The 72,089-nt window shown below is 42.2% G+C and overlaps 1 non-coding gene across 1 annotated transcript; it reads right to left on the bottom strand.

Moving 5' to 3' along the window:
• Positions 1-35,633: 35,633 nt before the first annotated feature.
• Positions 35,634-35,738, bottom strand: LOC131508199 (U6 spliceosomal RNA). Its single transcript, XR_009259908.1, has one exon. It is a non-coding gene; the product is annotated as a U6 spliceosomal RNA (small nuclear RNA).
• Between the last annotated feature and the right edge of the window lie 36,351 nt (positions 35,739-72,089).

Genomic DNA, 72,089 nt, shown 5'->3' with positions numbered 1-72,089 from the left:
CAATAGAAAATGAAGATACTACCCTCAGCACCATGATAACAACCAGTTTAGAACTGGCTATTTTTCCTTATTTAGCCTAACCACCTCCACTCTTCCTTTCCTGTCAGCCATGACACCTCTGCCCAGGGAGCTGGGGCATTGAAAAGAATTTTCCACTGTGCAATTGTCATCTGAGAAGGAACCTGTAGACACATGTTTACAAGTCTTCAACTCAAGGTCTAGGGCATGTTGGGATATGGTCCTTGAGTGCTCACCAGTGGGACCGGGGCCCTTCATGTGTATCCCTTGAACTCAGCCTCTGGCTGCTCACCAGGGAAGGTGTGAAGCAGCAGCCCACGCCAGAGTTATTCCAGTAGTCCTCTGGGCTGGGGGCACCGCCCCCCACCGCAGGCCATCTGTCTGCATTCTGTTGTGCGGGAGCCACTCGAAGGGGATCTGGTCTCTCCTTTCTGTCAGCTCAAGGGAGAGCCAAATGCGGTTCTGTCAGCAAGTGGGAGATCAAAGAACTACCACTCCCATCCCCAGCCCAGCCACTTCAGACGAGAGAGGCCACATTGAGGACCTCTCTCCCTCTGTGCGAGTTCTGCTGAGCATCTCCTCCCGTACACCCTGATACCATGGCCTCTCAGAATGTTCGAGTTTGGGTTCGTTAAAAAACGAACATATCAAAACGTGTTTTTAAAAATTGAAGCGTATGGGGCGCCTGGGTGGCGCAGTCGGTTAAGCGTCCGACTTCAGCCAGGTCACGATCTCGCGGTCCGTGAGTTCGAGCCCCGCGTCAGGCTCTGGGCTGATGGCTTGGAGCCTGGAGCCTGTTTCCGATTCTGTGTCTCCCTCTCTCTCTCTGCCCCTCCCCCGTTCATGCTCTGTCTCTCTCTGTCCCAAAAATAAATAAAAAACGTTGAAAAAAAAAATTTAAAAATTGAAGCGTATTTTACACTTTCACGTTTCCTATATTAACACTTTCAACCCTTGAGGAAACAATGCCATGTAATGATGTTATTCACAAGATACTCAGGATTTATAAAAACACTGATTCGTAGTGTAATGGAGTCACCGTAAACTGCGAATGGAGCATTTGTTAAACTTAATAATGAACATCTTCTTTGAATCCTGCTCATTCTTCTTCATGACCCTACAAATTCTATGGTTTGGATATAAGTGAAGAGCGTGTCTATGAAGCCTGTGGTGGATGGAAGGTCTCAGTGGAGTAGACCACCTGCCCCACACCTATTCCATGTCTGCCCTGCCCTCTGAGTGTCCTCACTGCTTGAAACGGCATTAAACATTCCTGTGTCCATTGGAAACGACGGCAAGTAATTTAGCAATTTTGTGATGAGATATCAGAGGCTGAGAAGCACACCTTTCCCAGGAAAAAGGGGATCTAGGCCTGAGATCGATACACGATGTGCATGTAGGCAGACTCCAAACATACATTCTTTCCGGCTCGTTGTTCATTTCAGGAAGCAGTTTGTACTCGGAACCTAGGATTTAAAAAACATTACCCTCGGGGGGCGCCTGGGTGGCTCAGTTGGTTAAGCTTCCGACTTCGGCTCAGGTCACGATCTCGCGGTCCGTGAGTTCGAGCCCCGCGTCGGGCTCTGGGCTGATGGCCCAGAACCTGGAGCCTGCTTCGGGTTCTGTGTCTCCCTCTCTCTCTGCCCCTCCCCCGTTCATGCTCTGTCTCTCTCAGTCTCAAAAATAAATAAACGTTTAAAAAAAAAACAAAAAAACCCCCATTACCCTCGGGCAGAATTTATAAAGTTTTTCAGGGTAGTTTTAGTTCCTGCAGAGAAGCTAATTGCACCAGAGAGGAAGGCAGCTTATCATATCTCTTTGCGTTTCGTTGTTAGGAAAATCTACTCTTAGGGGAGTGGATGGCATCTCTTGGCTCTAACGACCCGAGGGAGGCCAAGGATCCATAACAGAACTGAGGCCTGCTTTTCAGGCCACCACACATGTATACAGAAGTCATCAGTGCTTTCCTAGATTGACTAACATGAAAGTTCATATAGCCTTAGGGTAGCTGGGGGCTTAGTCGGTTAAGTGTCCAACTCTTGATCTCAGCTCAGGTCTTGATCTCAGAGTCATGAGTACAAGCCCCACGTTGGGCTCTGGGCTAGATGTGAAGCCTACTTAGAAAAAAAAAGTCGGAAGTCTCTCCCCTGCCACCCTCCAGTTGCCTATTACTGAATATTTTTATTAACCTGGGCAAACGGGTAATACTAGCAGAAAATGATCTATCTCAGCATTGGCCACACTCTCTGGTCTGAAATGTCTATGATTTTCTTTTCCAATTGCATAAATTATAGGAAACCACTTTTATATTGCAGAGTCCCGAAGTCATCTGTGACTGCCAGGTCATAAAGTGCAAAGAAGAGATACATAAGCAGGAGCACTTTAGAATCAGGGGAGCTTTAAAAACTACTGATTCCGAAACTCCACCTCCGGAGATTTTTACATAATTCATCGAGGAGCTAGCCTGGGCACCAGAACTTATAAAAGGTCTATAAATGGTTCTAATGCTAAGTCAAGATGGAGAACTATTGATTTAAGTAAAATCAATGCTGATTTAGCCCATCGTTTTGCCTTGTTGCCCTATTGACAAAATGGAACAAGTAAAATGATTGCGTTGGGGTTTTGAATAGACATGGTCTACAGGTGATATTGTCGATTTGTTTATTAGAGTGGGTTTATACAAATTCAAAGCGAGGTAGAACTATTGGTTTGAAATAGTACCGTTTCAACCATGTTCTTTCGTGTTCTATCCTTCAGTCAGCCTGTCTGCTTCAAACTTACTAAAATGGGAAGAGTTTCACTGTAGGCTAATGAAGCTTCTGGACTGTGAGGTCTGGCTGTGCAGCACAAATTCAATAATAATCCTAACACGACCACTGGCTGACTCCAGCCCACTGTGAAGAGTGTGAAGTCAATTCCTTGGAGGGCTTCCAGAGAATATTTTTGGCACCATTCCCGGATCATCAACAGGGTTCTGTCCTTGACATCTGGAACACCCATCTGAGATGCAAGCAAATAGTTTTGAAATGAAGTTAGGTCTCTTGACCAATTAAAGATGTGTGTTTGACACAAACCCTGTGCGATTCATTAGCTATGCCACTCGTTTCCAGCAGGTATGAATTCCTAGGGATTCTGGGTCCCTGGTTGTTGGGTGATCTGCCTGGGAGCTGGAAGGTAATGTGGTATGAGTTCCAGCTGGGGATGGTTTAGTTAGAATAAGGGTGTGGGTGACCAACCACCTGCAAGTAATTACTAGTTGTGCTTCAGATAAAATAGGACCCCGGCCTGGTAGTCTACCCTTTGTTCCTACCATGAATGTGGCACGTTGCTCCATTTTTAGCACTCTACTCGAGGGCTATAGTACTCCAGAGTTTCACCTGTAGCTGAGGGGCTTCTAGACATTGCGAATGCATGTTTCTGTGCTTTCCACTAGAACAAGTTTTCTCACGTCGACGCCGTTGCTATTTGGTCTGGATAATTCTTTACTCTGAGGGGTTGTCCTGTGTATTGTTACAATATTTAGCAACACCCTGGCCTCTACCCACCAGAGGCCAGGATCATTCCTCTGGTTGTGACAACCAAGGAGATCTCCAGATCTCTTGTTAAGTGTCCCCTGGTGGGGGTGGGAGTGGGAGGTGGCTGGGGATTGGGGAACAAAATTGCCTGGTAAAGAACCAGTAACTGTTCCCCAGATTTCATAATATAAGAAAATGTTTTCTATACAAACGCTGAATGATGATTATAAGCTACTTCCTAAGTGCCATTCAGTACAAATAAACCTTCCTTCTCTTTGTCATACACAACAGCTTTAATATTTTTTTTTAGTCATCTTTGTATGTTCTTCAGTGCTTAATACAATGCTTTATTCACACAGTAAGTCCTCGGTCATATTCATTGAATGACTCAAAAGTCTTCTCCCACTTCTGTCCATGTGGTCTGGATGAGGCTTCTGGGAATTTAAAATGTGACCTGGCCCAAGCCAATCAGATCGTCCTATTTCTCTAGTCATAATAGTAAGTTCCAGGTACACACACAGAACTGAAGCCAGTTTTATCAGAGAGAATCACAGGACTCATCGGAAATGTTGGGACACATACACTCAGCTCAGATTTTTTTTTTCCTGCTGGGTTTGAAGCTGTTAAAGTGTAATGCTCCTGAAATTCTGGCAGCCATCTTAATATTAAAAAATAGTAAGAGAGAGCCTGTGTTAGAATCACTCAAGAGAAATGGAGCAGAGCAGAGAGATGAAAAGAAGGGGCTCTCATGTGTGACTCTAGATCCAAAGTCGTTTCTAGTCACATCCACATCCACGTGACTCGTCAGTTGTTTGAGCCAATATGTGCCCACTGGTTTACTTATTTCCATTTTTATGATGTTTTGCTTAGGCAAATTTGAGTTGGGATTTCTATCTTTTGAGATCAGAAGAGCCCTCATTTAGACACTGCAGTACAAAAGAGCTGGCCATTTTGTGTGTGTCGGTGACCTGATAAGACACAGTGAAAGTGGTAATTTAGGACGGCGTATTCCTGGCATCGAAGGGACCTTAGAAGTGATGGTCTGGCCATCACCCGATGCAGAGTTACCTCTCCTAGGTCTGCGCATTTCTCTGAAAGTCTGCTCTGGCTGTTAAAGAACTCCTACTACAATTAAGTCAAATATGCTTCCAGGTAATTTCCATCCTAGAAATAAGGTCTATGACTAAATAGAACAAAAATGTTTTTCTTACCCTGAAGATAAATACCATGTTCTGTCTTTATCAGTTTTTCTCCATTTCAACCGTTCTTAAGGGCCTCCAGCTCCTTCTGAAAAGTCATGGTCCAAATCTCCGTCATTGTAAAGAGGAGAGATTTTGGAGTGAAAAAGACCTGAGGATATAACCCATGTTTATAGATTTTTAGCTGTGACTTTAGAAAAGTTATGTATGGTTCCCTACTATTTGCATTTTCATCTGTAATGTGAAGACCACATTCGCTCTCTTATAGGGTTGTAGTGAACATTCCATGGGATGATGCTTATAAAAAGTGTTTTAGCTCTTTATTCAGTACCTGACACATCGATGTGCTGTGTTCCCTAAATTGTCATTATCATTTTCATCATGCTGCTCTCCTTGGAACACAGCTTTAGGGTATTCATTGAAAATATGGTCTCCAAAATTCATCATAGTATTCCAGATGGGATCTGATCATCCTAATATTTTGACATCTCTGCTTGGTTTATTTAAGGCTTCTTCTCATTTGCTTTGGTCATCCAAATTGGCATGGATGTTCCTAACAATCATGTTGTCAGGGTCATAAAGAGTGCAAATTACATGCAGTCCTTTTTCTTGCCATATTGTGGCTAGAAATCCACATCATTGGAAATGTGATCTTTGCCCAGGGACCATCAACACAGAGCCCAGCCTCGTAACTCCTAGATGTCCCAAATCAAGGTTGCATCTCAGCGCAGGTCAGGAGTACTGTTTTCTTTTCTACAGCATAGCTTGCTGGCCTCAGGGAAGAAGATGCTGGTGTTTCCATTGGCAGGTTGTAACTATCAAAGAATGAAGCAAACCTGATTGTATGATAGGAGGACATCCAGGAAAACAAGCAAGCAAAGTCCTTGGGCCACATGGAGACTTCAAGGCTACAGTGAGCTTTTAATGTCCAACCAGTATTTGTGGTACGTGAAGAAAGTTGTTTAAAGTCTGTGCCGATTGGTTGTGCTTTGTTCTATGAGAAAAATCTATCCTGATTACTCATATATAGCACATATATCCCCTCCACAATCAACAAGAACAAAAAAATATAGTGCCTACTATCTGCTAGACACTATTATAATAGTAATGGTAGAAGAAATAAAAAGAGCTGCCATTTGCTGGATAATACAACTGTAGGTCAGTGCCATTCCCTCCATTTTACAGGTTAAGCAACAAGGCTTAGAGAACGTAAATCACTTGTCCGAGGTCATATAGCTTAAGAAGCAGAGTCAGGATTCAGATTTGGGTCATCTGAGTCCAGAGCTCTACAGTCAATCCCCACACGCTATCATCACTTTGCTATGGTAGTGATGTGACCCGACAGAGGTGGAACCTAACACTATGGTGGGTAATCATTTTGCAACATGTAAGCGTATCAAATCAACGTGTTGTGTGCCTTAAACTTACACAGTGTTGTGTGTCAGTTATATCTCAATAAAGCTGGGGGAAAAACAATGTCTGGACAGGTCATGGTCCTCAATATCAATTCCTTCCTTCTAGATTCAGCCTGAGAGTCAGCTCTCTCCCTTATGCCCTCGGCTCTGGGAATTTCTCTAAATTCTGTCTCCTAAGTCAGCCTCCCTAACTTGGCCTTGCCCATTCCCCACTGAGGGCCCTTTTTTTGGATTCCGGTCTTGCTCTCTGCCCACTTCTATTGGTTTTGTTCTTTCTATCTTCCCTGCTTTTTGTTCCTCCCCATGTAGGACAGGGATAGCAGTTCTCTGTTGTCCTGCCAGGCCTTCTTCCCTCATCTATACTGTAAGCGGTCCCAACAGACATGTAGGTGCCCTCCAAGGCCAGCCCCACGTCCTGCAACTCCAGGCAGGAAAAGCCCTCAGGCAGGGGGTAGAAAGACTTGAGGTGGGGGTGTGGTGAAGTCATCAAACACAGAATCACTGACCTCCAGAGGCTTTGAGTCATTATGCGGCATCTGACCATCAGGTTTTATTGTTTTTACATTTTGAGAAGGGGAGCCAGTAGAGAGACAGAGGGAGAGAGAGGAGTGTAAGGGTTGCAGGAAAGAAAAGAGGAGGATGAGAAGGAAGATGAGAAGGAGAACAAGAAGGATAGATAGGAAGAGAAGAATCAAGGCTGATTCAGGTGACCTCAATGGTGTGTTAAAACAATTTGGTGGTATTTGTGAATAATTAAAAATTTGTTACGGCAGGAACAAGAGAACAGGTCTGCAGGTGCTGTGTGCTTCCTCGCTGCAGAGGGAATATTGAAGTATCAGTTACCACGAGCAGGAGAAAAACAGCATGTGAAGAGAAATTCCCAGTTTGTTACAAAGCATGGGTTTTTCTAGCTCTCCAGCTTAAATTTCTCTCCAGGGGATCTCCAGTCTCCCCTCAAAATTGTAATAATAATCAAGTGCCTGGAAGATGTATTTGAATTTCCTGTCAATTAAAACATTTGTTAGTTGAGAATACTAAGAACTAAGGCTAAAGGGAGTTATATTTTCTTGCTGAGCTTTTTTGGTGGTGGTGTTAAGCCATATTCTATTCTCCTTCAACGACAGTTGACCTATTTGAGGATTCTTGAGTACTTCAATGTCCCTAGCATGGTTGAGGCAGGAGGGGGATACAGAAGGAGGAATTATGATTTATGCCTAGAGGAGCCCAGTGTCCACAAGGAAAATTGGGAAAAGCCCAGATTCCCTCCTCCTGAAACAATAGAAAAAATATAGCACCATGTAGTAGTCAGCGAGATAGTACTTACTCCTTTCATAGCTTTATTCATTTTCCCCTTATTCTTTATTCATTTCCTCAGGGAAGCCTTCTCTGACCTCTTAGGATAGGTCAAAAAACCATTTGTGTTCATAGTATCTCATCGTTTTCCTTTATAGCACTGATCATAGTTTAGAATATATTTATATATTGTATTAGAGATACAATATAATTTTATATATGTTTATGTATGTGGTTTCTGAAAAATTTATATCTCTCTGGCTCACCAGACTATAAACTCTGTAATGGCAGGATTAAGTTCTGCTCACCATTGTTACTTCCCAACATCTGACACAAATGCCAGGTACTCAGTAAATATTTTGGAGTGAAAGACGTATTAACATGTGAAGCGTTTAGAGATAGGAACGAGCCCATGTACTTGACTGTTGAGGAAGATTCTGTGAGTAAAACTGAATTTGACCAGGCTTCCTTTATGAGGAATTATAGAAGAAATTCCTTTCAAGTCTTAACACCAAGAGAGACTGGGTTTCCACTGAAAACCTGGTCTGTTTTTATGTTTATAGATTCTGCAACTCTCATAAATCAAGATACTTTTCTCTTTGCTTTGGCCATGAGGAGCCAAACTTGGATACAATTTTGTTACCTATTTCCGGCAAGAGTACATTACAGTTTAATGTACTAACCTTGCCCCTGACTTTCAATATGTCCCTACTCTGAATTTTCTCTTGCTAATTTTCTACACTTATTTGTATTTCCATATTATAAATTACACCCCTTTTAAAATGAGATTTGGTATACATTAAGGCTTGGGTAAATAATAGTTATTCATGTCCAAATTAATGTATGGAAAGCTTTATAGAGTATTGATGTTTTAAAATGGGTTTTGGCATCCTTAACTAATCTTTTGTTGAAGATTCCCTCCAGGAATTATTGAATACAGATACCTGTGATGGGGTGGACCATATGTGACTGATAGAATTAAGATTCCAGCCAAAGGCAGAACTTTGTAAAAGACTATAAACTCTCTGTCACCTTGTTCTGAATCCTGAGACATTATCTTAAGAATTATTTAAAGTTTGCAGAAATTTTGGCCAAGAGAACTTGACTCTGAGTACCTTCTGCCTCTTCATGCTTTGATCTCATGCCACCAGCTCATATGTGGCCAATGACCCTGTCATTTGTCATGTTGGATCCAACTAGATTCGCTATATTGGTATTACATCTTAGTTATAAGGAAATGAAACTGTTGCTGTGCTCCCCCAAGGGAAAACTTTAAAGGAATTAGCATCCAACTATTCTCTGTCATCTCTTTTTGGGCTCCAAATGAAAGCAATAATTTAAAAACTTGTGTTTGCCCCCAACTGAATAACCACAATCTGCTCCCACTCTATGGCTCTATAATTGAGTTAGTTTGAAGAACTACAGTAAGATGTGTTCTATATATTTTTTTGTTTTTCTATTTTACTATATTAAGCCATTCCGGATGGTGACTGAACACCATTTTTGAAGGGTTTCATTTATTTTCTTCAGTTTAATAGTTCACATTGTGAAACTTTTGGGACATGTGACAGCCTTGTCTATTTTTACCACTCCATCCAGCAATCGTTTACGGAAACCACCCCTAGTAATTCTATTTTGGTTAAATAATTAAGCAAATGTTAATGCATTCCTAAGTAAGATATAAATGGTCATTTAAGCAATTACTTTGGAAATTAATTGGGAAGGAATTATGGCAAGGATTCGCAAATTACTAAAGATCTACCATCATAGCCAGTTTGTTTGAAGAGAAATAAAATGTTGACAGTCCTTCTGAATATGAAATATACATCAGTGTTGTTACTATGGAAGAGTTACTTATAATTCACCAGATCTTTAAAGCTAAAAAATATATATATTCAAGTGTAATGGGGCCATAGTCCTAATGTACACATTGATTGGGGGACTTTGGGACATTAGGCAGGCCATCAGGGTCCTATTTGCTTGAGGACCCCTTAGCCATCCTGAGAAAATACTGACGAGGTGGCAGGGGAAATTTGGAATTAATACTTTCTAGCAAAGGAAAAAAATCATGCTCCAACCATTCAGGGAGGGTCTTGGAGGTATAGGGAACTCATGAGCACAAGAGTTACGTTAGACTCTGTCTGAGGTTGGTTCCTGGTCCATGAGGCAAAGGACTTAGTAGAGCCATAAAATAGCCTCTGGCCAAGTTCCCTAAGAACTTGTCTCAAAGTGGGAGGCTGTAATACCTGAGGTTATTAACATTTTGAGAGCCAGTTATAAATATGTCCACTGGTTTGGGCATTTGCGAACAGATCAGCTTTTTTTTTTTTTATTAAAAAAAAATTTTTTTTTTCAACGTTTTTTATTTATTTTTGGGACAGAGAGAGACAGAGCATGAACGGGGGAGGGGCAGAGAGAGAGGGAGACACAGAATCGGAAACAGACTCCAGGCTCCGAGCCATCGGCCCAGAGCCCGACGCGGGGCTCGAACTCACGGACCGCGAGATCGTGACCTGGCTGAAGTCGGACGCTTAACCGACTGCGCCACCCAGGCGCCCCCAGATCAGCCTTTACAACCAGATGGCTTACCCCCACCCCAGTGTGATTTCCTATTATTTCCCTGTTTAGATCTTCCAGATGAGCTACCTTCTTACCACTCACAGGAGGTTTCTTGCTTTATTTTGCCTACAGAATGACACAAACTCAGAAATGGGTGTAACTTGGGAGTCGGGGTTTGGGAGAAGATAGTGGTAAAGGTTGATGATGGTGATGGCCAACACTGACTAAGAGGCAGTGTTGGTTTTGCAGTGTTGGTAAGAAGTGCCTGACAGTGAGTGTACCGACCCCAGAGCCAGACTGCATGGCTTTGAGTCCTGGCTCTGACATTTACTAGCTTTATAACCCCAGACAAGTTATTTATCTCTCAGTTTCCTCATCTATAAAACTGGGGCAATAATAGCGTCTACCTCAGAGGGTTGTTCCTATTTGTAAAGCACTTGGAACAGTGCCGGGCACACAGTCAGCACTATATACTTGCACGTTAAGTTATGTGAGCAGGTTACACATGCTCTTTGGCTATGGAGAGAATTCACGAGCTGTTGGAGTATTCTACCAGCTCTACTGAAAATGACTTTAAGACAGAAGAAATAAGAAGGTATTGAACAAGTCAGCAGTGGGAATCCCTGAACGTGACATTACCAGGGTTTATATTAATTACAGTTACAGCTTCAGAAAGGGAAAGATCTGCTGGGCCTCGTGAAAAAACAATAAGCAAAACATGATGATAGATTGGTTTGGGGGATAAAGTTGGAAATAAACTATCCTAAGCTTCTAATCTTGAGGGATTAGAAAGATGACGATGCTGTTGACAACAATGGAGAAAGAGACGCCTATTTCTGCAGAAAGACAGGAAGCTTAGGTCGTGTCAATATGGAAGAAACAAATGGGCCACGGGAGTTAAGCTTACCATGGCCTGTTCATTTGACAGATGGGCTGCAGCTGAACCAATTGCGATGCTTCATTAGGATGTCTGAGGTGTCAGAGATGTCCCATGCCACGGTCTGGTGGGTTTTCCACCTATATACAAACACATCCCTATTCTTATGCTTAGGTCGGGCTCGTTATATGGGGGTCCTACTTCATCCTGGAGACAGGTCAGGTAGTCATGTGTGATTCTTGGAGAACAAGAAGATATACTATTGAGCTGACATATATATATATATATATATATATATATATATATATATATATCTCTTCAAATTTTATTTTATTTTATTTTATTTTATTTTATTTTATTTTATTTTATAAATTTTTATTATTTATTTTTGGGACAGAGAGAGACAGAGCATGAACGGGGGAGGGGCAGAGAGAGAGGGAGACACAGAACCGGAAACAGGCTCCAGGCTCCGAGCCATCAGCCCAGAGCCTGACGCGGGGCTCGAACTCACGGACCGCGAGATTGTGACCTGGCTGAAGTCGGACGCTTAACCGACTGCGCCACCCAGGCGCCCCTATATCTTCAAATTTTAAATCAATATGTGCTTCCACTAGAAAGCAGAACTTGGCTTAAAGATGTGATGGTTTCATTATTATTTGCATCCTCTTATCATGAGAGAATGATTTGGGCCGAGACTTACTTATATGGTAATTGCTGGAGATTGTTCTAAGCTCTTTATGCATGCTAACTCATGGGATCATCATCACCACCCTATGCAGAAGGGAATATTACTGTCCTCATATTAAGGAAGAGGAAATTAAGGCCCAGCGGAGACTGGTGGCCTCAGGTTAGATTCAACATAATTCTGAGATGAGGATTTGTGTGCAAGTGATTGATTAACGAAGTGCTGGTTTCCAGGGAGCTTCAGTAGGGACTAAAGAGATGGAAGGAGAAAGAGGAAGAAGCCAAACAAAGGTCCGATGGAGACAAAGTCTGGCAAAAGGGAGCATCAGCCTAATCTTGCAGGGGATCTCTGGAGTGTAAGTTATAGCTCAAAGTCACCCCAATCCAAGGCAGAAGAGCTGGACTTTCATGCTCCCATTGCCTAAAAGTCAACAGTTAAAGGCTGCCTGCCCTGGAGAGATGTACTTCTGGCCCTCTGTACCTGTCAGCAAAGTGGTTCCAGTTGGTCTAAGGTAGTCTTGTACAGAAAAGCTGCAAACACTCTCTGTTGGACACAAAAGTACAGCCAAGGTGGCAGATGGGGTGTGGGGGTAGGTTGTGTTCATGAAGAATAAGGAAGCGAGGGGGTCTGATGGAGGGTGACCCTTTTGGCCTCACCGGTGCTGTAGGGGCCTGACAATGTCTATCACATAGCTTAAAGGGATCAGCGAAGCCAACTGACTTTTTTTTGGCTGTTATTTTAATTTGCCAATTTGACTCATGCTGGGATATGTAACTAGGAGGTCTAAGGTATGCAAATCTGTGTCTGTAGACACACATACACATAAACACACACATTCATACACACTGAGAAAATGCAAAGTTGATGCAGCCCAGATGGTGTATGTTAGATATCAATAAACTGGTGACTCATGAGTTGAATGCAATCTACAGACCTTCTTGGTTTGGCCCCTGCCGAGATTTTAGGTGGACTTAACAGGCAACATCTTGGATATTGGAAGATTTCAACTAACACTCCAGATTCCTGACCTCTCCCCACATTCTTATCTTGTATAATGGACTGGAGGTGGGTTGTAGATGGTGCCTCTGGGGACAGGGTGGGTGCAAGTCCACTTCTTCGCATTTGTTACGACCCCTGGTTATCACCACAGCCATCACTACCGCTCTGTGTCATCTGTCTGGTTCCTAAGGATATTTGCATTCGCAACTCTTGTTGTAGGTAACGTCACGACCATATCAGCTTTTGTTTGTTTCTGGAGACCGACAGCTCCTGCCAGGTTTTCATAACTTCTTTCCTGTTTGTATTTCTACGTTTTTGACTATTGTATACCCTGTCAGAGGAAGTACAGCATTAGGTTAGTTCAGTCAGCGTAGGGGGCTGTGTAAGCTAGAATGACCTGAGTTGGCTCCGACGTTGTTGAAATTAAAACAGCAGTTGTCAAACCCTTCCTTTGCTTATTGTGCTAGAACTGCTATGGCCACAAAACAAATTCTAAAGATACACAAAATTGGTTTTTTGCTCGGATAAAGATGGACTAATAAATCTCTCAGAAGCTTCCAATATGTTCATTTTCTATGTCGAAGGAAACATATGACAATGAAATCCTGAGCTGTATGGGAGTTTAAGAAATTATAGTAATTTTCTGGTTGAGCAAACAATTATATTGTTTCAGGAAATAACCTGAATTAAAACCTTTCTTGCTTTTAGGACGCCAATGAAAATATATCTTAACAAAAAAACCCAAAAAAAACAAAAAAAAAAAAAAAGAAAATATATCTTAACAAAGCCTAAAACTGAATGCCTGGGAAAATCCTTAAATTCTAACTACTCCTGCATCTCATTTTAAATTTTCTAGAGTGTTCTTTGGACATTTTTTTTCTAACTAACTCAAAATAAAATAATCAGATTGCATAATGAGTTATTAAAAAACCTTTAATTTTTCGTGGAAAGTTTAATGCTGATTATAGGTCAGATGAAGAAAAAAATGTCTGCTTTCTTTGCTTGCTCTTTAAGTTAGACTTAGAGGAATTAAGGTTGCGGTTTTTAAAATATATGAAGACATAGGTAATGATTTTTTCAACAATAAAAACCCTTCTATAAAATTCATTAAACAAATCATTATTTCCCTAGGTGAATAATGAAAGTTATATTTCCCCCCAAATAATTTGACTGTTCATATAAATTCACTTTTTAGTGCATAGTTCTTATCAAATTTTATTCAAAATAAGTTGACTTCATAGAATTTTAATAAGAGACCTTAAAATTTTAAAAAGCTTTTGGAAAGACTGAGGTCAGATCAGAAATCTGAATTGGGCCTGTAGTTATCCCCAAGTAAATCATTTGGGCCCAAATGAAGGCAGATGCTGTCTCACATAAAGTTACCTTTACTCCTTAGATGGGAAGATGGCTATCTCCCTGCATCTCTTCTTGTCATTTCTCTGCTATTTATTTCTAGTCATTTGGCCACCCGGGTTTTTGTGTGTTTTTTGTTTTTGCTGTTAATGGACAAACTTAAATTTAGGTGCTTGGTATCTGCCACCGGTGTAAAATGTGGTAGGAGAGAGATAGCTCAAAACTTATATGTGGGTACACACGCGTGCGGGCGTGTGTGTGTGTGTGTGTGTGTGTGTGTGCGTGCGTGTGCGTGTGTGTGTCTTCTTTTCATTTGAAAAGGGGGAAAGGACATTTGGTACTTTCTAATTCCTCCCTAGTTTGGGACGTTTCCCTTAAGGAGTTGGATTTTTTCTAACTTGTAGTTTCAGACGCCAGGGTGGCTGGCATAAATCCAGGGAGAATATTCAACCCTAATTTTTATGGGGTTTGAGATAAAACTGTGCTTCTATTTCCCCTGCTTCTCTCAAGTGAAGAATGGCCTTCTCACCTACCTTTGCAGGACGTCTTTCAGTGTCCTCTGAAGCTGGGAAGGCAGAACTGTTGATGCAGAGAGATTTGCAGAAGGGAGAGGTCTAAGATGAAAGAAGGCTTTTGTTTTTGTCCTGGTTCTGTCCCTCAGTAGGCATGTCATGTTGGAAAAATCACTACACGTCTCTTTCTCCAAGCCTCAGTTTCCTCATCTGTGAAATGAGATTGGTAATAATTTCTCTGCTTTGCTTGCAGGCTTATAGTAGAAGGAATCAAATGAGATGTTATGTAAGAAAGGCTTTCATTGAAGGGCTTTGATTGCTATAGTTTCCCTTGACCTATTTAATACATAAATATTTTACTTGGTAGTATGTAGAACTATGGAGAATATTTCATTTCCTAGAAGATAATTATGTTTTTGTGCACTAGATGTCAGTAGAGCTCTATGGTTCAACTGGTACCACTACCTGGCCAGGAAGATCTCTTCTTGGCTTATTTTGCATTTCTTACCAAATGGCCATGAATTCAGGTATCGCGCCCCACACCCGCCTTCATGTCCATTGACTAGAATTCAGGTTTCGGCACAATTTTCTGCCTCGTTGGAGCCTCCCTCTTTTCATTTGCTGGAAGCATTCCTACAAAATCATTCTTTTTAAAAAATGTTTATTTATTTTGAGAGAGAGAGAGTGAGAGTGTGTGTGCATGCGAGTGAGCAGGGGGAGGGGCAGAGAGAGAGAGAGAGAGAGAGATAGAGAGAGAGAGAGAATCCCTAACAGGCTCCATCCACACTGACAGCAGAGCCTGATGCAGGGCTCGATCTCATGAGCCGTGAGACCGTGACCTGAGCCGAAACCAAGAGTTGGAAACTTAACCAACTGAACCACTCAGCTGCCCCCCAAATCATTCTTTCAGAAGTTTCTTTAGTAAAACATGTGAAAATGAAGAGAAAACATTATATAAACTCCCAAAATGATTTAGAATATTTATTGCACACAGACTTAGCACTTGTAAAATTAAATGTCACTTCAAAACATCCTGTTTACATTCATTTTTCTCACTATCCTATTATCATTGCCTCATTTTCATTTTTTTTTTTTTAGCTTTCCTTCTAATTGAGATATAAAGCAGCAATTGCAGAGACAAGCTCTGTGTTACCAGAAATGCTTAGTAGGCGAACCCTCTGTTTTTCCAAACTGCTGACTGTCTCTACCGAAAAGAAAAACAAATCTCTTGAAACTGTAGCTATTTTTGCTCCCTGGAAATAGCTAAAAAGCTCAAGCTAAAGCATATGGGCTTTAGAGCCCATGTCCAGTCTTTCAGGAGAGGGATGTTCCTTCCAAAAGTAAGGTCCATGTTCTCCCTGGCTTATTTGGTCACAGCAGAATTCACTAATTAATTGCTTTTTTGACTTTCAAACTGAAAAATCATTTACCAGCATAAAAATTAAGAACATGCAGGATGTTTTCATGATTTGTTTTTCCTCTAAGAACAAAGGGAACTTAAAGGATTAAATACCTGAAATTTCCCGAGAAAACTCTGCTACATTCAAACATTGGGATTTAGAACACTGAATTGTTTTGAAGTGAGACATGCATGAATACATAAAGTATTCATTTTAAAATACTTCTTAAGAATTATTGGTATCTACTCACGTAAAATAATCCAACCGTGTTGCATTCCACTCTGTACAAATGGCTGTTAGTTGGAATGAAAATTACTCAGTCATTTTTCCTGGGTGTCTATGATAAGATAGGCACTATCTCACGTGTATGTGCTATTGCTGAGCATAAATAGTGAGAAAACTTAGCCCTGGAGCTTATAATCTAGTGGAAGCTACAAATACTGACCAAATAATCACACCAACATATGGAAAACTACAAATCTGATCGCCCCCCTTCCCTGTGTCTGTTCCCATATCCCTGCTTTATTTGTTTTTAGAGTACTTACCCTGTGACATTTATATCGATTTGTTTGTTGTCTGTTTCCCATCCTAGAATGGCAGCTCTATAAAAGACACTTTGGTCTGTCCAGTGACGTATCCCAACTTGACGTGCGGTAGGTGCTCAATAAATATTTGTTGAGTGAACTTAATTAATAAAATACTATCAAGAGAAGTACTTGATGTCATGAGATTCTTTACTAGAAGAAGTCAACCACATCAGGGAGATCAAGGAAGATCCGTAACAACGATGCTTGAGTTGAGATGACAAGTAGGCATTAACCACAATGAGATACCATGTCAGAATGGCTGAAATTCACAACTCGAGACAACAGATGGTGGCGAGGATGCGGAGAAAGGAAAACACTTTTGCACTGTTGGTGGGAAGGCAAACTGGTTCGGCCACTCTGGAAAACAGTATGGAAGCTCCTCGAAAAATTAAAAATAGCACTACCCTATGACCCAGCAACTGTGCCACCAGGTATTTATCCAAAGGACACAAAAATGCTGATTGAAGGGGCACATGCACCCCACTGTTTATAGCAGCACTCTCAACAATAGCCAAATTATGAAAAGAGCCCAAATTTCCATCAACTGATGAGAGGATAAAGAAGGCGTGGTATATCCATACAACGGAATACTACTTGGTGATGAAAAAGAATGAAATCTTGCCATTTGCAACAATGTGGATGGAACTAGACTGTATTATACTAAGAGAAATAAGTCAGTCAGAGAAAGATAAATACCATATGATTTCACTCATATGTGGATTTTAAGAAACAAAACAAATGAGCAAAGTGGGGAAAAAAGAGAGAGAGGCACACCAAGAAACAGACTCTTAACTATAGAGAACAAACTGAGGGCTGCTAGAGGGGAGGTGGGTGGGAGGATGGGCTAAATGGGTGATGGGCATTAAGGAGGGCCCTTGTTGGGATGAACATTGGTTGTTATATATTTTTTTTTAATTTTTTTTTCAACGTTTTTTAATTTATTTTTGGGACAGAGAGAGACAGAGCATGAACGGGGGAGGGGCAGAGAGAGAGGGAGACGCAGAATCGGAAACAGGCTACAGGCTCCAGGCTCCGAGCCATCAGCCCAGAGCCCGACGCGGGGCTCGAACTCACGGACCGCGAGATGGTGACCTGGCTGAAGTCGGACGCTTAACCGACTGCGCCACCCAGGCGCCCCAGGTTGTTATATTTAAGAGATGAATCACTGGGTTCATACCATCCTGCATTGTAGGTTAACTAACTTGAATTTAAATAAATAAGTAAAGAAAGAAAGAAAGAAAGAAAATGAAGGCAAGTAGATTATATATTTTAATAAAAGAAAAGAAAAGTAGGCATTGTTTAGGTTGAGAAGGTATAGAAGATCATTCAAGGCAATGTGTGCAAAGGCCCTGGGGCAAGAGGGATCATGAAGAATATAAAAAACAGAAAGAAGGCTTGAAGGACAGAAGAGGAAAGACTAAGTGAATTAGGAGGGCAAGATGAAACAGGCAAGGGAGGGTGGAGTCAGGCCGTGCAGGATCTTGCACGCTGAACTATGAAGTCAAGAAGTTAACTTTATTCTAGGGGCGCCTGGGTGGCTCCGTCGGTTTAGCGTTGGACTTAGGCCCAGGACATAATCACGTGGTTTGTGAGTTTGAGCCCCACGTCAGGCTCCGTGCTGGCTGTGTGGAGCCTGCTTGGTATTCTCTCTCTCTCCTCTTTCTCTGCCCCTTTTCGGCTTGCACTGCCTCTCAGATAAATAAACTTAAAAAAAAAAAAAAAAAAAAAAAGAAGTTAACTTTATTCTAAAAATAATAACAGTGAAAAGTCATTTGGATATTTTAAGCAGGGAGGTGACTTAGATTTGAAAAGAGTACTCTGGCTTCAGTTTGGAGAATGGATTTTTGGAGGGACCAGAATGGATGCAGGAAATCTGGCTAAAAGGCGGTGGCCCAGATGAGCAATGTGGGTAGTTTGAACTTGAATGCTGGTAGTGAGGACTGAAGTACTCGCATATAGAAGTAGCTGCTTCCGTAGCAATTTAAGAGGTAAAACTAATAAGACTTGGTGAAGATTTGCATAAAAGGTGAAGAAGGAGGTAGAAAGGTCGAGCCTGAAGCTTATGGTTTGGATGATGGGATTTTAAGGCAGCTACTCTGGTCCTCACATGAGAGATAAGGAAACCAGCACAGCGAAGGTCAACTAATTGGCTCAAGGTCGCACAGATAATAAATAGTGGAGCCAAGATCTGAACCCAGGAATTCTCCTTCAGAGGTAATACTCATAATCTCTGCGCCAGACTATGTTACAGGCCCACCATGCAATTTTATAATGTTTTGCATTTTGGATTAGACTGAAATTTCTCAGTAACACTTTTATGGACTACTTAGTGGTTCGCAGATTCTGGGGAGTATTAAAAACCTATTTGGGCCGCAGGCCCAAATTCCCTTTGGCTTCTCCTCAAACCTAACTCAAACCTAACACAACCTAAGTTAGGTTCTCCTCAAACCTAACTCAAATTCCCTTTGGCTTCTCCGGGATAAAAACAGCCCCAAAGGGGCCATTCTGGCCCCTGGCTCCATTCTGGCTTGTGGAATAATGCGTGATACACTGATTGAATTTTAAATATAATGTTTTGGGACCTTTTAGTCATAGTAGAGAGATCATTTTCCTGACTCAAAACAGAGGTGTGTCCAGACATGAGGGCACAGGAAAAACATTTAGCAAAGTTCCCCATAAAAACGAAGGTGGAAGATTTGGTGGTTTATGTCACCCTGCAAAACTTTGGGGTTGGTGTTGCAGCCGGTGTTGAAATAATACCTCAAATCCTGAGACCCCAAAGGGCATCTGCAGCTCCCATAATACCCCTCCTCTCGGGTGTTCATCTGCGTCCTGCCTCTGAGCACAAAGAAGACCATAAGGAGCTCTTGGGAGGTACAGGATGCCCTTGGCTCTCCTCTCCCCTCCCCTCCCTCATGCTTCACTGGGCGCAGTGATTATGTCTTATAATCACAATAACCCTACGATGTAGATAATATTATTTCCCCTCCTTTTTAGATGAGGAAACTGAGTCACAGAGAGGTGAAATAATTTGTTCAAGTTCACACAGTGAATTATTATCAAAGCCATCGTTTGTACCCACGTGGATTCATACGGTTCACGTCTCAGAGCCTGCCCTCTTGACTACCTCTTGGGCACCCACTTAATAAATGTGTGACTGGAAAGACAGGTCACAAAGGTTCCTCTCACAAAGGCTGGGGAGGAGGAGTTTAGTAAGTGGGCCTGAGGCGCACAATTGGAAGCAAGGTGGGAGGCAGGTTGGAGGGAACAAAGAAAAGGAACAAACACTTCTCTTGGAGAAACAATGAGCAGTATTGACTCCTTGCAGGTGAGGCAGAATGGGTGCATTCTGGCACATTCTGGGAGCACAAGGCAGAGAACACATGCATAGGAGCAACTACTGGACAGACTCTTAGGAGGGTCTTGAGGTAAGCCCTTCTCTCTCTGGGGGGCAGTTAAAGGACGGGCAGGAGCTGGTAGCCTTGATTAGCTTTGCCCGTGAAGTCTTTAGTTTATCAATCAAAGGGATCTCCCCAAGGGCTCTTTCATTGTGGGAACATCTAACCCTGACCTCATAAACTCTCAGGACGGAGTCACAGTGCACCTCTTCTATGAACACACCCACTCTGTTTGGTTCAGTCCAGTCTTGATTCTTTGTGCAGTGGTCTTCGGGTAACCGGACCAAGCTTGGCCAGGGACCATGTTCTCTGTTTGTTCCCATGAATAAGGCAGATTTGAAAGCCCTTTCTTTGTCATTAGAGGGATTTTGCTGTGTGGCTGGCACATAGTAATCGACTTGGTACATTGGTGTGTGTGTGTGTGTGTGTGTGTGTGTGAGAGAGAGAGAGAGAGAGAGAGAGAGAGAGAGAGAGAGAGAGATAGTATGAGAGAGAGAATAAGCAGGATGAATAATAAAACCATGGGCAGGTTGTTGCCACCTCCAACCTGGACACAGGCCACTTATTTTCAAGATACTAATAGTCGCCATTTGTGGGACATGAGCAGGTCCAAAAATTCATTGCGTTATTGTCACGCACTTTGGCCCACCGACGTTTCTTCTCTGAGACACTGTCACAGCGACAAACACTCTGACTCAGCCTCAGACACTCTGAATCAGCCTCACATTCATGCTGGGCCCTTGAACACGTATTCCGTTTCAGAGAAAAACAACCACCAGTCTGTGCACCTTTACCCTCGGTTAGTCCGTTTTCAAACAGAGCGTTAAGCTTCTCACCGGGCCGCACCCTGAGCACGCCCGCCCATCTAGATTATAAACATTCCGAAAATTGCAGGCCTTTTCCATCCAGTTGGCAGCTCTTTCCCCAGTAAAAATATACCCGCCCACATGCCACGTTTGCTCCAGTTGGCACTGAGTCAGAAGGCAAGGACGCTCCCCACGGTGACCACAGTGCTGCTTCACCAAGTAGAGAATGTTTTTCTTAATGACCTTGTGTTTCCCCGAATACCTCAGTGGCACTCAGGCTGGTTGTGTAGATCAGGGCATTAATCAGATGGTGAGATGGCATGCTTTGGTGTGTTTCCGAAGAGCAGCCAGCATTGGCTGATGCCAAGGAAGATATGGTCACGTTGGGACTGAGTCCTCAGTAGGAGCTCCCTGGCCGTCACCGAGAGCGTGGCTTCGCCTGCGTCGCCCGCGCTTTCTCCTAGACCTTTGTGCTCAAAGATCCTGCAGCTCAGATTTAGGTATTTCCCTCCCTGTCCCTATTCACTAAAAATGTGCCCATGTGCCCAGGTGCCTGGGTGGCGCACTGGGTAAGTGTGTCCGGCTCTTGGTTTTGGCTCAGGTCACGATCTCTTGGTTGGCGAGTTTGAGCCCCAAGTCGGGCTCTGTGCTGACAATGCAGAGCCTGCTTGGGATTGTTTCTCTCTCTCTCTGCCCCTCCCTTGCTCGTGCTCTCTCTTTCTCTCAAAATAAATACACTTAAAAAAAAAAAAAAATGGGCCCAAGTGTTCAAGTGATCACTGACAAGCAGACACAGGGAGAGGTTTGTGATGAACTGTTGAGTGGGAAAGCAGGTTACGAGTGTTGTATAGTGTGTGATTCCAGTTTTGTAAAACAACATAATAGACACATAAATAGGCACAGATAAAAGGGTGCTAATAGTGAGTATCTCTACGTAGTGATATTAGGTTTTCATTTGATCCTTTTCACTCATCAATACTATCTATGTAAAAATACATATATTTATGTATGATAAATAAAATAAATTAATAAGCAAAAGAAAAGAAAACCTGCCGTCTTTTATGGCCAGTTTCAAATCTTACCTTCTTTCAGAATCTTTCAAGACAGCGAGCACTATCTAGGAGGAAGCCTTCCCTTCTCTAAACATACGTAAAAAACACGTAAAACATGTAGGGTACTTGGAATTGCATACATGTCTCTATAACAACACTTAAAACTTTCTTCCTTGAACTGTAGTTTTTTGTTTGTTTATTTGTTTTTATTATTTTGATATATAGAGGGAGGGAGTGCAAGTAGGGGAGGGGCAGAGAGAGAGGGAGAGAGAGAATCCCAAGCAAGCTCCACAGTCAGCACAAAGCCTGATGTGGGGCTCTGTGCGGGGCTCCATGCAGGGCTTGAACTCAGGAACTAAGAGACCATGAGCTGAGCCGAAGTCGGACGCTTACCCCAGCCACCCAAGTGCAGTAAACAATAAAAGTGTCAAGTTTTCTTGCCTCCCAGAGTAAATTGTAAGTGTTTTGAGAGCAGGGACTGTGTTTGAGTCTTTTTTCTGTCTCTTAATGCCCATCTCCCCGTCCCTGCCTGTTGTAGGCAGTTGTCAGTAAATCCTTTTTGAGTGAAAGATGATGCATATCTTTGGGCAAATTCTGTGTTCCTGCAAGATTCCACCAAAATTTACTCTCTCAGAATTAAAAAGCCTACATCTTTTTAATGAAATAAATAACTCTGAGATTTAAAAACTTCACATAGGTACTTTGCTATGGTTAATGTATGCAAAAAAATAATAATAATGAAATAGACGTTACCGAATATAAGAAACATGTGGTGGCCTTAGCTCTGGGACTCCAAATGAACGGTCAAGTCGAGAATTGTAGGGATGCTCAGTTTCATATGGGTTATTTTTGGATGTCTCAAACCAGAGATGCTGCCTTTCATTTCCCAAAGCTCTTAATTTATCCTGAAATGCTAAGAAATATGTCAAAATTCCAAAGAGAAGCCAAGGAAAGGTGAGGTGAAATTCAATGTGTAGTTATTTTTATTTATTTTTTAAAAAAAATTTTTTTAACGTTTATTTATTTTTGAGACATAGAGAGACAGAACATGAGTGGAGGAGGGACAGAGAGAGAGGGAGACACAGAATCGGAAGCAGGCTCCAGGCTCCGAGCCATCAGCCCAGAGCCCGACGCGGGGCTCGAACTCATGGACCGCGAGATCGTGACCTGAGCTGAAGTCGGACGCCCAACCGACTGAGCCACCCAGGCGCCCCCAATGTGTAGTTATTTTTAAAAGGAATCATGACTTGTGACTTGCTTAGTGTGTTGGCCTCAACCTGGCAGAATCCCTAGAAGATAATCACAGATTTATCTAACTCTGTGCAAAAAAAAAAAAAAAAAAAAAAAAGACACAAATAGGGCCAAGGATTTATGTGTGGGCTTAGCAGGTGGAGAAAATAAGATAGGTCTTTGGGGAATGGGCTTAGCAGGTGGAGAAAATAAGATAGGTCTTTGTTTTCCCCAACTGAGAAAAAGCCCCAACTGGGCTACTCTCCTCAACATTCATGTGCATCCTCATTAAACTCACATTCCAATCAGCTCCTTCAGTCTGTTTTTTTTTTTTTTAATTTTTTTTCAACGTTTTTAAATTTATTTTTGGGACAGAGAGAGACAGAGCATGAACGGGGGAGGGGCAGAGAGAGAGGGAGACACAGAATGCGAAGCAGGCTCCAGGCTCCGAGCCATCAGCCCAGAGCCTGACGCGGGGCTCGAACTCACAGACCGCGAGATCGTGACCTGGCTGAAGTCGGACGCTTAACCGACTGCGCCACCCAGGCGCCCCTCCTCCAGCCTGTTTTACGTATTCCTTCACCACAACACCCAGGACTCAGCCCTCCTCTTTAGTCCAGCTCTAGCAATGCCCTTACACATCATTCTAAACTCAAGGGTCTTATTGGGATACCAGACAGCAGGGTCTGATTCTTTCACGATCTGTATGAATTCCTGTGCTCAACAAACATGTATGGAGCCCCTCCTATGCGCCAGGTTAGTTGCTTTGAATAAAGTGGCGAACGAGAGAGGTGCCACGCCCGCCTTGGGAGAGATTCCCGTGCAGCAAGGGAAAGCAGACGTTATGCAAACGAATGCTCAAAACGCCGTTGCACGTCAGGTGTCATAAAACCTATGAAGGAAAAGCACGGTGAGGAGAGACAATGGGTAATCAGGATTTCCGAACTAATCTGAGGAGTCAGGGCAGGTCTGTCTAATGACGCTGAGCCCTTCAGGGCAGGTTCAGAGTATCCCAGGCAGAGAGGAAGCACATGAAAAGACACTGGGGCCAGGAGTGTGGAGTGTCCCAGGGACTGAGAAAGGGCCTTGCAGTCCACACAAAAGGATAGGACTATATCCACAGAGCAATAGGAAGCCATGGAAAGTTATGGAGCATGGGAATCACACATCCAGATTGCAGCTTTTAAACGTCTCTGTGGCTGCTGTGCAGAGAACACGGAGAGGGTAGAAGTCAGCAGGGCCACCATGTAGGAGGTCCCTTGCTGTCATCCAGGTGACAGGCGATAGGGCTGCAAGCAGCATGTGGCACAGTGGGAGGGGTGAAGGAATATGTTTTAGAGACTATGTGTAAGAAAAAAACCAGTAAGACACAGGCTCTTTGTCGCCACCTGTAAGATGTACCAAAGTTAGCACTATACGTAAAAGATTCCAATCCGATTCTTGACTATTTTAATTTCATAAGTTTAAGAGACTATGGACTTCATTGGACAATATAATTATATATATTCCATAAATAGTTGATTTTTTTTTCCCTTCAAATACTTCTCTAAACTCTCTAGGGGGACACTACAGACCTCCACAGCCAGAAGTCCTGTGTTGTCATGTTAAATCACTGATGCATGTTGAGCTCTGAGCATGTGCCGAGCTTTCTGTGGTATTAAAAAAATAGATGGCCCTTGTCCTCAAGGCGCTTATAGTCACCTTGAAGTCAGTAAATGCGCTTTCCTTGAGATAGAGGGACACGGAATGCCAGGAACCGAATCTCCAAGTGATGCCATAATTAGTGAACAGGATTAGAAAGAGAAACCAGGAGAGGGTCCCCAAACCAGCAGACGAAGAGATAAGGGGAGAACCAGGTATGAAAACCCACTGGAAGAAGAGAAGGTGGTGACCAGAGCCATGGGCTGAGCTGGCAAAGAGAGGAAGAATGATAAAAGCCATAAGGAAAATTGCAGTGGCTCATGACAGAGCCATGACAAGGGAACAGAGGAGGTGGAAGCCAGTACAGTGAATAGAGAGGAGAAGATGGAAAAATATGACCGTGGTTGTAGACTATTCTTTGCTCTATTGATTAATTTCTATTTTGCCTTGTTCCTGAAAGGATTTAAGGAGGCTTATAGGGAATCAAGTATACAGCAGGAAAACGTAAATTAAAAGGATGAAAGGAGAAAGAAAAACAAGGGTGGTGCTCCACGACGAAGCAGGAATGTGGCTAAATGTGTGCACAGCTTTGGCCTCACCCAAACTGGGGAATTAGATCAAACAAAATGAACTAAACAGCTGCAGAGGACGATACAATCCCTTTTTGTAGTTTTTATTCTCCTTACTCTGCTGTTATCTTGTGGGGTTTTTTTTCCCCATTTGGAAGTCCAGATTGTGCTCCAAGCTGGGTTGATGTGTCATTATTGATGGAGTTTCTGCTATTTAAAAGCCGCCTTCAGTAGCGGTGCCCGGGTGGCTCAGTCGGTTAAGCGTGCGACTTCCGCTCGGGTCATGATCATGCGGTTCACGAGTTCAGGCCCCGCGTTGGGGTGTGTGTGCTGACAGCTCGGAGCCTGGTGTCTGCTTTAGATTCTGTGTCTCCCTGTCTCTCTCTGTCCCCACCCCCCGCACTCACACTCTGTGTGTGTGTGTCTCTCTCTCTCTCAAAAACAAACACTAAAAATTAAATAAAATAAATAAAAGGACTCTTTAGTCAAAAGATGGACAGAATCAATGTTGTCATGAACTCATCACCAGCACTAGAAAGTCAACTCAAAGCCATGTCTCTCAAATGGTCACTCTTGTCTGCTGTGAAATAAAAGGTGGCACATTTTGGGGTAATGGTCCCTTGGTAACCAGATAGGATGGAAAGATGGGGTTGGTCCAAGTCTAAGTTAACAATCTCAACTTGGACCAAAGAAGAAGGCCGTCGTAAGAGAAGCAGCAACAGTGGGACATGGCAATGCTTATTATCGCCTGGCCCCCAGCCGTCCGCCCCACCGGACTGCAAAACCTTTCAAAAGCTGGGACTCTGTTCACCTCTCGGTGACACCTGATGTGCTTGGTTCATGAAGGGCACTCAGTTACTGCTTGTGGAACCATCACATGTTGATCGGTGGAAAGGAAAGCGTGCCTTTTGGCTCCAATTGGTGTTTAAATATTTTGGCCATTGGAACTAAGCACCTAACCTCTCTGGGCCTCAGTTTCCTTACTTGTGAGAGTAGTGTGTATGCAGCACAGATTGCTAACTACCACCGACGTTCATTCTCATGTTGGTTATGATGCTTCTTAGATAAATACTCCTCCCCTCTCCTCACAGCTGCCCTCTGAGGATTTGCAGTCTGACGTGTTGGAGAATTCTGACTTCTACTCTAAAAGCCCCATTTAATCCTAGACTTGGGAAGGAGATAACCCTGGTGACATCTCACCAGCCCTGAAGGTCAGGCGTGGGGCAGCAGATTAACCACTGGGTGACTCAGAACTGGCTTGGGGTGGGCAACCTAAGTTTGGAACCTTTGCTTTAAATGACTTGCTAACCGGAAATACCTACAGAAGGGGGAGGATGGTCAACTTGTAGTGCCCAGGACGTGTCAGGGACTTCACAACGTCATGAAGATACTTTGAGAAACAAATGAGAAAACATCGCCATTACTTATTACCTCGATGCTTTGAGAGCTGTCCTCTGCTACCTTTGTTTTTTAAAAATGTTACCACATAGAGTGTATCTTTAATAGGTGATAAGAAAAATATGTTATTTTTTTAAATTGAAGGACTTCATATATAACACTGATGAGTTCTGATTTGTATGAATAATAAGATTACTATTATAATAGAAGATTTCTTTCATCTGAGGAATGTATTTATTCCCCAGGCCCACCAAACAAAAGGATTCACAAAGCATCCTTTAAATAACGGATGGCCCTAGTGTGTATGAAATATGATTCAATACAAAGAATTAGAATTCAAATACATATGTACCTAGCATAATGCCCCAAAATGAGTAACTCAATGTATTGTCCTAAATAATACGGAAAGCTATTTACATGAGCTATAGAAAACCACGTGACCATATGAGGAGACCTTGACCTTAAATGCCTAGCTATTCAAAGTCAACAACACCACAGCCAATACCATTTGCAGAACCAACCCTCAGCACAGATTATTATATGCCCCTACTGAAATAGTTACCATTCAACACATACACACACACCCCATCAACATTAGGGAAAGACTAAAACCAACTTAAAGCTAGGATAAACGCCCTATTATATGGAGCTTGGCTAGCCATTTAGAAGTCAGATGAGGAATCCTGGGCATCTGTTAAAGGAAACCTGGGTCGGGTGTCTGCACACTCGTCAGTCCCCCTTCATGCTTAGTCAAGATATTGTTAACTTAACAGCAAAATTACTCCATTCTTGGTAGGGCGCAGTGTTTAATGCATGCAAACAGACTCTTCAGTCCTTTCCAGTCTGTCCTGTTCCCCCTGATTTACCACCAGTGGGTGGCTCCTGGTCTGTGTAATAGTCGGCTCGCAGGCCAGAGATGAAGTCATGGCCCTGGCTTTATGAGCTCCTGCAGCTGCACACTGTCCTAAGAGACTCTCACTGCCTTCTGGAGCAAGAAAGTGTGCCTGCAGAGCCTCAAGCTATAGTTCTTAGGGTGCCAGGGAGCAGCCTTCTTTCCCAGAGGGGGCCTTCGCCTTCTAAAAGGTTAGTCTCCAGGCCTCCAGGCCAGCGGGGTGGAGAGCTTTCCTTGAGGCCCTGCCCTGCCTGGTTGTTGAGGCAAGGTTAGAGTTTGCTCTGCCTGTGTCTTATTATTTCCTCCAAGTTGAGCCGGATAGGGTCAGGTTCCCATGGGATTACCATTCAGATGAGTGTTCACGTAGTTTTAAAGATTTTGATGTCTCTTGGTCTATTCTGCACCCCCTGTTGGAAGGCAAATTTAAAAAGCCCATTTTCTTCTGTCTTTGAAATTCGTCAATTTCTATAAAGCACTGAACAAAATGATTCCATTTAGCAAAAGAATGGGGAAAAGAATTCATTTGGCAGAAGAATTCACTGAGCAAAAAGGATATGAGAAGTGAGGTGGGGTGATGATAATGGAAGAGAATGACAAAAGTCATCTTCATAATATGGCATAGAATTGTACGATGTCTGATGGAGAGCTATTTCCTTTAGCAGTCATCAGTATCAGGCATCTATTTATTGTTAACTCGTATTGGACGTACGAGAATACAGCTACCAACACTTAGTTGATTCTGCTATACTAATGTAATTAGAAGTTAATAAAACAGAAATGGAATTTTAAAGTATGCTTATAGAGTATTGATTTTAAATAGGCTTATAGACTATTATCGAAATATGCTTATAGAATATTGATTTTAAAAACAATTACTTATATACTTTCTCTATTGCCCTGTATACTAAAAGGACTGTATATTTAAAGGAACCCTGGGGCGCCTAGGTGGCTCAGTCGGTTGAGCGTCCGACTTCGGCTCAGGTCACGATCTCACAGTTGGTGGGTTCGAGCCCCGAGTCAGGTTCTGTGCCGACAGCTCAGAGCCTGGAGCCTGCGTCGGATTCTGTGTCTCCCTCTCTCTCTGCCCCTCCCCTGCTTGTTCTCTGTCTCTCAAAAATAAACAAACATTAAAAAAAATTTTTTTTTAAATAAAGGAATCTTTAGATGTTTTTCTTAGGTCAGTATGCTCCCTCCCCTCACATCTGTCTAGGGTCTAATTGTCTGGGAGCAAATCTCTTTGTCTACAACCCTGCAAGGCTGAGTGGAGAAGGAGGAGGTGGGGTATCCAGCATGCCCTGGTTTGGGAAACTGACAGGTTAAGCTAACTCCCCATCACCTCCCACTTCTCTTGAGTCTGGGGTGCAGAGACAGTAGAAGAAGGGACCAACCAAGATTTATCTGAGAACTTGGATGACCATTCTATCTGATTCTCTAAACGATTAGTAGGGCATGAAGAAGTGCTTTGGGGAGTATTTCTTTCCATTAAAAAGAACACAGACAAGGATATGGGTAATGGATTTATGGTAAAACAGAGGACTGGTATCTGTGGTGGGTAAGCAGGAAGGGGTTTTATTGGGAACATTCAGGTCCTAGATGGAACTGTTTCCTGAGAAGGGAAACCTGGCTCTGCTACTTACTGGCTGTGTGATCTTGGGCAAATGATTCAACCTCTCTGAGCTTTATCTTGCTCAACTGTACACATGGGAAGTTTTACTTTACAAACTTTTCGTGAGGATCACATTACATGGTAATGGTAACATGGCTATTTTATCATTCCATGGGGATTCCATTAAATAGATTAAACGATAAATGCAATAAGATTATGTGAAATGGTATAGGACACATTGTGCTAAATAGTGGACACTCAGTCTTAATCTCCTTTTCCTCATGATCTCTATCCTGAGTATACAGTTCCAAAGTGCATGCCCAAATATTTAGTGTTGCATAACTAGCCATTGACCCACTGTACGATTACATTACTGCTTCATACAATCTAAGAAAAACACACGGAAGAAAGTAAATAAAAATGGGGGAAAATATTATGGCATTTCCTACTTCCTCATAAACTAGAAATAAAAAGTTGGCTGAATTTTCATTTATCCATAAAATCAGCATTAAAAACCAGATGAAGAAAATAAATGTCAGTTGTATCTTTGTCAGATGAAACACTTTAAGTATTAGAGGAAATCTAGTGCCAGAACAACAAAGAAGATTTTGGCCAGTTAAGACTGGGCATTGCGTGGTGGCAAGGACAATTCTGAAATGTACGTTATGAATGCCTTGGTAATGAGCTCTTGGCCAGATGTGTTTCAAATTCACAATGTCTCAGATTTGAGAAAGGCAGCATGGTGAAAACACTATATATTACATAACACCCCTGGTCTGGGGTTATTATTAGGTCTGCAGTGAAATGTAAGAATATTTATACTAAGTGGGATAAATAGAAACCCATAAAGGGCTTCAGCTTAGTTTAGATGTGTCCAACTTGGAAAAAACTTTTTTTTTTTTTTGCTCAGATTTTGGGGATTCTTTCACTGTTTTGAAGAAATTGGGAATTCAATGCATTTCCCCTGGATTTTGTGTACCCCTTAGCCCATCCCCCTCCTTTGCGGGACCCACTGTGGCTTGGGAGAGATTGGATGGTAGTCAGTTCAGACCTGGTCTCCTACTGCACCCGGACCCCTTCTCCCTCTGATCCCCAGGCCCTGCTGCTGAGCTCAGTCCAAGCACTGGGGCCTTCTTTACTTCTGATGCCCTGGAGTCTCTCCCTCAAATCAAATGTCAACTCTGACCCTGTCCCCACCCTGTCTACCCACTATGTCTGCACTTCACTTCTATGTAGCTCAAGTGCCCTCTCCTGGGACTCCCAACGTCCAGGTAAGTATTCTGTGGCTGCTAAGTGATTTTTGGTCTGCACAGCAAAGCTCCGGGGTGGGGGTGGGAAGCAGCTGACATCATCAGCTTACATCTTCCAATCCTAGCTCTGGCGTTTCCAAGACAACATTATATGTAAGTTTTGGTGCGTAAAATTTATTCGCTCAGACCACACTCAGATGTGCAGGAAAAGAAATAGTAGTTTCTTTATTAACTCATGACTTGATCTGGATTTTCTCACAAGCTCTCTACTCTGCTGCGTAGAAATGGGGGTTGAATGAATTTCATCCAATTTGATCAGCTCTTCTGTTCTGTGGGCCGTCTGTCCAGGTAGTCCTTTATGGGTCTATATACTCAGTTTTTCAGAACTTCATCATCTACTTCTTGTCCCTCAGATGGCAATCAGAGTATGAAGGATGCTTACTGTGGATTTAAGGCACTGGAGTGATGGGTCTTCAGAGCTATGACATGGCCTCCAGCCCCTCTGGATTTTGGGGTGTTCTTTGTCAGTCTTGTTGCTGCCCATCCGGCTGGGCTTTGCAGTTGACGTTGGCCTCTGGTATAAACTATGGTCTAGTTTCTCTCAGCCTGGTCAGAAATAATGGTGTGGCCTTTTGGGGCTAGCCTCATTTCATCTCTCACTGATTCTGTAGACCTCTGTGCATGTAGGTGATTCAGCCTTAGCCTCAGCTGTGAAAGTCACTTCACCCAGCTTCACGGTGCCTGATGGTAAACCATGGCTCTCAAATTGTTGCCTTCAAAGTGCACACAGGAACTTCAGGGCCCTATATATAATACAAGGTATGGAAAAGACTCGCTAGCAGCGACCAAAACTGTCTTCCCTCTGTTCCGTGATAATAGAATTGTACCTGGGCAAACATGGCTGCTTTGCTATACTAATTTCCCAGCATTCCTTGTGGTTAGATTAGGTCGGGTGACCAAGTTCCGGCCAATGAAATATGAGTAGAAGTGATGTCTGTCGCTTTTGGGCCAGAGTCTTATGACATGGGGTGTATCTCCTCTACCCTCTCTTTTCCCTTCCTACCAAATGAAACCTAGACATGACAGTCCCCCAGTGGCAGTCACGTACAGTTGATGACAGCGTGCTAGGCTTGGTGACAGGACAACTACTCTGAGTCCCTGAATGAAGAGCTGACCACCAGCCTGGAAACTCACCTTAGATTATTCTAGGAGAGAACTTTTTTTCCTTCTAATGACCCTATAGTTGAGTTGAGCCGCTGGATGAAAGCAGCAGTGTTCCAACAGCAGCTGAGAGGAACTGATCGCAGTCAGGGAAGGCCACATCCGGTCTTACACTAAGTGACTAGAATGTATTCCTTAAGCTAAAGTCCTCTATTCTGGGAGTTCCTCTCATCCTACCTGACATATCCCTCTGTCTTGGAGCAGGGAGACTGAGTTCCACAAGTCCAGCCTCTTTCTCCCTGACTCTCTCCATAATTTATAAGCACATGTATGTGGACTTCAGATTCCCCCTCCCCCATTCCAGTGATAAAATAAATAAGTCCTGGGGGCATAATGCACAGCATGGTGACTATACCTAATACTACTGTATTGCATATTTGAAAGTTGGTAAGAGAGTAGCTCTTAAGAGTTCTCCTCACAAGAAAAAAACATTTGTAACTATGGAGGTGACAGACGTTAACTAGACTTACTGTGATGGTCATTGGCCAATATATGCAAATATTGAATAATTATGTTGTACGCCTGGAACTAGTATAACATTATGCATCAATTATATCTTAATAAAAAAAAAAAATCCTCCCTCTCTGAACTAAACCTGGCTTTCAGGCTGTCTGTAAAATCCTATTTTGACTCGTGAACATGAAAATGCAAGAGGAATGCTCTTTAATAGTTTTTGAAATATTACCTTTCATTACAGATGCCAAAAAAGGAAAAGGATTTATAAGATATTTATAGTGTTTATCACTGTACGACAAAATGATGTGGTTTTTAAATCTTGTTTCGATTTTTATTTTCTGACTTCTACGATGAACATATACTACTTGGCTAAAGTCTTTTAAAACAATGAGTTATTTTAAAATATGCCTGTAGCATTATCAGTTGGGAAAAGGCAAATTACAGTCTCTGTGGGAACTAAGTTAAACTTGTCAGAGCAGTTAAATTAATTAGGTCTTAACTGACATTTAACAGCCAGGGTGGCAGGTCTGATATAACTTAGCAAGGTCTTAGAAAATTAGGGATAATGGTGTGCAGATTGCATGCCTGCAAAGCATGCTCAATTCAGGGGAAACAGTGCATTGAACAGAGTTCCTAAAAATGTCTCTGCATTTTAGTTTGTTCTTTTTTCCTGGAGCTGCATGCATGAAATATCTAAGATGAAATACAAACGCCTTCTTGTTGGCGTTCCTCCTTCACGTATTACAACAGGGGAATTATTGCAGGACTTGTTGCAATATTTCACGTATGGATCAGTATAAAGAAGTCCCATGGCACTTTTCCCCCATAACAAAGAGAGACATAGGGCTCTGTTTTTGGTAAGTAAATTTCCTTGAAAAAATAAAATATGAGTTAGATGTATAATGTCCAGGAGGAAAGACGAACTTCAGAGTTTTCCAGCAGTGGGAAGAAAACTCCCAAACTGGAGGGAAGAGAGGGGCCTCCTTGCCGTGACAGTGGCCCTGCTTGGCCTGGACCGGGGACAAAGGTAGGTGAGGGAGGAAGTCAGCAGACAAAGCAAAGGGACCAAGCACACCTTGAAGAGTCATCTGAAGGAAAGTGCAGCTGAAATGTCCCAAGCGAGAAACTTAAAGACTTCAGGGAATTAAGAGAGTCCACAGGAAATTAGAAACTCTGTTATTTTTAATTCAGGGAGGTCTGGAGGGAGCATCTTGCTCCTTGCATAAGGGAATTGGACAGAAATGGCCGCCACTGCCAGAATGCCAAAGAACTCGCTAGATAGTTTTCATTTTTCACTGTGGAAACCTCCACAGCATAGCAGACGGGGAGTCAAGATGGTGGAGGAGGGGGAGGGCTTGCCAAACACTTCTAGGGCAAAGGTTTCTTTCTGGGGCTGTACCAGTTCCAGACTATTACCTGTCTGCTGCCTTCTGGGCTGGGCTTAATCTCTTCCAGCTGCGCTGGCTCCTACAGCCCCTCTCGCTCCTCCCCGTCTGGCCTTCTTGCCCTCCGTCTCTCTCGTGGAGGAAAAATTAAGTATCGCACTTAAATCCCCCCTCAGGACTTGGGGATCCCGAGCAGGAGCCTTGCCACAGTATCCATCTCCAGCAACAGATGACAGGCTGGCTTGCCTCACAAGGGGTGTCTCCTTTCTGCCCTGTGGCTAAGCTCTTCTCCCTGCCCCTAATCAGTTCCAGCTAAGCACACAAAGAAAAAGGTATAGCGCAGCTCCCGTGCAGAGATCCCCTCCTCTCAAAATCCCACCTTGATCCCCCCAATTCCTTGTTAGGGATCGACTCTTTAGGACTAAATTAACCCTTTTTTTTTTTAAACATTTATTTGCTTATTTTGAGAGAGAGAGAGAGAGAGAGAGGGCACAAGAAGGGAGGGGCAGACGGACTCCAAAGCGGGCTGCACACTGGCACAGAGCCCGATGTAGGGCTTGATCCCACTGCCATGAGATCCCAACTTTGAGCTGAAATCAAGAGTCCGGTGCTCAACCAACTGAGCCCCCCAGGTGCCCCTAGGGTGTCATCTTTTGAAATACCCATCTTTCTGCCAGAATGGCTGGAATCTCCACCAAATGGTTCCACGCCAAGCCTTGGTGACATGTGGGAGCTGAATGTCTGTGGCTAGAGCGGGAACTGGGGAGTGCGTGACGTGTGCCTGCCTACCCCACCCCTCACACGTGTAGACGTCACTCATCAACCATGGAGTAGGTCTCCTGCCTGAGAAGCTGAGACTGAGGCTTCATCATCTTCCAACAGCATGCGAGGTGGCCACTATAGCCTGGAGAGACTTGACAGACTTGGTGGAATCTCTTTGCCTTCTCTGGATGAAAACACAGGATACATAGTGAACGGTAAGCAACGAGTCTGCGTCTGTGGGTTCTCAAACTTGGCATTACAGCAGAACTGCCCGGAGAGCTTGTTAACACAAAGATTTCCAGACCCCAAGGCCAGACCCCTATTTCAGTAGGGCTGGGATGGAGGCCCAGGTGATGCTGCTCCTGATCAGGGGCCACACTTAATAACCACTGGTCTACATCAATCCAAGTCACTTGAACTTTATTCATAGGCAGTGTAAGATCCTTGAAGGATGTGAATCCAGGCGGGAGGGGGTTACAGGCTCACAATGACATTTTCCAAAGCTCAGACTGCCATAGCGTGGAGGAGTCCCTTGAGTGGACCGCAGCTGGGCACAGGAAGGCTAAACAGAGGCTGTCGGCATGCTCCCAGTCATGTCCACGATGAGGTATTTTGTGCAGGCTTACAAGAATGAGATCTTGACGGCAAAATTGCACTGGGCCACTTCCAAGAGCCCGAGAAAGGTAGAAGGTTGGGGAAGATGGTTTAGAAGAGACCACTAACCGGAGACAGGAGGCCTCAAAGACAAATGTTGGCCTTTTCCCAGTTTTGCCAAGCTCCAGTCCAGTTTCCAAAACAGAGACTGTGTCCTTGCAGAGAGGTCTCCCTAAGCGACTCTCACTGGGCAGAACTGCTGAATACATAGGTCCGGCTCTCTCCCTCCCTCCCTCCTTCTCTGCCCTCTGGGGAGACTATTCTATTTGGGGAGAGCCACTTGGAGAACAGGTGGTGATAATTACCAGGAGACCAGCCATTTCCCTGCCTCATCTTTCAATGTGTCAAAAAGGCTGACTTAGGGAATTATGGAGTGTGGGAGCTTCCCTGATTTGTTCAGTTCAGTAATACTGGGCAGAGCCTGGTCACTCTGACTTAGTGTCTGATGTATAATTTTGGAAGGACATTAAAAATGATCTCAACTCTACTGAGTACTTTCCTAAGAAGGGTTACTAGCATACACGTAGTAAAAGAGAATTCAGAATTTTGCTACACATTCCAGATGCGTAAACAAAGCTGCATCAGAATCTGGCCAAGTAATAATAATATTATCCACAAATGGCATCATGCCAGACCCCTGTTTATCAACTGTCAGGGGATTCACATGACTTTGGATGTCTCCTGACTCACCTACAGGCCACAGAATTGGTCAGACTGGCTGACTCTCAATCTGCTTTGTGCATTTTCACCTCTGACTCGGCTCAGACAGCCATAGACAACATGTAAATGAATGGCAGTGTGGCTGTGTTCCAATAAAACTTTATTTATGGACATGGAAATTTGAATTTCATATTCTTTTTACATGTCATGAAATATTATTCTTCTTTTGATTTTTTTTTTTTTAAATGTGGAATACTTCACAGATTTGTGTGTCATCCTTGCTCAGGGGCCATGCCAGTATCCTCTGGATTGTTCCAATTTTAGTATATATGCTGCCAAAGTGAACTGATTTTTTTTTTTTTTTAACTAGGTAAAAAACATTCTGACCCCTGGTCTAAGCTAATCATTACCATGATATGGCTGTTTTAGACCAGAACATGTGATACAACTTGGACAACAGGATGTGAGATGAAATCTGCTGGGAATCTTCTGGGAGAGATTTCCCTACACTTAAAAAGAAGCATGGAAGACATGATCTTTTTGTTTCCGGATCGTGTCTTGCATGGATATGGCTGCTGGAAATCTGGAGGCCATCTTGCCACCAGGTGGGGAGCCAGGCTGAGGTCAAAGCCTTCATGCTGATGCTGGCCAAGCTGAAGGATGGAAAGAGCCTGGGTCCTTGATGAAGTCTTTTAGCCATTGAATTAATCACCCTGGAATGGCCCTACCAACAGTCTTATTATTCTGAGAGTTTATAAATATTTCTATTGTTTCCACAGTGGAAGGTAGAATTTCCTCCTAAGCTGCAGCTGAAAGCAGCCTCATCTGAGAACACTTTGAACACCACAGGCCACCAGGATTGGGAGCTCCCATAGCTCCTCATGACTGGAGTGAGTGGGAAAGCAGAATACCCAGTGAACAGTCGAGAATCTCATTTTATATTTCCTCTTACCTTGCTTGCCTGCACCCTCAATCCACACTTGATTGATTGCTCTTCTAACACCCTTAAGCCCCAACTCCTAAATGTTCTTCTCATTGTCCAGCTGCTGCAACATTTCTGTTCCTGCTATCGTTGAAATAGTCCCTGAGATTGCTCCCAATGTGCACCTGAAGGAACGTCAGAAAAGGGCTCAGCTCACTCACCAAAGTACAGCACAGAGTATTCCCTCTTGTGATCTGTGGCTTGAATCATCTTTCCCTCTCCTCTTCCAGCGTCACAGCCATGATTCATCCACCTCTTGAGTGAAACTTACCTTCCCAGGGTTCCAGCCACCCTCCACCACATCCTTCCACTCAAGGCCACTCTCCTTTCCTTCTCCCCATGCACCCGGGTGCTTGACAGTAAAGGCAGAGAGTTGTTGTTGTCTAAGTCCGACCACAAGACGTGGCACAAATTCACAGCCCAAGGAAATACCTTTGATTCCACCTCAGATGCAGAAGCAGATCTGGTTAGCGGGGGGTCTTCTTCATCTACATTTGAGGCATCTCTTCAGCCAGATGCCCACGTTTTCCCACCAGCAGCTGCAAATCCCCATTCCTCTTCTTGCTTGCTGCTTTTGTCTCTTTCTCCTCTGTATTTATTTTCTTTGCCTACACATTTTGTTTTTCTTTCAGGGGACCCTTACCTAGACCTGCCATATGGTTCTGCTTTGAACAAAGTGTGGAGTGTGCAGATGCAGCTGGTGGGGGTCCCTGGACATGATCGTCTACACATGGGCCCCTTGGAGCTCAAGCTGCTGCCTGGCAGAGAGGGGCTAAGATCCAGCTGTGGCAGGGAGAGGGGGATTCCAGAAAAAGTCCAAGGCAGGCCACACACCTCATTAGTTCATTTTGATTAGTTTCTTTTATCCAGTTGTTAGGAAGGTGAACAGTGATAGACGAGGCAGTCTTGAGATTTTTATCCCCTGAGTTATATACAGTTTGGCAAGATGAGATAAACCACGGAGAGAGCACACAGAACCTGACATGTATATAGCCAGATTGACTGGTAAGATTGTGTGAGGTTGCCTGAAATCCCAACTCCACAGCCCTTCTTCATTTTTCTTGCAAAGCTTTGAGGGCTTATGCTTTGACAGCCTTTTCTGACTTTTGGCTCCTTGTCCATTTGTGCCATCTCTTCTTCTATCAACCTGGGCTGAGAACCAGGACAGCTGTTCACCGGGATGCAGAACCAGGTTGGACCCTGCACACGGGTGCCCTGTCCAGGGGCAGGGTGGCAACTAAAGCTAGCTTCAGTTCAGATTTCCGAAGAAAGACCAGAGGGAAGGGTCTGAGGTAATTCCTCCACCCTGAGGGTACACCGTTTTGTAATTTGTTTTACCCTAAGGGCTTCCTTTTCTAATTTGTACAAAAGTGGCCAGGTAGATTAGCGGAGGGTCCTACACTGACCTTTGACCTTCATTGCTTCTTTGGAGGAACGCCAGACCTAACTGAGCTTCTAGGCAATGAAGAATTTGAAGGGTTGGGGTGGGAGGTCACTTTGTACAGTATACAACCTCTCACTCTTTCCTTTTGTCTCCTTTGTCCCCATCTCCTTTCCTTGTCCAGGAGCTTAGAGTCACCCTTGCTGTTTGAATATGCTCCAGTGAGTTATCCAAGTATTCCTGCCAAATGAATGCAAAGCTCTCCCTACAGTAATATCTGGGAGGAACATTTTCTCGATCTCAATTTGTTGGCGGTAACCAAAGCAAAGCAGTGTATCTTTGCTAAGCTGGAATACACTGCATGTAACACGTCGCTGAACGGTGCTGGTTGTGACAGCAGAACTGGTGAGTTCAGGAGAATACCATCCAATTATTATCCCTTCTCACTATTCAAACTTGTTCTGTGGAATTATGTTTTTCTTAGATCTCACGATGTATCTGTTTATTTTCATTGTACGAATGGTAGCACTTTTGTGGTTAAACTGTTTAGTCACAGGTCATAGTGGAAACTCTCTTTCCTTTGAAGTGAAGGCTCCCCAACCCCTACCACCTCCCCAGCTCCCACACACCTGCTTGATGAGGTTCACCTGTCAATGCTCGGCACCCCGCGTGCAAATTGCCTGGGTCTTCTAGGATTGAAGAAGAAGAGATGGGAAAGTCAAAGGCAGGGGAGCTGTGTTTGCCTGGCACCCATGAATCTGGTGTTGGTTTCCTCCAGCCCTGGCAGAAGTGTAAAGCTGAGTCTCTTTTTCGTGTGTTTTGGTTTTTGTTTTGATGATAGTTTCCTCTCTTATGAGATCATGAGCACTTCAAGGATATACAGTAAAACCTTCGAATGTTAGTAACTTGTTCTGTGAGTGTTCCAAAGACAAGCAAACATTTCTAATACATTTTAACTTGAGAAACAAGCAGTGTCTTGCAATACGAGTTGTACGTGATGCCGAATGTCACATGATCACAACTGAGCCAATGGTTCTTGAAATTCGCTTTGATATATGAATGCTTTGGATTACAAGCGTGTTTCCAAAACGAATTATGCTCACAAACCAAGGTTTTACGGTAGTTTAAGTAATACATCCACACTGAACATGAATACTTGAAGAAACGTGTGCTAGAGAGATGTTAAAAAGGCTATAATAGCCTATTAACATATAAAGAAACAAAATATAAAGTGGGTGCAGGGTGGGGAGGGGGGGGTCAGTGGTTAAAAAAAAAAAGAAGAAGAATTGCTGTAGTGCTCCAGCCATCTGCTTTATAGCATTTCAGCTGAGCACCTGCTGTGGGCAGGCACTGCCCTGGGCATTCAACATCATTTCAACATATGAGCTATTTGACAAGCGATTGGAGGTTTTGACTCTAGGAAACATGAAGGCATCTTGCTTTGCATTACACACAAAGTGAAGATGCCAGTCAGAAGCGGCACCTAAGCAAGGATAGGAGAGTATAAAGCTGAGTTCCTTTGAGTCTGATGGGTGTTCCAATCTTCCTTATTTGTTTTTGAAATGCATCTGGGACTCTGATTTCCCTTGCTGAGGCCTCCAAGTGCAACTTCAGCTGGCTGCTGCCGATGCCCTGTCAGCTCTGCATCAGATGGTACCTCTCCCACCTCCTTTTGGTTGTGCCTTCCTTCCTTTGGCAGATGTCCATTCTAAGGTGACCACAGGTCTGCTGACTCTCCCCGGTGGCCCAAATCTGGGTAATACACCATCTCTGCTCTCTTAGCCTGAGCGCAATCCTCATCCCTGCTGCCTGCTGTGCCTCAGTCAACGCTTCCTGAGCAGTCATTTTCCCCAGTCTTGGTCCATTGTGTGTTCCAGGATCTCTTGATGCTGTTTGATAACTTGATCTAAAACATACTGGCTTTGGCAGTTTTCACCTTGCTGTTACAGAAATTTCAAAATTTACAAAAGTAGGGAGATTAGTTTAAGAAGCCTATACTAGACCCATGAACCAATCACCCAGCTTAACAATGATTAATTCAGAGCCAATCTCATTTCATCTGTACACAGATGTATTCCCTTCTCTGCTTTTCCACGAACACAAGACTAAATTTCAAAGCAATTATAATTTTTACATGAAGTTCTTTTGTAAGCAGTATCTCTAAATTTTAAGAACCTTATTTACAAGATAAAACATATACAACCACTCAGCCAAGTTAACAATAATTCCTTAATATCATCAAATAGACAATTTTCTTTTATCATCATTTTTTGTTTTTTTTTAAAGATTTGTAAGAGAAGTTTTATTTTTTTTTAATTTTATTTATTTATTTTTTTTAACGTTTATTTATTTTTGAGACAGAGAGAGACAAAGCATGAACGGGGGAGCGTCAGAGAGAGGGAGACACAGAATCTGAAACAGGCTCCAGGGTCTGAGCTGTCAGCACAGAGCCCGACTCGGGGCTCGAACTCATGGACCGCGAGATCGTGACCTGAGCCGAAGTCGGCCGCTTAACTGACTGAGCCACCCAGGCACCCCTGTAAGAGAAGTTTTAAATTCATATCAAAATTAAGAGAAAGATACAGAGATTTCCTATATATCCCCTGCCCCTGCACACACACAGCCTCTCCCATTATCACTATCCCCCATCAGAGTGCTATATTTGTTACAACTAATGAATCTATATTGATTCACAATAATCACCTCAAATCCATAGTTTACATTAGAGTTCACTCTTGGTGTGTATATTCTATAGGTTTGGCCAAATGTGTAATGACATGTATCTACCATGATAGTATCATACTGAGTATTTTTACTGCCCTAAAAATCCCCTGTGCTCTGCCTAGTCATAACCCTTAGCAACTATGGATCCTTTTTACTATTTCCATAGTTTTTCCTTTTCATCATAATTTTTTTAAACAGTTGGTTTGCTCAAATCAGGATCAAAAAGTCCCTATGATACATTTGGCTGATGTCTCTTTTAATCTGTAGGTCTTCTCTCCTTCCTTTTGTTAACCCTTAAGATTTATTTCTTAAAGGAACAGCGTCATTTTTCCTGTAAAACTTCCTACAATGAATTATCGTTGATTGTATCTCTTTTTAATCAGTAGTTTTTATTAACATTTATTATATTCCTCTGGGTTGGTCATCATTTCTGTACCATTTCTTTGGTCAAGGAAATGTGTATTTAACAAAATACTTAAGATGGGAAGGGAATGTTGTTAGAGGCTGGAAGATGGCAGATTAGGAGGAGCCTAAACTCAAATCGTCCCAGAGATACAACTAGGTAACACTGATGTCAGCATAAATAATCCAGAAAGCAATCCCAAGACTGTCAGAACAAATTCCACAACTAAAGGTAGAGAAGAGGCCAGACAGGAGAGATAGGAAGGGTGAAGTGGTTTGCAAGCAAAATGGACGATGGACACGCACAGTTAAGAGAGAGCCAGAGGTGAGGAGAAGGACGAGAAATAGACTATCACATTGGGAAGCCCACACAGGTGAAATGAATCCCCATAACATTTGGCTTTGAAAGCGAGAAGGGCTGAATTTCATGAGTTCTTACAACCAGCGGGACTTAAAGCCTGGAATTTTAAAAATCAGAGATCTTGGTTTTGGGAGAGCCCAAAAAGCATTAGGAAGCTGAGTTCCTGCCCTTCAAGAGACAGCACAACAAACAACCCTCAGAGATACAGCATAGAAGCAGCAGTTTGAAAAACCTCTGGGGCATACCCAAGAGAGAGTTATTAACTTATCTCAGAGCATGCCCTGGAGAAACAGTTATTGCAGAGAAACCTCTCCAGGAACAAAGGAACTGGCAGGCACCATTTCCCTCCCCCACCCCAGCATAAACACATGACCACCTTCGGGAATCAGCACAGTTCAGGCACTCACTACCTAACTTGCTTACACAAAGCCCCACCCCCTTATACTTCAGTGGATCTGCCCTTTCCAGTCAATCTTGCCTAAGTCCCAGTATTGCAGCTCTCCTCCCCAAGAAGACTGGCACAAACCCTGCCAAGATCACATCTCTGACCCACATGGATCTTATGGGGCCTTGGTTCTGGAGGCAGCTGTGATAGCAGGACTTATTTCACAAGCAGAGCAGTGTGCGTCTTGTAAAATTCTCCCCATCCCACAAAACATTGCTCATAGCAGGAAAAGAGAGCCTCTGAAGCTGACTGGACTAAAGGAAAAAGTGGCCAGGACCCAACAGTAGGGGGTAGCAACATAATTAGGAGACACTCACCGAAGCACCAGGTCCTGGGGAACAGGGGACATTGCACTGCAGGGCATTACAGGACCTCTCCTTCATAAGGCCATTATCTTCAAGAGCAGAGATGTAGCTGACTTTCCAAACACACAGAAATGGACACAGACAAAATGAGGAGATAGGGAAATATGTCCCAAATGAAAGAACTGGACAAAACCAAAGCAAGACACCTAAGCAAAACAGATATAATATGTCTGATAGAGAATTTAAAGTAATGATCATAAAGATACTCACTGGACTTGAGAAGAATGAAGGACATCGATGGGACCCTTAACAAAGAGATAAAAAAGAACCAATCAGAGATGCAGAACCCAACAAATAAAATTAAAACACACACTTGAAGGAATAAATAGCAGGCTAAAGGAAGCAGAACAATGAATTAGCAACCTGGAAAATAGAATAATGGAAAGCAATAAAGCAGAGCAAGTGAGAGAAAAACAAATTATTCAAATTGAGAATAGATTTAGGGAATTCAGTGACTACATCAAGTGTAATAACATTTGCTATAGGAATCCCAGAAGATGAAGAGAGAGAAAAAAAGGAAGAAAATTGATTTGAAGAAATAATAGCTGAAAACTTCCCTAATCTGGGTAAAGAAACAGATATCCAGATCCAGGAAACAGAAAGATCCCACAACAAAATCAACCAAAGGAGGTTTACACCAAGACACACAGTAATTAAAGTGGCAAAAAGTAGTGATAAAGGAAAAATATTTTTATTTCTTTAATTAATTTATTTTTTTAACATATTGATGCATAATTTATTTAATCATTTTCTGAGTGAATGAGTGAATGAATGAATGAATATTTAGGTTGTTTACAACGTTTTGCTGCTACAGATAATGCCATATCCACCATTTCATTTTGAAATGTAAAGTGATTCTGAAAGTCCAGAGGTAGGGAGGCTTTGGGATTTGTTTTCACCACTCAAATATGTCACCAAAGACTCAGTTTCTTTCTATCTCCTTGCTCTGCCTTCCAAGATATAGGCTTCATCTTATGTCTGTCTCACTTCATGATTGAAATATAACTGCCAACAGGGCCACATGCTTCACCAGAGGGGAAAAATATTTTTTAAAAAAATTATGTTTATTTTTGAGAGAGAGAGAGAGAGAGAGAGCACATGCAAGTGGGGGAGGGCAGAGAGAGAGGGAGAGAGAATCCAAAGCAGGCTCCATGCCATCAGTACAGAGCCCAATGCAGCTCGATCTCACAAACCTTGAGATCATGACCTGAGCCAAAATCAAGAGTCAGATGCTCAACCGACTGAGCCACCAGGCACACCAATAAGGAAAAAAAAATTAAGAGCAGCAAGAGAAACGAAGACAGTTACATACATGTGAAATCCCATAAGGCCATCAGGGAATTTTTCAGCAGAAACTTTGCAGTCCACAAGGGAGTGGCATGACATATTCAAAGTGCTGAAGGAAATAATCTGCAGCTAAGTATATTCTATACAGCAAGGCTATCATTCAGAATAGAACGAGAGATAAAGAGTTTCTAACAGAAACTAAAGGAATTCATGACCACCAAACCAGCCCTACAAGAAATATTAAAGGAACTCTTTGAGTAGAAAGGAAAGACCATAAATGAGTATAAAATGTAGAAATCACAAAAGCAGTAAAAATAAGTATATTTGTAAAGGTAGTCACAAAATAATAGGACGTAAAATAGGACACCATATACCTAAAATGTGTGCATGTGTTGGGGGGAAGGAATAAATAATGGGTTCAAACTTAAGCAACCATCAACTTAATATAGACTGCTATACCCACAATATGTTATATGCAAATCTAATGATAATCACAAATCAAAAGCCAGTCATACATATGCAACTACTAAAGAGAAAGAAATACAAGCATATCACTAAAGAAAGCCAGAAAACCATGAAAGAAAGCAAGAGAAAAAAGGATGAGAGAAAAATTACAAAACAAGTAACAAAATGTCAATCAATACATATCTATCAATAATTACTTTTAACGTAAGTTGACTAAACACTCTAGTCAAAAGACGTAGGGTGACAGAGTGGATACAAAAACAAGACCCATCTATATGCTGCCTACAAGAAACCCATTTTAGACCTAAAGTCACCTGCAGATTGAAAGTGAGAGGGTGGAGAAACATCTTTCATGCAAAAGGATGCCAAAAGAAAGGGGAGTAGCAATACTTATATTGGGCAAAATAGACTTTAAAATAAAGACTGTAACAAGAGACAAAGGAGGACACTGTATAATAATAAAGGAAACAATCCAACAAGAGGATATAAAAATTGTAAATATTTATGCAGCCAATATGGAGGAACCCAAATACATCAGTTAATAATAATACAGTTGATAACAAACAAAGGGATTAATCAATAGTAACACAATAATAGTAGAGGACATTAACACCCCCACTTACTTCAATGGACAGATCATCCAAATAGAAAGTCAACAAGGAAGCAATGGCTTTGAATTACACACTGGACCAGATGGATTTAACTGATATATTCAGAACATTCCATCCTAAAGCAGCCGAATACACATTCTTTTCAAGTGCACATGGAACATTCTCCAGAATAGATCACATCTTAGCCTAGAAACAAATCTCAACAAATTCAAAAAGATCAGAGTCATGCCACAAATCGTTTCTAATCACAATGCTATGAAACTAGAAATCAGCTACAAGAAAAAATCTGGAAAGACAACAAATACTTGCAGGTTAAATAGCATGCTACAAAACAATGGATGAGTCAACCAAGAAATCAAAGGAGAAATTAAAAAGTACATGGAAACAAATGAAAATGAAAACACAATAATCCAAAATTTTTGGGCTGCAGCAAAACCAGTTCTGAGAGGAAAGCTGATAGTGGTACAGGCCTACCTCAAGAAGCAACAAAAACCTCAAATAAGCAACCTAACTTTACACCTAAAACACCTAGGGAAGGAAGAAAAAACAAAACGCAAACCCAACAGAGGGAAGAAAATAATAAAGATTAGACCTGAAATAAATGATATAGGAACTGAAAAAATAATAGAACAGATCAATGAAACCAGGAGTTGGTTCTTTGAAAAGATCACCAAAATTGATAAACATCTAGCTAGACTTTGCAGGAAAAAAAGAGAAAGGACTCAAATAAACAAAATTACAAATGAAAGAGGAGAAATAATAACTAACACCATAGAAATACAAACAATTATAAGAGAATGTTATGAAAAGCTATATTCCAACAAACTGGACAATCTAGAAGAAGTGGATAAATTCCTAGAAGCATATAACCTACCAAAACTGAAGCAGGAAGAATAGAAAATTTGCACAGAAAAATTGCCAGCAATGAAATTGAATTAATAATCAAAAAGCTCCCAACAAACAAATGTCCAGGACCAGATGCCTTCACAGATGAATTCTACCAAATATTTAAGGAAAAATCAATACTTATTCTTCCTAAATTATTCCAAAAAAAAAAAAGAAAGAAAAGAAATAGAAGGAAAACTTCTAAATTTGTTCTTTTAGGCCATCATTACTTTGATACCAAAACTAGAGAAAAACACCACAAAGAGAGAGAAAGAGAAAGAGAGAATTACAGGCCAATATCTCTGATGAACATAGATACAAAAATCCTCAACAAAATACTAACAAACCAAATCCAACAATACATTAAAAAAATAATTCACCATCATCAAGCGGGATTTATTTCTGGGATGCAAGGATGGTTTAGTATTTGCAAATCAATCAACATGATACATTACATCAATAAGAGAAAGGATAAAAACCATATGATCATTTCAGTACACGCAGAAAAAGCATTTGACAAAGTACAGCATCCATTTATGATAAAAACCCTCAACAAAGCAGGTTTAGAGGGAACATACCTCAACTTAATAAAGGCCTTATATGAAATCCCACAGCAAACATCATACTCAATGGGGAAAAACTGAGAGCTTTTCCCCTAAGGTGAGGAACAAGACAAGAATGTCCACTCTCATCACTGTTATTAAACAGAGTACTGGATATTCTAGCCACAGCCATCAGACAACAAAAAGAAATAAAAGGCATCCGAATTGGTAAGAAAGAAATAAAACTTTCACTATTTGCAGATGACATGATACTACATGTAGAAAACTGTTGAGTCCACCAAAAAACTATTAGAACTGAAAAACAAATTCAGTAAAGTTGCAGGATACAAAACCAAAATGCAGAACTATGTTGCATTTCTATACACAAATAATGAAGCAGCAGAAAGTAAAATTAAGAAAACAATCCCATTTACAACTGCACCAAAATGAATAAAATGTCTAGGAATAAACTTAACCAAAAGGTGAAAGACCTGTACTCTGAAAACTATAAACCATTGATGAAGACATGGAAGATGACCCAAAGAATGGAAAGACAATCCAATTCCATGGATTGAAAGAAGAAATATTGTTAAAATGTCTATGCTACCCAAAGCAATCTACACATTTAATACAATCCCTATCAAAATACCAACAACATTTTTCACAGAACTGGAACAATCTTAAAAAATTTGTATAGAACCACAAAAGACCCTAAGTATCCAAAGCAATCTTGAAAAGGAAAAACAAAACTAGAAGTGTGACAGTTCCAGACTTCAAGTTATATTATTAAGCTGTAGTAATCAAAACAGTATAATACTGGCACAAAAATAGACACATAGATCAATGGAACAGAATAGAAAACTCAGAAATAAACCCACAATTAATGGTCAATTTATTTTTGACAAAGGAGGAAAGAATATGCAATGGGAAAAAGAATCTTTTCTACAAATGGTGCTGGGAAAACTGGACACCTACATGCAAAAGAATGAAACTGGACCACATTCTTAAACCACACACAAAAATAAACACAGAAGGGGTTAGAGACCTAAATGTGATGCCTGAAACCATAAAACTCCTAGAAGAGAGCACAAGCAGTAATATCTCTGGCATTGGTTATAGCAACAGTTTTCTAGAAATGTCTCCCGAGGCAAGTGAAATAAAAGCAAAAGTAAAGTATCGGGACTACATCAAAATAAAAAGCCTCTGCACACTGAAGGAAACAATCAGCAAAACTAAAAAGGCAACCTACTGAATGGGAGGAGATATTTGCTAATGACATACCTGATAAAAGGTTAGTATCCAAAATATATAAGGAACTGATACAACTCAACACCCCCAAAACCAAATAATCGAATTAAAAAGTAGGCAAAAGACATGAGCAGATACTTCTCTAAAAAAGACATATACATAGCAAACAAACACATGAAAAGATGGTCATCATCACTCATCATCAGCAAAATGTAAATCAAGACTACAATGAGATATCACCTCACACTTGTCAGAATGGCTAAAATAAAAACGCAAGTGTTAGGATATGGAGAAAAAGGCACCCTCTTGCACTGTTGGTGGGAATGCAAACTGATACAGCCACTGTGGAAAACCGCATGGAGGTTCCTCAAAAGATTAAAAATAGAACTACCCCACAATCCAGTATTCACATTTGGGTATTTACCCCCCCAAATAGGAAAAAGGATATATGCATTCTTTATAGCAGCATTATTTACAACAGCCAAATTATGAAGCAGCCCAAGTGTCCATTGATACATGAATGGATAAAGAAGATGTGGTATACATACATAATGGAATATTATTCAGCCGTAAAAAAGCATGAAATATTACCATTTGCAACAACATGGATGGACCTAGAGAGCACAATGCTAAGCGAGATAAGCCAGTCAGAAAGATAAATACCATATGATTTCACTCATATGTGGAATTTAAGAAACAAAACACAGGAGTAAAGGAAAAAGAGAGAGAAACCAAGAAACAAACTCTTAACTGCAGAGAACAAACCGATGGTTACCAAAGGGGAAGTGGGTGGAGGGATGGTGGGAAATAAAGGGGATTAAGAGAACACTTATCATGATGAGTAGTGAGTAACGTATAGAATTGTTGAATCACTATATTGGACACCTGAAACTAACATAACACTGTATGTTAACTATAACTAGTATAATACAGTATAACCATGCTGGAATTAACATTAAAAACCTAATCTTAAAAAGATGGGAAGGGAGGTAGAATGAATTTTTTTAAGTAAAAGAATAGAATGGGAGGCTTCAATGTTTAGCACATGTGGGAAGAATAAGTATTCTTTCAAGAAACTTTTTGTTTTCTTTTATGAAAGAGAGGGAGAAAACGTGTTCCGTACCTGAAATATTATTTTCAAAATCATGATCACATTCCAAGAAAATATTTGAAAACACTGGAGTAGATCAGTTGTTTGAGCCACAATAAAGACCACCATACATTGGAAGACTGCTCGTCACCTTCAATCAAAAGATCAATTAGGTCATGAGATATAAAGGGCAAGAAGCCTTGTCCATATTTTATGTTGTTTATTGTGTTACCATGAATCATATTTGTAATAAGAAAATTAAATAAATGATAAAAAGGAAAACTTCACAGGAATAAAAGAGTGAGTTTAATTTTTTTTAATGCGTATTTATTTTTGAGAGAGAGACAGAGAGACAGACAGAGAGAGACTGAGAGCGCTCCAATGGGGGAGGGACAGAAAGAGAGGGAGACACAGAATCCGAAGCCGATTCCAGCCTCTGAGCTATCAGCACAGAGCCTGATGCAGGGCTCAGACTCAGGAACCGTGGGGACCGTGACCCGAGCTGAAATCGACCGCTTAACCGACTGAGCCACCCAGGCGCCCCCAAAGAGTAAGTTCAGAGTCACATCAACGCACTCTGAACGGGTGCAGGATTTTAATGTGGCCGTAAAGCGAATTTATCCAATTTCCTTCCTGAAACCTTAAGAACCAACATTTCAAATGTTCATAAAGGATATGAGTAATTATGCTCTTTAGTCAGCGAGGGAAGAAGTGGAGAGGGAGAGGTAGCAAGCCTCCCCAGTAGGTCAACAACGAGTAACTCTGCTGTCCCGGCCACTTTACTGTGCCCCTTAGCTGCTTTTAGCTTCACTGAAGTGTTTTTACAAAGGGAATTCCACAAAGTCCTGTGACCAGTACCGTGCTCTCTGCTACTACAAGCAGATGGAAGACGGGAGGGTGGAGTCAGTTTTAAATACGAAAGTCATTCAGTCAGGCTCACGGTTTTCGTTCGCCATAAACGTAGACATCAAGCATGGAAACAGAGCTGTTTCCTTTTCATCCTGATGTAGACTGCAGGTGCACGTATCAAAAGAGAATGAAATTCTAAAAGCCCCGTGAGAGCCGAAAGCCACTCTGGATCGGCTGCCTAACAAAATTCAGATCTGAAATAGGGGACGGAAGAGCTATAAAGCGGACAGGATTCATTGTTAGATATGAAGTTTAAAAGGAACCTGTTCTCGAAACTCAAAGTTTGCGAGCCGTGCAGTTTTAGACATTTGAGAGGTAGCGTGTGAGAAGTCACAGACGTTTTCTTCCAGGAAGGCACGTCAGGAAATGTGCAATAAAACTGAGACGTGTACAAGCGCTTGCCCGTAGGCAATGCACACCGCGGCCACTTACTCTACACCAGGGGTTCAAACCACCTGCTTTTTAAAACAGCCCTGGGAGTTCGGCTCACCAGACAGAGGGGAGTGTCTTTCAGGAGAGGGATCTCTCTCATTCTTTCACTCATATGCCTGTTGCTTCACTCTCCCACTCCTGTGTACCCACTTGCTGTCCTCCTGTACCCCCTGCGTGGACATCGATGAGGGACTCAGCCCTTCTGCGAGTTCCCCCACCAAAGAATCTACCCACACAGAAGTGAGACACCCTTTGCAAAGCACTTTGAAAAAGAGACGGATACGGTCTGTCTTGCCATCCTACGGCAAGCAACTTAGATTAAAAAACCAAAAAATGAAGATGTTCAGGTTCTCCAAAGTCCTGTCTCAACGTCAGTCTCCACCCAGAATGGTCTTCTCCCCGCCTCTGTTTTCTTTCTTTCTTTTTTTTTTTTTAATGTTTATTTATTTATTTTGAGATAGGGAGAGAGGACAAAAGCACAAGCTGGGGAGGGGCAGAGAGAGAGAGGGAGATAAGATCCCAAGCAGGCTCTGCACTGTCAGCCCAGAGCCTGACGCGGGGGCTCGATCGCACGAATCATGAGATCATGACCTGAGCTGAAATCAAGAGTTGGCAGCTTGACTGACTGAGTCACCCAGATGTCCCCTCATTCCTCTTCTCCATGAAGATCTTCTCCCGATTTCCTCAGTCGAAGATTGCCCTGGGAAGTTCAAATTCTTCTGCCCTCTGTTTGCCAGATCCATTTAGCTGCCTCTGTTCCTGTCCCTAAAGTGGGAAACTCTTTGCAAGGACTCAGCAAAATAAAGGATTCTCCAGTTAATAGAACCTATACTCCTTAGAAAGCACTTTCTATAATTAGTACATTCAACAAAGATATACTGAGTGTCTGCCATTTAAAAAAAGAGGGGCGCCTGGGTGAGTCAGTTGGTTAAGTGACCAACTTTTGACCTCAGCTCAGGTCATGATTGCATGGTTTAGGAGTTCAAGACCCGCATCCCACTCTGTGCTGACAGCATGGGATGGAGCCTGCTTGGGATTCTGTTTCTTCCTCTCTCTGTCCCCTCCCCACTTGCATTCTCTCTTTCCCTCTCTCTCAAAATAAATAAATGTGCTTAAAAAAAGAAAATCCTTACTGATTAAAAGAAAAAAATTATATAAATACACATACACATATAAGTACGTATGTATGTGGGCAGGGCGGGAGTGTTTCTTTACTTTTCTGTATATAAAACATATTTTCCAGGGTGCCTGGGTGGCTCAGTTGGCTGAGCGGCCGACTTCAGCTCAGGTCACAATCTCACAGTTTGTGGGTTCGAGCCCCACATCGGGCTCTGTGCTGACAGCTCAGAGCCTGGAGCCTGTTTTGGATTCTGTGTCTCCCTTTCTCTCTCCCCCTCCCACACTTGTGTTCTGTCTCTCAAAAATAAATAAATATAAAACAAAAAATAAATAAATAAAACATTTTTTCCTTAATAAACAACATATTTTCATAAGAAAAATTTTGGAATCTTGGTTTGTGAGAGAAATTGTCTCCAAAACCTACTTCTTCCATAAAACCTTCCGTGATTAATTTTATCTATTTCCCTTCATGGTTTTCTGCTGACTGCACACCTGTCTCCACACTGTCACACGGATTTTCATTTGTTTGTGCATATTCCCTGTGTGTGTTTCGGGACTCTCCTTCCTATTAGATTGAAAGTTCTTCAAGAGGAAGAATCTGTCTTCACTTTCCTCTGTATTTCATGGCTTATCTATAAAAGTACTATCTATTTGTTGAGTAAACACTCTGATCAGATTTTACTACACCAGCATTTCTCAAATTGTGTGCCATGGGTCTGTAGTTCCTGGAGATGCCCCACAAATGAAGAGTTTCCTGAACAAATAACTTTCAGAACACTGCACGTTTTATGTCCCTGTTGAGGTTTCACAATGCAGATTAGTATATTAAAGGCTCTGAAAAGTCCCCCAGTAAACAAAGCTGCTTAACTCAATTTAACTCAGCACTGCTCAAACATATTTGATGTGAACATTTCTTTTTTTTAACTAATCTCTATTGATATCGGGTCTTTTCTGGGATGCTTTATGAGAAATAATGATTAACTCCTAGAAGATAGGGATAGAGATGATACCTTATTGATCTTTGTACTTGACATTGTAATGCTGTCTGACACACAGACACATAATAGTGTTGAACAAAAATAAATGTGTGAGTGAAGAAGTACACGAAGGTGAGCTTTTATGAACCAGTGTGATGTGTGGTGGAATAGCTGTGGGCTAAGGGCAGATTGATCAGGTTTTAAAAAAATTAAAAATAGAATTACCCTACAACTCAGCAATTGCACTATTTGGTATTTATCCAAAGGATACAAAAATGCTGATTTGAAAGGGCACATGTACTGTTGACAATAGCAAATTATGGAAAGAGTCCAAATGTCCATCATCTGATAAATGGATAAAGAAGACATGGGGTATACACACACACACACACACACACACACACACACACACACAGTGGAATACTACTCAGTGCTGAAAAAGAAATCTTGCCATTTGCAACAACGTAGTTGGAATTAGAGTGTATTATAGTAAGTGAAATAAATCAGAGAAAGACAGATACCTGATTTCACTCATACGTGGAATTAACGAAACACAACAGATGAACATAGGGGAAGGGAAGGAAAAATAAGATAAAAACAGAGAAGGAGGCAAACCACAAGAGACTCTTAAAGACAGAGAACAAACTCAGGGTTGCTGGAGGGGGGCAGTGGGGGATGGGTTAAATGGGTGATGGGTATTAAGAAGGGCACTTTTCAGGATGAGCACTGGGTGCCATACATAAGAGATGAACCATTGGGTTCTACTCCTGAGGCCAAGATCACACTGTCTGTTAACTAACTTGAATTTAAATAAATAAATAAATAAATAAATAAATAAATAAAATACCTTCCGGAATTTTTTTTTAAACCTGAATTTACATTAAGCTGATCGATAGAAAAATGTGTGAAAATATCCCAATCCCAGGATGAAGACTAAATTATACACCTGGAAGATGTCCTAAAGATATTGTAGCTTATATGCCAGGAACTCCCTATGCACAGAATAGCCAGGCTGTAAGCAATGTGCAAGATCACCCAGTCCAATTCTTCTCAGACTTTTTCATTGACATGCCCTTACTGGCCAAGGATAGTGAGCACAAACTTGAGGGAGGTCTGGGGGAGAAATATAACTGGCTAAATACAAGGAGGAAGTTCTGTATTTTATCTTAATTTTTTAAATGTTTATTTAGTTTTTTTGAGAGAGAGAGAGAGAGAGAGAAAGAGAGAGACTGAGCGAGCAGGGGAGGGGTAGAGAGGGAAGAGACACAGAATCTGTAGCAGGCTCCAGGCTCTGCACTGTCAGCACAGAGCCCCATGCGGGGCTCGAACTCACAAGTCATGAGATCATGACCTGAACCAAAGTCAGATGCTTAACCAACTGAGCCACCCACTCAAATATTCTTCTATTCTACTATAGGAGATGTGAAACTCACTAGATGTGTTAAGCGTAGATAATTAAGCAAATGGAGCTTGAGGCATAGTCAGAATTCATGATATGTGAAGCAAACCTAAGTTAGTAAGTAGAGCCCATCAGTGTTGAACATAGACTAAGACCCAGGAGCCCCTGTATTTTATCTTTAAAAAAACCTCTGTTTTTCAATTGCTCTATAATATATATGAGTTTATTTTAATATAAAAGTAATGCTTTATATTTTTTAACTCAGGGGCACAATACTTCTGTTTGAGATGCAAGAACCTATGCCCTCTCATTTAACAATGAGAAAACTTACATTCAGAGAGAAAAAGTGACTTGTTCTAGACCTCACAGCAAATCTCTGGCAAACCTGAAGGTGGAGTCTAGCTCTCCTAAAAGCAGTTATTTATTTTTCTATCTATCTCAAAAGCAATCCCCCAAAATATTGGGGGATCCTCCCAAAGCAATGCCCCAAAATATTAAGAGTGGTCCTTTTCGGCCAGTGGGTAATGGATGATTTAAACTTTCTTTTTATCCTTTTCTATGTTTTTCCAGCTTTCTGCAATGAACATATCACTTTTACAATTAGAATTAAGCAGAGGGGTTGCCTGGGTGGCTCAGTCAGTTAAGTGTTCAACTTATGATTTCGGCTCAGGTCATGATTTCATGGTTCCTGGGATCAAGCCCCATGTCAGGCTGACAGTGCAGAGTCTGCTTGGATTCTCTCTCTCCCTCTCTCTCTGCACCTCCCCCCTCTCAAAGATAAATAAATAAACTTAAAAAAAAGAATTAAGCAGAGTATTATTTACAAGTATATTTGTGGGGCTCCTGGGTGACTCAGTCGGTTAAGCATCGACTTTGCTCAGGTCATGATCTGGTGGTTTGTGAGTCCGAGCCCGTGTCGGGCTCTGTGCTGCCAGCTCAGAGCCTGGAGCCTGCTTCGGATTCTGTGTCTCCCTCTCTCTCTGCCCCTCCCCTGCTCACACTCTGTCCGTCCCTCAAAAATAATAAATAAACGTTAAAAAAATAAAAAAAATGAAAGTGTGTTTGTAACTCCAAAAAATAAAATTCACGGAAAGGTAAACACGAAGCTTGGCTGTCTTAGGCATGTGACGCTGAATTACTTTCCAGGCCCTTCTTTCTCTGTTTGGAAGGGTTACCACAAATTAGATCCCAAGTGCATCTGCTGGTGGAGACTCGAGAGCTGAAAACAGCGTGCTCTTTACAAAGGGCGTGCATGCCTGAGCTTCCCAGGCAAGCCTTAGAGACAGATCCCCTCACGTAGCTGGCTTTTTCTGCTATTTCCCTCTTCCACCTTTCCTTCTGCCCTGTTTCCCTGGTTAGATTTTCACTCTAGAAAGAGCTGGCATGTAAGTCGTGTCCGGCCCGTGGGGGTCCATGCAGGTCTTGCTTATATAGCATCTGCGGGCAAGAAAGCATCATCATCCTGGGTGGCTGCAAACACATGTGTGGCTTCATTTATAAACAAATGAAACTGGACCCCTGTTTTCAGAGGGCAGAAACACAGCCTCCTAGAAGGAAAATGTCTTGAAATAGAACCCTACGACACCACCATACCCTAGCACCGTGACTCTAACTTAAGCATGCCTGATGGAGCCTGGGAGGTATGTGAAAATACGGACTGCTGGGCCCAAATTCAGAGTTTCTGATTCAGTAGATGGGGAGCGGTCTGGGGAGCTGAACATTTGCATTTCTACTGCTGCTGTTCTGGGGCCACACTTTTGAGAGCTGCTGCTCTAGAGGAAGCACAAGACCTGATTAACATAAAGAAAAGGAGGGGCGCCTGGGGGGCTCAGTTGTTGATGCATCCAGTTCTTGGTTTCGACTCAGGTCATGATCTCATAGTTTGTGGGTTCGAGCCCCGTATTGGGCTCTGCACTGACAGCGAAGGGCCTGCTTGGGATCCTTTCTCTCCCTCTCCCTCTGCCCCTCCCCTGCTTGCACTGTTTCTCTTTCAAAAGAAATAAACATTAAAAAAAAAAAAAGAAAGAAAAGGAGGGGACCACTGGCCTTGGGACCCATGGCTTTTTAGCAGAGGGAGATTTTGATTCATGAGATCCTCCCTTTCTTTAGCCTAATTATTCTCTCTGTATTTCCCCATTTCTAAGACGTTCATTCACTCATTCAGCAATTTACAGAGCACTCATAAGAAATGAAATGTTAAAGATACTGCAATAAACAAGAGAGGCAAGGACTAACAAGAGAGGACTTCATCACAACAGGAATGATCTACAGTAATTAATTGTGATGAGCATTTCCAGTATTATTTGAGGATTCTCAAATATTCTTCTATTCTACCATAGGAGATGTGAAACTCACGAGGTGCGTTAAGCATAATGAGTAAGCAAACAGAGTGTGAGGCATAGTCAGAATTCATGACGTGTGAAATAAACCTAAGTTAGTAAGTAGAGCCCATCAGTGTTGACCATAGAAAGGAATGGTCAACATGCCTAAGAGACACCTGATATTCATGAGGCACCAAATACAGTGAAACCTTGGATTGTCAGTCACTTGTTCCCCAAGATGAACAAACATTTCTAATAAATTTTATATTGATAAACAAGCGATGTCTTGCAATATGAGTAGTACATGTCACCGAATGTCACATGATCACAACTGAGCCAATGGGTCATGAAATTCGCTTTGATACATGAGTGCTTTGGATTACAAGCATGTTTCCGGAATGAATCAAGTTCGCAAGCCAAGGTTTTCCTGTATTCGTGAAACACTAAATACGCATGAGGCATATGAGGCCCTTCAATATTCACAGAGTTTTAATTTGGCCTCCTGTTGGTGATGCCCATTCTGTTCCCATGTGCCCTCTGCTCACAAAACACAGGAACAACCCAAATTTGCTCTTCAGGCTGACTGGCAAGTAATCGCTGTGGCCCAGGGTACTTATTCCCACATCTGTTCCGCGAAGCAAGTGTGTATTTTGGCCCCAGGTATTTTCCACCTTTGGGGCTTCCTTGCTCGGACCTCAACTCTGGTCTCAGCAGCCACACATCAGTGAGAAAGGCTGACGTGGCAGAGGGGGAAGCAGCATGTAAACATTGCCTAATTCGGAACGTAGCAGCGTGGTCCTGCCATGCTTCGTTCACCCCAACCCCCGGGTGCTATCCTCTCCCATCCCTTTTCTCTGGCTACTTGCTGCGTGTTCTAAATGCATTCAGGTATCCTAATTTTGGCCGTGAAGACTTCTGTTCCGTGACCTCTGGGATAGCTTGTCTCACAGGATTCTCTGTGGCATCAGTGTAATTTCCTACGAGACCCTAACATTCATGCAAAAAACTACAAATGTGATGCCTTTTTACATTTCTTTTCTCTCTATATGGCCTCACCCCTTGCCATTAACACAGCTTAGCCATGGAGCCTGTCTTTGGAAAGAGAACTGACATGAAACGGACCTACCCGGCGGGCCTGATGCAAAAATCAGAATGAGAACATGAGAGTGTCTGGAGGCAGGTAGAGCGTGTTCCCACAAAGGTAGCTATTATGCGGTGCCTGGGTGGCTTAGTCGGTTAGGCATCTGACTCCGGCTCAGGTCAAGATCTTGCGGTCTGTGGGTTCGAGCCCCGCATCGGGCTCTGTGCTGACAGCTCAGAGTCTGGAGCCTGCTTTGGATTCTGTGTCTCCCTCTCTCTCTGCTCCTCCCCTGCTTGTGCTCTGTCTCTCTTGCTCTCAAAAATAAATGAACATAAAAAAAAATTTTTTAAAGGGTAGCTATTATTACTTTTCTACTCCCTATAAGACATTACTACGTTCTAACAAACAACGCAAACCTTAACAGCCTCCTTTAATTCTTCTCAAAGGATTTTCTTTTCTACCCACCAGCACTAAGTTATCTTGCCAAGTTATGTCACCTGATAGGCCTTGTTGTGGCTCTCTTTCTGTTTGTTTCCTGAGCGCACAGGGTCTCCCTCCCTCCCTAATTATTTTACAGGAGAGCTTATCACATTGCTTGGGTATATTTCATATCCAACCCACAAAATAAAGACCATGTCTGTGGTTTATCCACTGATGCCAGTATTTTGTCCCTTACTCCCAACTACCATCACGTAATGAAAAACATCATATATTGTCTTCCATACAGTCAATACTTTGTAATTCACCAAACCCCAAACGCTGAGCCCCCTTCTTCAGTAGGGAATGATACGAACTCCCTTCCTATTTGAAATATTCTATGGTAGCAACCTTCATGAGCTCCACAAAGCAGCTGTCTGTGTTAGGACAGGAAAAGCTGGAACACATTTAGCAAGGTTTTGTTTTGGTTTTTAAATTGCAGCCTTCAGGGATCTCCCCCCTTCTTGGGCTCAGACACTAAGCTGTTGAAGCCGGCTGAGAGCGGCAGTTCGGAGGAGCAGCTGAAAGCTATTTCACCATGAAGCAGACCTTGGCAGGCCTCAAAAACTCCATATGGTCTGCAGCTCTGGTCTCCAGGAAGCGCCCAGCTCATTCTCTCCCCTTGGTTTGCCTTGTATATAATCCCAGCATGTGTGTTTGAAAGGCAGTTGTATAGAAAAGATGCCTTGCTCTGTGTTTTATTTTTCCTGTTAAACTTGATGTGAACAATTTACTGAGACGCAATTTAATATATATTCCATCTATGTATCCTCTGTCAAATTGCGTGGTGAGACAACTAAGCTGTCCTGAACCAAGGACTCAAGGAGGCAAATGGAGTTGTTGTCTTCAAGGGACCAAGGCATGGGAAATACGTCTATCTTCCCCAGCACTGTGGAGGTCTTCGGAACCCCAAGACCTCCTTCCTTCTCCAGCATTCCTGCCCTGCTCCCCAGAAGCTGCAAACAGACTCCTCTCTCAGCCCCAAGTTCAAAGCCCTCATGCACATAGAGACCAGCCCTGCCACTTTATTGACCCACAGAGACAAGCCCAAACTCTGTCTGGCTCAGTCCCCATGGAAGGCACCTTGCTTGGATTCCAACCCGATCTCAAGGGAATGGCTGACCATGCTGTCCAACAGAAATGTCACATAAGCCACAAATGCTTGCTTTCTTCTGGCAAATATAATTTATGATCTCTAGAAGCCACATTTTAAAAAATAAAAAGGTAAAATAAATTGTAATAATACATTTGATCTAACCCAATGTATACCAAATATTGTCACTTCTTTCTTCATGAACCACAAAATCATGATCTGAGCCAAAGTCAAGAGTCCAATGCTTAACTGATTGAGCCACCCTCGTGCCCCCAAATATTATCATTTCAACATGCAATTAATATAAACAATTATCAATAAAAATATTTATTTTCTTTCAGAATAAGTCTTCAAAATCTCATGTGCGTTTTACACTTCCATCACGTCTCAATTTGGATTAGCCACATTTCAAGGTCTCGGTTGATGCTTGTGCTACCATATTGGACAATGCAGGTTTAGAAGTTCAAAACAAGGTCGGTGGGAAAAACAGAACCTCTGAGTGAGAATTTCAGTGGGAATAGTATCCCTTTTCACATTTTTGGGAATTCCCTCTCCTGGATGTGTGAGGGGCCTGGCTATTAGAGAAGAACGTTTTCACTAAATCCTGAGCCCCTGGGGATGAGGGTGGCCCATATCTGTACCAAGGAACCTTCTTTTTCACCTGCCCCCCTTCTCCAGTGCAGGGCTCCTCTCACTCCACTGTGCACACTGATCCCCCATGACCTTCTTAAAAAGCACATTCTGATTCAATAGATCTAGATTTTGCACTTGTAACAAACCCCCCGATGAATCCCTGCTGCTGTCCCCACACCCACTTTGAATAGTGAGGTTCTGGATGCTGATGCCCCCCCCCCCAGCATTGTGTATGCGATTAATTGGAGGTGGTGTGTATTGCAGTGGGAAGAACATGAACTTGGAGTCAGACTGCCCAGGTCTAGGGCTTCAGTCTACACCCAGCTGTGTGAGTCAGGCAGGCTGCTTAACCTCTCCAGGTCTCTCCTTATCTGTGAAAATGGAGGCAATAAGGTATCATCACACACCCGTGAGAATGGCTAAAATAAAAAACACAAGAAGCAGCAAGGGTTGGCAAGGATGTGGAGAAGAGAGAACCCTCGTGCCCTGCTGGTGGGAATGCAAACTGGTGTAGCCTCCGTAGAAGACAGTATGGAGTTTCCTCAGAAAGTTAAAAATAAAACTACCCTATGATTCAGGAATCTCACTACTGGGTATTTACCCCCAAAATACAAAAACACTAATCCAAAAGGGTACATATACCCCTTTGTTTATTGCAGCATTATTTAAAATAGCCAAATTATGGAAGCAGCCTAAGTGTCTATAGATAGGTAAATGGATAAAGAAGAAGTTATAATAATATATATTATAATTATATATTATATATAAATATATATAAATATATTATATATGTATATATATACATATATATGTATATATATAAATATATTATATATGTATTATATATTATATATATTATATTTCTATATATTTCTATATATATTTATATAAATATATGTATATATATACACACACATATAATAATATACACATATATGATAGTATACACATATGTATTATTCAGCCATAAAAACAGAATGAAATCTTGACATTTGCAATGACATGAATGGATCTAGAGAGCATAATGCCAAGGAGATAAGTCAGTCAGAGGAAGACAAATACCATATGATTTCACTCATACGTGGAATTTAAGAAACAAATGAGCAAAAGGAAAAAGAGAGACAGAGAGGCAAGCCAAGAAACAGACACTTAATTATAGAGAACAAACTATTGGTTGCCAGAGGGGAGGCGGGTGGGGGAAAATAGGCGATGGGGATTAAGAGTACGTTTTTGATAATCACTGAGTAATGTATAGAATTGTCGAATCACTATATTGTACATCTGAAACTAATATAACACTGTAGGTTAATTGTACTGGAATTAAAATTAAAAACTTAATAACCAACAACATAAACAAAGTCAATAAAGACAAAAACCATAAAGCAATAATAGGCCTCCGTCGTTGGCTGGTGCTGGTACACCAGGAAGCAGTCAGTGAAGGTCAGCCATTTTCACTGTAGGATGTGGAAGTACAAGCTTGTAGTAAGAAAAAAAGGGGAATTGAATTTCTTTGATTTAACCTGAAATGGGTCCAATGTAATACTTAAACATCACCTCATCAATGAAGATTTCCCTAACCTGCTGGTCTGATATACACGTAAATGAAGTCCCTGTTCTTCAAACCTCTGTAGCTCTGATATAGTCTTTGTCATGAAATCCATAACTATAGGCTTCATTCTCAGTTTCTCCCACTGGACTTTAAATAATTTGAAGGCGGCAAGGACACTGTCTCACTCCAGTTCTTTCTGATTACTTGGAGGAGCAATCCTGCTTTGGCTGCGTAAAAATCACTTAAGGAAATTTGTTTAAAATATAGATTCATAGGCTCCATCTCAATAGTTAGATTCAGTGGGTCTCATTTGGACGCAGAAATCTCTGTCTTTATATATATATTTTTGAAAAGTTTATTTATTTTGAGAGACTTAGTAGGAGAGAGAGAGAGAGAGAGAGGGGGGCAGAGAGAGAAAATCCCAAGTAGACTCTGAGCTGTCAGTGCAGAGTCCGACATGAGGCTTGAACTCAAGAACTGTGAGATCATGACCTGAGCTGAGATCAAGAGTCTGACGCTTAACCAACTGAGCCACCCAGGTGCCCCATGTTCCCAGAAATCTATATATTTTAAGAGTTCTGCTCCCTGGCTGGGTTTGGGAACCACTGGATTTTTCTACTTTGGATCCTCAATGTCTATGCAGGAGAAAGTCAGCTCCCAGTTTGCTGGATGAATTATCATTCTCTCCATGGACACAACAAGTCACAGTTTTCAAAAGGCCATCCCATATATAATTTTATCTGTAGGGTCGGCTCAGGTCTTGTGGGACCTGATCCTTACTCAATTTAAGGTGCCTTCTTTAAGAAAGGAACAAAATCAGATGTGAACATGAATATTTATTTAGAATGGGAAAAATCACAACGAATTCAAGTTACTAAAAGCTGACCAATACTACACTACAGTCATTATTTTTTATATTAGTTTATTTATTTTATTAATTAATTGCTTGAGATCCCTCTACCTTCTTTTCTATCTAACGTTTTGGGGGCTGCATATTTTTTATCACCTCTTCCTATAACAAGTTTTATAATATTACTTATAATTTTCAATAAAGAAATAGCAATATAATTTAGTCATTCCTCCAACACGGGTGATTAAAATTTACTTTTTTTTTTTTAAATTATAGATGGCTTGGGATGCATAAAACCTGTGGTTTTCCTATACTGGAATGTCTAGCAATAACTTTACTACATCTGAAAATCTAATAAGTATTCCATTAAACCCCAACTGAAAGTATTGCTAACTTGACTTCGCCTTAGCTGAGTTCTTACAATGACTGTGGTCACCCCATTATCATCCAAGACAAAGGGCAATGCGATTAAAAGGAAGCCAGATGGGAAAGAAGCAGTGGTCTTAAACAGTTGCTATTGAAACTCACTTTTGTAATGCAATGAAAACCTTTGATGAAGTCAAGCCCTTGCTAGGGTTCATCTGAGTGCCTTGGAAGGAGCTTAGGCAAGCAAGGGGTCTGATGCCTAAGCTCAGAGAGCTTCAGAGTGAACCGACTTCGCTCACTTGGTCTCACCGTCCCTGTATTAGTTAGAATTCTCTGGATGTGAGCAACAGAAACAACTCTGGACAGCAAGAGGACATTTATTGGCAGTGTATTGGGTCCTCCCAGAACTGAAGAAAAGTTGAACCATCAGTCTCAGAAAGCAGCTCTGGGATTCAGAAACAGAAGCAGATAGGCAGTCTTCCCGTACCTTCCCCAGGAGCAAAAATAGGATTCACATGTTTTTCAGCCTTTGCTTAATTAGCTCAAAAACACAATTCCGGGGACATAGTGACTGAATTAGCAGGGCTCCAGGGCCTAGCCAACCAGGGGAGAGCCATGCTGCTTGATGGACATGATAACCAAGACTGGGTCTGTGAGAAAGGCTGGGTTAGGTGCTGCTATCAGAGCAAGTGGGATGAAGCTGGGCAGATGTCTTCTGCTTTCCTTGTCTGGGCCTCATATTATAAACAATTGTGTGTGTGTGTGTGTGTGTGTGTGTGTCCAACTGGTTTTATGTCATGCGTCATTAATTCCCAGTTCCGAATTTCCATACTGCATGGTCCATGGTAGGTATGCAATACATGTTTATTAAGTGAATGAATATTCTGATAGAGTAGTGGAAAGGTATTACTACTCCAAAGTCACTTATGATGTATTTGTGGTCTAGAGAAGGTTAACTAACCTTTCCCAGGGCCACATGGTCGGAGAACGTGTCCGCTATAGGACGAGATACCCGCCAGTATACAGAAGGAACTTAGTGTATTCTCTTCCCATTGGGGTTGGAATCTGGTCATATCAGTAAATGTCTGGAAACTGAGGAGCCTCTCATGAAAGGAAAGTCACAGGTTCTGGAAAGTTCTATACCTATCCATCCCCATTTCTTCCTCAACTGCATCCCTCAGGGACCTTCCAGCTAAAGAGAGGACATCCTCACACCTGCCACAGTACTTACCCCACCAGGGAAACTGGAGCCAGCCCCCGGCCCAGGGAGAGTCAAGCCCAATGCTCAGCTCTGCCGTGAGAAGCCCATCATCCAAAACGCCTAATAAAAACTGAATGTGTGCCATCTGGCAGCATTGCACTCCACCGACCACCCTCCACCCCCCCACCGGCCCCATTGATTCTCCACCAGGCATCATGTAAAGGAGGTCTAAGTCAGAATGACATTTTGCTTTCTGCAGCCTGAGTTCCTTGAAGCACAGAATTGCTAATGGGGAGATTCCTGGGCTAAAAATAAGCCAGGAGTCCCCACAGCTGGGTCCAAGCTACCAAGCTAGTGCTCTTTCCAAGGGCAGCGTGGCAAAATCTGAGTTGTGACTATTGTTTGATCAGTGGTTCTCAAGCTGCAGCATGGAGGTGAATCACCAGGAGGGCTTGTTAAAACACAGATTGCTGGGCCCCACCAATTCAGCCGGCCTGGAGTGGGGCCCCGGGCTTTGCATTTCTAACAGGCTTCCCGGGGGATGCTAATGCTGCCGGTCTGAGGACCACACGTTGAAAACTACTGATTTGGATACTTCAGGGGCTCTTTCTTCCCCCTCCCCAGGATTACTGCAAGGAATTTCATTAGCCCTGGCTCAGTGGTGGAGATGATTTCAAGGTGTGCACCAGAGGACCCTGCAGCATAACTGCTCTCTGGCCTTAAGGCACAGAATAGAAGCATGTGAACACTCGAGGGGTTCTCAATTTCCCAACTACTTACATTTTGGATCGGATAATTCTTCATTGTGAGGGGCTACTGTGTGCAGTGTTGGATGTTTAGAAGCATGCCTGGCCTCTGCCCTGTAGGTACCAATACATGGAATCTCCCCTCCCGCTCTAATGTCTGTGACGATCAAAACTGTCTCCAGACATTGCCAAATGTCCCTCAGATGGCAAACTCACCTCCAGTTGAGAACCACTAACATATACTCTAACATGCTTCCAGCAGCATGCATGGGGTGAGGGGGAGAATTTAAGATTTCTCCAGCTGGGCCCCATGCAGCTGCCTAAAGTGAACTGGAAGCTGACATGAAACACAGTGATGCCTTTCTTTTGGAACACACGTTTTTAGGGCTGTTTTGCATATTCAAGTTCCTATGATCCCGACCTATGTGTTTGGAGGAGCAGATATTACTATTGTCTTCATTTTAAAGGTGGGGAAACTGAGCCTCCAAGAGGTTTGGGATTTGCCCGAGCTTAAGTAGCAGAGGACTGGAATACACGCCCTCTGATTCCTAGGCCAGTGAACTGTCCATCACATAACGCAACTTTTACTCAGTCTGCAAACATGCCGTAATCAGTGCCAGGTAATGGCGTTTTCATAATTTGTGGCGGCCGAGAGGCCAGAAAAGACATGGAAACATTTATTTGTACAGCTGTGGGCTTTGAAAATCCCAACTGGGGCTGATGAAATCTATGTATCCTGGGAACAAATTGGTCACTGTGGAAGCTTCTTGGTCTATGGGATCAAGTGAGGCTAAAGTTCCCTAGGGAATATGCTTGAGCAAGCTGATGAGGTTCTTCTGATGGTTGGCCTGGGCCTTGTACTCATGAGCAGAGCAGGGGCGTCCTGCCTCAGATATCTCTCAATTACCCCCATCCTTTACAATATGTTAAGTCATTTTTCAGGGGGTACTTACTGTCAGGGCCTAGAAACGTGTATGAAGTAAATTCTCAGGTTCTCTTTTTCTCCTTCTCTCTCTCTGTCTCTCTCACGTACAACACACACACACACACCACTTTCTGTTTATTCCAGAGACGATCTGATGCCAAAACCCATGTTAAAATAGTGCTCCAGACAGAGAGTCCAGTAGGTATTAGAAATTGAGCATCGGGCATCTCCATGTGTAGATATATACTACATCACCACCACCCACCATATCGGCCAACCTGCACTGTAGTTTGCTGCTCTGGTTTGTTGGGGTTGAGCATGTAGGCAGAGACCAAGCCTTGGGGACTATGCGTACCTATAGGAAATATTTTCGCTATCACCTCCATTTAGCCTTCTTGCCCTTCTAACACCCTCGTTGACTCTCCTGGAAAGAGAGCAATGTCCATTCAAGTTTGAGTACATAACAGGCAAAGAAATTTAAAATAAGAACAAATTCAGGAAATGAAAAAGGTAGCCTAGCAAGGTACAAGTGTGTTTCTACACCAGTTTGAAAGTGTCACTATTAAAGGGGTGGTGTGTGTGTGTGTGTGTGTGTGCGTGCGTAGTATCTGCGTGGATGTGTGTGTGTGTGTGTCTGTGTGTTCTGAGGAATTATTCTGGGGGTGGAGTGAGACTCACTGGTGAGAAGCCTGATGAATGAGACACAATTTGTCCACGGTTTTCAAAGCCAGGTGCTATTTGTGTCTCTTGCCTCTTTGGCTCAAGAAAAATGTTCAATATGTAGCTTAAAGAGTTGAGGGTTATTGAGTGAGCCAATAGGGCCATCTCAGAGAGAGTAATGGATTCACCCCTAGTGAGATCAAAACAGAACTCTCAGCTGGAAAACACCCCAGAAGCCCTGGAGTAACCCAATAATGAAAGAGCTTGGATTCCTCCCCCAGGTGAGATGGTCTCAACTTCCAGCATGCTCTCGGAGGCTCTGGCGATGCCGGGCAGATGGAGTTACAAAAATAATCACTCAGCCAGAACACTCGCTGCCAAGTGCCAACGGATTTGGGTCACGACTGCACTTGCCAGAGTGATTTTACTGCCCATGCAAGACGAAGTGACTCTAATGGCTTCCACGCGGCTCCATATGGCCCCTCAATGTTCATATTCCCCGCGGTGGGCTTTTCTTTGGTCATATTTCTTTCTGTAAAATTTATTCAGAGGAAGAAAGGGAGAAATGATGAAATACCAACCCTTACTTACCTGAGTCTGGCAGAAGAAAGGAAGTTTGTATGGAAAATATATAGAAAGGAAAGACCGAATGAAACTGTAACGCGTTTTCGCACCTCAACCACATCTTCAATACAATAAGAGCTTCTTGAACTAACATTTTATGATGCCGTTTTGTTCTGCGTGTATTGAAGGTTTCTGTTACTACATTTTAAAAAGGTAGTGTCAATGTGTATAATTAACATCAATTATATTGGAAATGTTCAAATAATTGAGGTGAGAGGCTAAGAGGATGGGTTACCAGTTTCATCATTTTCTAGCTGTGAGATCTAGTCCCAGTTACCTAAACTAGGCGTCCGTTCACCTATTCATTTGTTCATTCCAAAAACATGTGTTGGGTTCCTGATACATGCTGGTCACTGTTTTAGGTACTGAGGATACAATGCAAACAAGAAAAGCAGGTCTTTCATGGGGTTGACATTTCTGATGTAATATGAAGGCAATTAAAACGTAAGCAAATCAATAAATTAAAAGTAATATCAGCTACTGAATGACACTAATAGCTCTTTCTTTTCATTCAGATCACAGCTGAAATGTCACCTCCTTAAAGAAATTTTGCCTCCCCATTCAATCCTTCCCTTTGTATTTCATCTGAATACATTTGATCTCCATGCAAATGGAAGCGTTGAATGGCAACCAAGAGCCAGCCAGGAACATATGGAGGAAAAGCATTTGAAATTGAGGGAATGGAAAATACAAAGTCACTTAGATGGAAGAAAGCCTGGTGTGTTCAAGAATGAAAGCAGGGGTGCCTGTGTGGCTCAAAAGGTTGCGCATCTGACATCAGCTCAGGTCATGATCTCTGTTTGTGAATTCAAGCGCACACCACAGGCTCTACGCTGTTAGCACTGAGACCACTTCAGCTCCTCAGTTCCCCACTCTCTCTCTGCCCCTCCCCCTCCCCGCCTTCCCCCCCCCACCCTCCCCCCTCTTTCTGCCCCTTCCAAGTTCTCTCTCTCTCTCTCTCTCTCTCAAAAACAAATAAACATTAAAAGAAAAAGAATGAAAGCGAAATTCAGCTTTGCTGGAGCCCAGTGAGGTGGGAGGAGAGTGGTACAGGAGTTACTCTTCTAGATGGGTAAATAAAGGGGAATTTTAAAGGCCATAGTAAAGAATTGGAGATTTTATTCTGAATGTGATGGAAAGCATATAATTAATCTATTGCTGTGTAACAAATTGTGGATGGCTGCAATAGGTTTGATGTTTGCCTCAAAGCTATTTCTTTATCTGACTCTTTGTCATTAGAAGAAGCTGAAAATTTTCAAAACTTGTGAGTCCAGGCTTCTTTTGTTTTAACAATCCTTCCTTGATTGCATCTTTTTCTTCTTGCATTTCCATTTAAGTAGGAAGAAGAAACCAGGAGATGCCTTCAGCACTTTGCCCGGAAAATCTCCTTACCTGGGTCACCCAGTTCATTGGGCACATTTTCTACTTTCTACAGTTTACTGCTGCTGAACTTTCTTTCATTGTGTGGTAAGGATCCTAACAAATTCTCCCCAAACATAGTGGTGTAAAGGAACAGATATTTTTCACTTCACCCATTTTCTGAGAGGTGGGAACCCCGGAGCAACTTAGTTGGGTAGTCTCACTTAGTCTCACTCACAGTCTCTCATTAGGTTACAATCAGGGTGTTGGCGAGGGGTGCAGCCATTTGACTGGAGCTGGAATACCCACTTCTAAGATGGTGCCCACTCTAAGTGAGGACCCACTCACTCAAATCACTGTCAAGTTGATGTTGGTTGTTGGCGAGAAGCCATAGTACCTTGTCATGCAGTCCTGTCCATGGGCTGCTTGAGTGTCCTCATGACATGGCAGCTGGCTTTCTCCAGAGCACCTGATACAAGAGAAAGCAAGATGAAAGCCATAGTGATTTATGTTTCAGCACAGGAATTTTCAAAGCATCAGCTCTATAATATTCTAGGGGTTGCATCGGTCAGCCCTATACGACGTGGGAAGGGAATATACAGGGCATGAACAGAAGAAGGCAGATATCACTGGGGCCATCTTAAAGGCTGGTGACCACAGAAAGCCACTAGATTTTTAAGCAAACAAACGATATAATCTGGTTTATATACTTAAAAGTTTACCTGCTGCTGTGGAGAGAATGGATTTTAGAGTAGAAGGTGGGAGATTAGACCAGAGGTCAGCAGAGTAGTCCAGATGAAATATGTTGGTGGCTTGGAGTAGGTTGGGAGCAGGAAGGGAATTTAGGTAATTGGATAGGTTTTGGAGTTGTGTACCTAAGACGTGCTTAGCGATGTTGGAAGAATGATTACAACTGAGGATGACACTTGGGTTTTTTATGGGCTCAATCAGATGAATGGTGGTTCCAATTACCAAGCCAGAAAAAAAGTAGAAAAGAAGCAGGTTTGGTGAGCATCCAGAACTCAACTCAGGATGTGTATAGTTTGAGATGCCTATTGCAAATCCACAGACAAGAATCAGGAGGAAATCATTCAATCTTTCACCCTTAAGTATGATGTTAGGTGTTCATGCTTTGTAGATGCCTTATAAATTTGAGGACATTCCCTTCTATCCCTAGTTTGATGCATGGTTTTTACCATGAAAGGGCATTGGATTTTGTCAAATACTTTCTCTTCATCTATTGAGATAATTGTATGGTTTTGTCTTTATTCTATTAACATGGTGTACTACAGAATTAATTTTAGGATGTTAACCCAAACTAGCATTTTTATGATAAATTCCATTTGGTCATGTGTATAATCCCTTTTTCTGTATGTTGCTGGTTTCACTTTGTGAGTTTTTGGTTGAGAATTATTGCATCTATATTCACAAAGGTATTGGGCCATAGTTTTCTTTCCTGTGATGTCCTTCTATGGTTTTGGTAACAGCATTATATTGGCCTCCAAGAATGAGGTGGAGGCTGTTTCCTCCTTTTCTACTTTTTTGGAAGAACTTGTGAAAAACTGGCATTAATTCTTCTTTACATGATTAGTAGAATTCAGTGGTAAATCATCTAGGCCTGGGCTTTTCTTTGTAGCAAGTTTTAAAACTACTAAGTCAATTTCTTTACTTGTTATAGGTTTATTTACCTTTTCTATTTCTTCCTCAGTTAGTTTTGGTATCTTGTGTTCTTTAAGAATTTCTGAATTTCATCCAGATACTGTGGTTATTCATAATATTTCCTTACATTTCTTTTTATTTCTGTAAGGTCAGCACCAATATCCCCTGTTTCATTCCTGATTTTAGTCATTTGAGTCTTCACTCTTTGGTCTTGTTAGTCTAGCTAAAGTTTTGTCAATTTTGTTGATCTTTTCTAAAAACCAACTTTTGGTTTTGTTAATTTTTTTCTATTGTTTTCATATTCTAATCTACTAGGAGAGGTTCAAGCACTCCAAGTTTTGTACTCTGGGAGAGGTCCAAATATACAGCATCCTATTATATATAGCACTATAGAGTTAACAATCAATCTTTTATGGGTTCTTTCTCCCAATTTGCATATGAGGTCAAATCCAAAGAATTTAATATGATCTGCTGCAGAGATCAAAAAGATCACTAAGTCAATGGGGAGAAATAGATACCCTGTTCTTGTGCTGACTTCATTCCCTGTGTCTTGAATGCTCCTAGTTTGTAACAGTGAAACATTTCCATGGGGAATCCTTGTTCACTTCAAGGCATTTACCCATCACTCCAGACAATGGCTATAAAATCTCCCCTAATAAAAATGGAGTTCCGTCCAACACTTAAGAGGAGTTTGACAAGAGACAAGTTTTACTTAAGATTGCCAGGTGCATAGTTTAGGGGCAAGAGCCGGTAGAAAAATCTGTAGTGTTGGGAAAATAACTGAAATTGTGATTATCCTTACAAAAATATCGGCACAGCCACTGCTGTCTGCACACCAGGTGTTTCTACTTACTTCATGAATTTGCAGACTCTGCCTCTCCACATAATTCCCTATTCTTTTCCCAACAAAGATCTTCAAGACAGTATGTTACAACACCTATACCTAGTGCTTTGTGTTTGCTGCTCTCTCCTACCAATCACTGAGTTGCTTATCAAAACCTTGAAATCTCGACAAGAGCCTGGAACATTTATTGGGTATTTACTGCATGCATGCTGGGCATTGGGTTAAGAAAAATAGAAGGAAATCTCAAAGAAATCAAATACTTCCACAGTAAACTTAGTGTCTGGGGGAGGTGGTATACTGGAGGACGGGTTGGACAGGTCCATTTCTCAAAATACAGAAAGGAAAAAATATCATGCTTAGAAACATCATAGAACTGTCAAAGTACACTAACTCTCCTATACATGCTGCGATAAATAAAGACTGGTTTTATCTGTTTCTTCAACAGTGTAAAAGTACGGATTATTCTTGGAGATAGAAAAAGAAAGCAAGGAAAACTTAACTTGTACTTCTGACGGTGACAACTTCTACTGAGACATGTTGTTCAAATACCTGTCAATGCAATGTTCGAGAAGACTGTGTCCCCCAGTCCCCTTTGCCTCCTTCCCCTGTCCCCAAGCATTTTAGTCATTCTTGCCTGGGACAGATCCTAGTGTAAATACACCTGACTGGAAGAACTTATTTACAATGCAGATCCTTGCTTCAAGTCCGTTAATACAGCAGGAACATCAAATTTTGAATTGTAAATGGTTTTCATGTAACTTTGACGCTGGTGGTCCCAGGACCACACTTTTGAGTAACTTGGACCGAGTTCCTGCTCTGTGCAAGACATAATATCTACCCTAGAGAAGCTTAAATTTTAGTTGGAAAGTCAAACCACATTAACAAAATAAACTGTGAAGAAAGAGATGGCAATATTCATCCATTCAGCAAAATTTATCAAGTGCCTGCCAGGCTGACAATTTACCAGAAGAACAAAAGGGTATCAAAACTGGACGCTTCTTTTTTTTTTTTTTTTAATTTTTCTAATTTTTTTTTTTTTTTTTTTTGAGAAAGACAGAGTGTGAGTGGGGCAGGAGCAGAGAGCGGTGGAGACACAGAATCCGAAGCAGGCTCCAGGCTCTGAGCTGTCAGCACAGAGCCTGACTTGGGGCTCGAACTCACGGACCACGAGGTCATGACCTGAGCCAAAGTTGGATGGTTAACCGACGGAGCCACCCAGGCGTCTCTCACAACTGGACACTTCTTATCTCAGTTTGGCTGAGTTCGCAGATGTAGATGCCACATTTGGGTTGCTGAAGGATCCAAAGGGAGGGTGGGAAAGCCTGGTTGGCCAGAGGGCTTCTTGTGCCACACCACTCTTGCTTTTCTGCCAAAGGGGGTTTTTCTTTCCTGCCCATGTTTTGTGGCACTCTTCAGCCAAAGGCCTCCAAGTGATAGTTGTTGAACTCCTGAACACCCTGGTGAGGTGGTTAGGTATCATTATCCCTAATGTCCAGCTGGAAAAACAGAGAAAATTGGCTGCATTGATCTAGATCTCACAGGGGGCAGGTTTGGGAAGAGAAATGGGCCATAGCCTCCTACAGCCAGAGTGGGAACTTTGGTCAGGTCTCCCAGGGAAAATTCCCAGTTACCAGGCCAGAACTTTGAGTATGCCTCCTTCAAGTCCAAGAGTTCATGAGGCATTTTGTGATCGTCAGGGTGGGTGAGCTGAGAGCAGCTGTGTGATGAAATCTGAGGGAAGGAAAAATTTTCACAAAATATCCTGTTTCCAATTTGCACCTGATTGACAGTCAGAGATAAAGAAAATTGTGTTGGTTTAATTGGCAAGAGAAATATGCACCCAAGAGACCAGAGTTTCCTAGCTTTATTTTAATTTTTTCAATTAAAAAGATACATCTAATAATGTATGTGTGTGTGTGGGTGTGTGTGTGTGGGTGTGTGTGTGTTACAATGACTGCTTACACACCTTCGCTAACAAGCCTTTGGCAGCAACAGACTGTCCGCAGAGCTCTCCTGAAATGCTGCCCTGTGCAACGAGATGCTTAATGACTACGAGACAACTCCATTAAACAAACACTGAACTAGCCTGAGAGTGCAGTGGGGGTGGGTAGACACAGAGAGATAAATATAATATAGACCTTCCCCTCCAGCAGCTTACAACTTAAATAATTATTGATAATAGAGTTCCACTTCAACTGGAGTTAGGTTCCAAAATTGGGGCGTACATAAAAATCTCATTTAAGCAAAATTACCCTTGTAAATTTTTTTTTTTTTTACTTTTTTTTTTAAATTTTTTTTAACATTTATTTATTATTGAGAGATAGAGAGACACAGAGCGTGAGCAGGGGAGGGGCAGAGAGAGGGGGAGACACAGAATCCGAAGCAGGTTCCAGGCTCCGAGCTGTCAGCACGGAGCCTGATGCGGGGCTCGAACCCACAAACTGCGAGATCATGACCTGAGTTGAAGTCGGTCACTTAACCAACGGAGCACCCCCTACCCTTGCAAATTTTTTATCCTGTCTGTAAAGTATGGCATACAAGAGTTATCTGTACAAACATGTATAATAATTTTTTGTCATTTAAGTTTTATGAAACATAATTTTAATGAAGACAATGTTTTTGTGTCTCTCTTATCACTTATGTGCTCACTCTTGGGTGTAATGTTGCTAAGTCAAATCTGCAAAC

The sequence above is a fragment of the Neofelis nebulosa genome, chromosome 3 (genome assembly GCF_028018385.1).
Source record: "Neofelis nebulosa isolate mNeoNeb1 chromosome 3, mNeoNeb1.pri, whole genome shotgun sequence".
In the NCBI taxonomy this organism is placed as follows: domain Eukaryota; kingdom Metazoa; phylum Chordata; class Mammalia; order Carnivora; family Felidae; genus Neofelis; species Neofelis nebulosa.
Note: the sequence above shows the minus strand (reverse complement) of the source record. Positions and strands in the feature narration are given on the sequence as shown.